Source organism: Zeus faber, assembly GCF_960531495.2.
Source record: "Zeus faber genome assembly, chromosome: 10".
Classification (NCBI taxonomy): Eukaryota; Metazoa; Chordata; class Actinopteri; order Zeiformes; family Zeidae; genus Zeus; species Zeus faber.
This window is the reverse complement of record NC_137199.1, coordinates 32,800,627-32,872,715: the sequence shown is the minus strand read 5'-3', so window position 1 is coordinate 32,872,715 and position 72,089 is coordinate 32,800,627. Positions and strand designations below refer to the sequence as shown.

At 43.5% G+C, this 72,089-nt stretch overlaps 1 protein-coding gene across 1 annotated transcript; it reads right to left on the bottom strand.

Annotated features, from left to right (window-relative positions):
- Positions 1-30,451: 30,451 nt before the first annotated feature.
- Positions 30,452-45,421, bottom strand: adad1 (adenosine deaminase domain containing 1 (testis-specific); the record flags this gene model as incomplete). The annotated part of the gene is made up of 12 exons (XM_080008272.1): positions 30,452-30,575; positions 31,585-31,717; positions 31,820-32,049; positions 33,310-33,462; positions 33,830-33,905; positions 34,070-34,240; positions 42,349-42,472; positions 43,008-43,133; positions 44,056-44,112; positions 44,212-44,370; positions 45,021-45,161; positions 45,265-45,421. 12 exons carry the CDS (start codon positions 45,419-45,421, stop codon positions 30,462-30,464), a joined length of 1,641 nt encoding a protein of 546 aa, XP_079864398.1. The 3' UTR covers positions 30,452-30,461.
- Positions 45,422-72,089: the final 26,668 nt, after the last annotated feature.

Genomic DNA, 72,089 nt, shown 5'->3' with positions numbered 1-72,089 from the left:
TAGCTGTTACTACTGTAATACAAAACTAAGCTGTTACTACTGTAATACTAAACTTAGCTGTTACTACTGGAATACTAAACTATGCTGATACAACTGTAATACTAAACTAAGCTGTTACTACTGCAATACTAAACTTAGCTGTTACTACGGTGGCACGGTGGCGCAGTGCATTGCACTGCTGCCTCACAGCAAGAAGGTCCTGGGTTCGATTCCCGCCTGGGGCGCTGTTGGCACCGTGCTCCGGTGGGTTATCTCCCAAACAGGAGCCTTTCTGTGTGGAGTTTGCATGTTCTCCCCGTGCTCACATGGGGTTTCCTCCACCTCACGTCAGTAAGGACCCCCACCAAAAACATGCACCCATCATGGTCTGACCAGCGATGGACATTTATCACCTGGTCCCCGGGCGCGTCCACGTACGCTGCCCACTGCTCCTGGCTGTGCCCCCGGAGGAAGGACAAGCCAGGATGGGTCAAAAGCAGAGGAACCATTTCACCAGCACCATCAAGCATGTGCATGTGTGTGTGTGTGCAAGCATGTGTTGTGGAGTGTCGTGTGACAATTAAAGACTGTTTCTGTTTCTTTTCTTCTTCTTTCTACTACTGTAATACTAAACTATGCTGTTACAACTGTAATACTAAACTAAGCTGTTACTACTGCAATACTAAACTTAGCTGTTACTACTGTAATACTAAACTAAGCTGTTACGACTGTAATACTAAACTAAGCTGTTACGACTGTAATACTAAACTAAGCTGTTACTACTGCAATACTAAACTTAGCTGTTACTACTGTATTACTAAACTAAGCTGTTACAACTGTAATACCAAACTAAGCTGTTACTACTGTAATACTAAACTTAGCTGTTACTACTGTAATATTAAACTAAGCTGTTACTACTGCAATACCAAACTAAGCTGTTACTACTGCAATATAAACTTAGCTGTTACTACTGTAATATTAAACTAAGCTGTTACTACTGTAATATTAAACTAAGCTGTTACTACTGCAATACCAAACTAAGCTGTTACTACTGCAATATAAACTTAGCTGTTACTACTGTAATATTAAACTAAGCTGTTACTACTGCAATATAAACTTAGCTGTTACTACTGTAATACTAAACTATGCTGTTACTACTGTAATACCAAACTAAGCTGTTACTACTGTAATACTAAACTTAGCTGTTACTACTGTAATACTAAACTAAGCTGTTACGACTGTAATACTAAACTAAGCTGTTACTACTGCAATACTAAACTTAGCTGTTACTACTGTATTACTAAACTAAGCTGTTACAACTGTAATACCAAACTAAGCTGTTACTACTGTAATACTAAACTTAGCTGTTACTACTGTAATATTAAACTAAGCTGTTACTACTGCAATATAAACTTAGCTGTTACTACTGTAATACTAAACTATGCTGTTACTACTGTAATATTAAACTAAGCTGTTACTACTGCAATACCAAACTAAGCTGTTACTACTGCAATATAAACTTAGCTGTTACTACTGTAATATTAAACTAAGCTGTTACTACTGCAATATAAACTTAGCTGTTACTACTGTAATACTAAACTATGCTGTTACTACTGTAATACCAAACTAAGCTGTTACTACTGCAATATAAACTTAGCTGTTACGACTGTAATACTAAACTATGCTGTTACTACTGTAATACTGAACTAAGCTGTTACTACTGTAATACTGAACTAAGCTGTTACTACTGTAATACTGAACTAAGCTGTTACTACTGTAATACTAAACTAAGCTGTTACTACTGCAATACTAAACTAAGCTGTTACTACTGTATTACTAAACTAAGCTGTTACAACTGTAATACCAAACTAAGCTGTTACTACTGTAATACTAAACTTAGCTGTTACTACTGTAATATTAAACTAAGCTGTTACTACTGCAATACCAAACTAAGCTGTTACTACTGCAATATAAACTTAGCTGTTACTACTGTTATATTAAACTAAGCTGTTACTACTGCAATATAAACTTAGCTGTTACTACTGTAATACTAAACTATGCTGTTACTACTGTAATACCAAACTAAGCTGTTACTACTGTAATACTAAACTTAGCTGTTACTACTGTAATATTAAACTAAGCTGTTACTACTGCAATACCAAACTAAGCTGTTACTACTGCAATATAAACTTAGCTGTTACTACTGTAATATTAAACTAAGCTGTTACTACTGCAATATAAACTTAGCTGTTACTACTGTAATACTAAACTATGCTGTTACTACTGTAATACCAAACTAAGCTGTTACTACTGTAATACTAAACTTAGCTGTTACTACTGTAATATTAAACTAAGCTGTTACTACTGCAATACCAAACTAAGCTGTTACTACTGCAATATAAACTTAGCTGTTACTACTGTAATATTAAACTAAGCTGTTACTACTGCAATATAAACTTAGCTGTTACTACTGTAATACTAAACTATGCTGTTACTACTGTAATACCAAACTAAGCTGTTACTACTGCAATATAAACTTAGCTGTTACGACTGTAATACTAAACTATGCTGTTACTACTGTAATACTGAACTAAGCTGTTACTACTGTAATACTGAACTAAGCTGTTACTACTGTAATACTAAACTTAGCTGTTACTACTGTAATACTAAACTGAGCTGTAACTACTGTAATACTAAACTGAGCTGTAACTACCGTAATCCTTAGCTGTCACTACTGTGATACTAAACTAAGCTGTTGAGGTGTCTTGGAGGGTGTGGCATCCCAAGACAGCCCCATCGTAACATAATTACTAAGAGACGGTGCCAGGGGTCCCGAGAGAGAGCCCATTTCCAGGGGGCCCGGAGATAAGGTAGGTGGAAAGTGTCCTGTGAACTATGTAGGTGAACAACGTGGTCACCATTGTCTTTGGGCAAGCATAAAAGAAACCGCCCGTGTCTCATCAACAGACAATCCTTGCTTGGTTCTCTCCTGGACGTCCTAGGCAAAGTCTGGTCTGATGCTGTTCTTTTGTAATTCATCTATTATTTTACTCAAGTCAGCGTCAGCGGTCTCTCCTTCTTCATCAACACATCAAATTCATCAAGCAACTACAAATTGGCGTCACAAACAGGATCTGCTGGGCCTCACCTGCCGATGCTGCCTGCTCCAGCAAATTACCACTCGCAGGGTGAGTGTTACCTCACAAATTGAACTGTGTGTGGTTATTGAGGCGGTAGTATTTTGGGCAGATACGCTGCACTGACAAGAGCAAAACTGTGCGGGGATGGAGATGATGCGTTGATGTGTGAAGTGAGTTTCCGTCTAAATTGGGGTTTATTACTTTGCAAAAGACGTAAATAAGGGGAATAAGAATAATGAACGAAGAAAGAGAGAATTAAGTTGAAATAGAGAATAGAGACGAGATAAATAAAAGATGAAGTTAAAAGTAAAAGATAAAGGCTTAAAAGATGTGGAAAAAGTAGAAGTAAAAGGTTATTGTAGAATGGCAGAATTAGTAGCCAAAAGTTATTTAAATAACCATGCAAGATTAAGGGAAACAGGGCCTGTATCTCCTTAAAAAGTGAGACATGTGTACATCAAATGCTGCGTGAAAGTTGGCCGAATGAAAATATATTATAGTCAAATCTAGGTAGGAAAAACAAGAGGAAATAACCCTGGAAAGTGAACTCAAAATAAAATTATATGAATGAAGATGAAAAAGGATGAAAAGTGAAAAAGAGATAAAAGATAAAAGCCTAAAGTAAGATGAAAAAGATGAAAAGTGAAGCAAAAAGAGTTTCAAGTTAAAGGCTTAAAGGATGAAAAATAAAGTTTGAGAAAAAATGGGGAAAAGCAGAATGAGTGCATGCTGAAAGAATCTGATTAAAAGGATAATTTGTTAAAAGTCTGGCCTAAGTGAAAATCTTGATAAAATTAGAAAAGTATACATGAGTCGACGTTAAAGTATAAAGTCAAGCGCTGTTGAAGTTTTTTGAGAATCTGATGTACTGCTGGTCAGACATGTCTTTTCCTGTTGGGGTGTGAGTGTCGCCTGCATGTGTGTGTGTGTACTGGCTAAAGAGATGTGAAAAGATTTGTGAATTGTTCGTGTATATGATATATAGAATACATGGGTTATTAAATAGGTATACATATGTGGTGAGCAGTTAAATAATACATAAAAGAAACATTTCTTGCCCCTTTAGTGATAAATATATATGAGCCTGTTTATGGACTTTGTAAAGCTGATAATAAAGATTATGAGCCTTTCTTAAAGGACGTTTGATAAATATATATATGAGCCTTTTTCTTTCAAGGACGTTTGATAAATATATATGAGCCTTTTTCTTTCAAGGACGTTTTATACATTTGATAAAGGATATAAACCTTCACAGGACTTTATATATATGATAACAAAATGAGCCTTCTTGAGAGAAGGACTAGAATCACCAGAAACCAGAAATAGTCTGCCTACACATGCATGTACACATTCAGAAAAGAAAAGAAAATCTCCTGCTCTGAATTATGGGTAGGATTTGTGGATTGTTTGGTTGGTGCGTGAGTTTTTTTGTCCTTTAAGTGTGTGACAGTGCTTGCTGTGAGTTCTGTTGGTTAAAGAAGCAGATCGTCTTGGTGAAATAGAAGGAACAGTTGGGTTTTTGATGCAAGGGAAGAGGTTTTTGTGTTTCGGCTGCTGATTGCAAGGAATCACCTTTGATTTATGACTTTGGGCGTGGCCGCATTGAGCTGGGCTGTTCCGACGGCGAGCTGAAACAGGATGTTCGCTCGCTGACAACCAGTGCAAACTGGAAGGTGTGACTAAATTTAAGAGGTGGAGCAAGGGGTGGTGCTTAGTCGACTCCCCCTGACAAGATTGGGTTGAAAAGAAGCTCCCTTCTCTCTCTCTCTCTCCTTTCTCGGTATGATAGAAGGAAATGAATAAATAAAAATAGAAATAAAGTTAAATAGGAATATAGAATAAAAAATAATGAAATTGCTGCATGAAATGATGAAACCAAAGGAAATAGCTGTAGCTAAGTGTGCAGCACACAAAATGGACACGTCAAGGGTTACTCAAGGTAACAAAGCAGCGGATGGGGCTGCTAAAGCAGTTACAGGAGCAAACATTGCAGGCAAGGTTCTTCTTGTCACCCATGAAGTGGACTTGGAAGATAAAATCACACTCAGAGATGTGATCTCGATGCAAGAAGCGGTGTCAGCCATAGATAAACAATTATGGTTGGACCGAGGGGCCACACAAGAGTCTACTGGTCTGTGGAGAAATCATGAAGGACTGATGGTAGCACCATCAGTCCTTCATGATGATTCAGGAAGCACATGGGTTAGCCCATGTTGCAAGGGGGGAGGTAAGAAGAAAAATCACAAAAGAGTATGGTTTTTGGGCACCGTACTTGCTTGAGCAAATTGATAATGTCATTGGCAGATGTACAATCTGATGTACATCTGATGAGTTCAACCGGTCACATTCCAACTCCGACAGGTCCCGTGCGTGAGTTGGTCGTGGATTTTGTTGACATGATAAGACCAATAGGAGGTAAAAGATACATGTTAGTCGTCGTGGATAGATTTTCACAGTGGCCTGAAGCATGTCCAACCAAGCGTAAAGATGCTCAGTCAGTTGCCAAGTTCTTGTGTTGTGAGGTCATAAGCAGGTGGGGACTTCCAGATCGCATATCTTCAGATAATGTGAAAGAGTTTGTGGATAAAACAGTAAAATTGATTTTGCAAAAATTGGGAATTAAACAACGGCTAGGAGCTGTTTACCATCCGCAAAGCCAAGGTGCTTGTGAAAAAATGAATGGTGTGCTGAAAAATCACATTGTTAAAATCTGTCAGCACACAGAACTGAATTGGGTAGAGGCGCTCCCGTTGGCATTAATGGTGTGCCGTTCAAGTGGGCTTCATGATTTGCGCATGACCCCCCATGAGTTGGCTACGGGTAGAGCGATGCCGACACCTTGTTTGCGCACAAGTGAAAAGGGTCCAAGTTTAGCCCTTTTAGAAGATGAAATGCAAATGTATGTTAACTATATGGCTGCACTGCATAAGAAAATACATACATATGTCTCTGACAGGCAAAAACAAGAGGAGGTGCTAGAGAAACTTGATGAGCAAAAGAGGAACGCGGTGCAACCTGGAGACAAGGTATTCGTGAAGGTGTTTAGGAGGAAGTGGTTTAACGAACACCGCGAAGGACCCTTCGAAGTTGTTCGCAGTACAGGAACTGCTGTTCAGGTTAAAGGTTCTCCTACATGGTATCATTTATCACATTGTGTTAGGGCGCCAAGGGAAGAGGCACCTCGATCACAGAGCAGAGATGTTGAAAGCTCTAGAGAGCCAACAGAAGCTGCAGACACAGCAGAGGTTCATGAGGACCTCCAAGCTCAAGACCCAGAAGAAGGCATTGACGATGATGTGGGTGTGCATGATGAGGTTAAGCACGCTTTTGATGGTCTCAGGGACGAATTGTCAGTCCCTGAGCAAGAGAGACATTTTGGTGACATTGATTTACAACATGTCCCAAAAACAACAGAGTCTAACTCCAGAGACTATGAGTCGTCAAAGACTCCAGAGGGCTGTGATACCTCTCCAGGAGAATACACAGACCCAGTTGGGCCAAGGAGTCCAAAGCCAACCCGAAAAAGGGTTAGACCAAAGCAGTACGAGGACTAGGGTTGAAGTGACTTTTGGAAGGGCAGGTCAGTTGCCATGTAAATGTAGTAGATGGAACAATGGTGGAACTATTCCCCCTAAATGGAAAAATGTGCATGGTGAAGACATAGTGCTAACGGGACCTGGTGATAGCAGTGGGCCTCGCAGTCTACGAAAGTTTATGGTGCAGAATAAGAGGAGATGGGTTAACATTCAAGATGACTGTTCACTTGTCATAGGAAATGTCATGCGGGAAGATCAAGGAGAATATACATGCACATATTTCGATCCAGAGTTAAAATATTTCCCAAGGCAAAAATATTGGGAATCAGGATATAGAACTCGGAAAATAATGCTTGTAATAAAAGGTCTGGACACTAAGGAAATAAGTACGATTGCTCAAGAAGTTCAAATACAAACAGTCACGCCCAAGGTGACTGTTGGACCGATGAGGTCTATCACCTTAGCTCGAAGAATAACTGGTAGAATGAGATCCTCCACCAATATAATAATGATGACTTTTTCGGTGCCTACGAAGTCTGTAGATAAGGCACTGACACCTATCACTACATCGTTATCATTTAAGAAACTGGTAAATATAACTCAGAAGACTATGACAAAGTTGGAAATTAATTTGAACACTAGCAAGGAGAGCTCTGTAATTAGAGGGCCAATTGCAGAGGAGATTGATAGAGATTCAGGTGAAATAGTTCAAACGACTACGTATATCAAATGGGGTTTTTAAAGGACTTTGTTCTAACACTGAACTACTGAGGTGCCTGAGACCGGTGAAGACCTGGCTGACGCGCTCGATGTTAAAATGCTATGCTCACTTGATTGCCCTGTGCTAAACAAAACAAACGGATGAAGACAATCTTGATGCAGAAATCCAAAGTGGTCCATTTATTCCCATACAGCACATTGTCCACAGCAGTTCCATCCTCACAGCAACAAGTGGCCGCGCGCAAGCGGTCAAAAACCCTTTGCCCTTCCGGGTCAAACACCTGCCAACAACCTGGTATTACCATACCTGAGGTCAATTTGCAGACATGCGCCACCCAGTGTTACACAAACAAAATTACAACATAAATTCAAAACAGCATTTTGGCTCTTACAGGGGTCAATGATTTTATTCAACCGGAATGGACATCAAAAGACATGACTGAACCTCTTCATGCTTTACATAAGCGAGAAACCCGGTGGAAAGCATATGGGTTTGATTCCTCAGTGCTGCAAGTAGCAGACCCGTGGGCAAATAGAAATCTGTGGTTCCAACAGTAACTCATTCCGTTAGAATGACTACTCATTTGAATTGTCCGTGTGTGGTGAGAGTACCAGCTCCAGGCACGTGGCCTTCAATTCTAGACACGGTACCGGAACCCTTGACGCCTGAATGTCAAAGTAATGCGTTATCGTGGCTGCTATTCAAACAACAAGCAGCGAATGAAAGATGGACGGCTCTGTGGTCAATCTATTTAGACCTGGACGTAGGTGTTCCTGGTTGAAGGTACTATCATATTTAAATCTTCTCGACAAGTATGAAGATATTAGAAAAGCAATACCTGATGCTATGGAAGTGACACCTGTGAAAGGTAGAGCTTGTTTTTGTTCAAATCATACTCATGTTGGAGATGGTATGTTTACCGGGATATCAGCATGTGAAAGTTACATGATGCAATTTGGACAAAGTACCCAAAGGACGGTTGATGACACATAAACAGTGACCTTTCATGCATCGCAGCGTCAACAGAGTAAAGCTTTAAGAGTAAAGAATCAAACTTTACCGGGTAATGTGACTATAGGAACATTTAAAGATATTTGGTGGGTATGTGATGATAAAGCATACTTATTTCTGCCATATGAGTGGATTGGATGTTGCTATATGGCAAAGTTGAAACTTCCGTATGATGTTTTTGTTATCCGGAAGGGACAAGAGCCAGATGAAGGTAACTCTACAAAGACTGCTGAGAGTATGAAGAAAGGAGACTTGGCACAGTTTCACAATTCAGAGTCTTATCATTGGAGGATATCTCTAGGAGAAAAATGAGCTATAGGATTGTTTCCATGGTATGGGGTCACATTCTTAGCCGATCATATTGATAATATCACATATACCCTACAAGGGTTTGCAAATGAGATCATAAGAGGTTTTGAATATTTGTCAAACGCCCAGAGGAGTCATCGATTGACATTGCTGAAACACGACATGGCTCTTGATTATATTTTGGCCAAACAAGGTGGCCTTTGCGTGGCTTTAAATCTAACTGGAGATGCCTGTTATACGTTGATCCCTGATGTTGCTGATAACATGACTAATGTCATAGATGCGTTGAAACGCATAAGGGATGTGTTTGGGCCATCAGAAGGAGCGGGGTGGTCAGCCAATGCTTGGTTGCAAGTTAATTAGGACCACAAAGAGCTGTAGTGGCTCAGGTTCTGGGGGCTACTCTGCTACCACTGTGTGTGATGTTTTGTTTTTGTACGGTAGTGTTGACCTTTGCTAAGGCCATGATATTGAAATGGGTTGGAGTTGTAATGCCGGGAGAAAATGTTCAGATGCCACTATTGGGTGGTAATGACATCAGTGAAGATGAGGAGGAAATAGTGATAAAGGAGGAGCTAACACTAGTAGAGAAATACCCTTTCTCAATATCTGATTCCATCATAGACTCAAGTCTATTATTAATTGACAAAATGCATGGACAAATGGGGGAAAAGGAAAATGTTAATCATACCTTGGAATAATGTTAAAGTATAAAGCAAAAGCGAAATTATGATACTGTATTGAATGTGTGTGCAAGATACTGGCCGGTGAATTTTTCTTCCAGGACCAGTATCAGGTTGGCTGTGTCCGGAGATCCTAACAGCCTAATGGACTTGAATACTCAAACATGGACATTAAAAAAAGGAGGAAGAAAATGGACGACGGACCCTGAATGAGGACATCATGATCAGGAGTCGAGTGAAATATCATTAAAAGTTGATGGTGTTATGCAGGTTTTTATAATATTGGAGTTTGTTTATTACAATGTAACCTGTATTATTGAGGAAAAGTCTGTGTTCTACAGTAGATATTTTTAACGAGACATATTACTTTGATTTAGTATTAGTTTCTTTGAAGTTTTCTATAACCGGGTGAAATGGATATGTTGGGACCTCAGGTGTTTAATTCTTTTGCGGTTTTGAGGGACATTGATAATAGGCAGGGACAGGTTCATTGGAGGGTCCGGTGGGTCGACCAGCCTGACTTTGGACAAAATTTTTGATTTATTTCTGAGGTTCTGCATGTATGCATTTATATGTAACATCCTGTACAGTTGTCTAAACCTTTCTTTTTTGCGGTTAATTGATTTGGAGTGCAATAGGTAGTTGCCTGGGGCAGAGGAACCGTGAGAGAATTTTCCTGTCTTGATTGTTTGTTGAAAGAACTAAGAAAGGAAGCTGCCAGATGGGTTTTTCGCTCTCACACTCCACAAATTTATTGTATTGCTACGACTAAGCATGTTCAGAAGGGTGTAATATAATCATTTTGTTTGTTAGTAGGTGATTTCTATTAGGCCAATTAACGTTGTAACTTCAATGACTCTTATCTTTTGTCGAGACTTTGTGTAGTCTCGAAGGGGGGAAATATGAGGTGTCTTGGAGGGTCTGGCGTCCCAAGACAGCCCCATCGTATAAGATAATTACTAAGAGACGGCGCCAGGGGTCCCAAGAGAGAGAGCCCATTGCCAGGGGGCCCGGAGATAAGGGAGGTGGAATGTGTCCTGTGACCTATGTAGGGGAACAAAGTGGTCACCATACTGGTCGCAGGCCACCAGTAAGGTTAGTGTGGTCCATAACTCCTGTATGCAACTGGTGTGCTGGTTTGGGTTTAGATTTGTGGTAGTCCAGGCACAAATCTAAAGAAGGTTGTCGTGAATGCATTTCTATATAGTTTGTCGTGAATACTTTTTATACAGTTTGCTGTAAATGCATTTTTATACCGTGTGCTGTGTCTTAAACTGTGTGCATATATTCACTGTAATTAAGACCCAGACTGTGCTGTGTGGTTACCATCGGCTCTAGGCCTCTTTACCAAGTGCAATTGGTGGAGTTATTTTAGTGGATGAATGGTAATAGAATAAACTTTTTAATTGACGCTTGCTGCTTCTGTGTTGTGGTGTGTCCTGGGATTTCCTGCATCAGACTGGGTTGTCTTTATACTTGGCGACATTACTACTGTAATACTAAACTTAGCTGTTACTACTGTAATATTAAACTAAGCTGTTACTACTGTCATACTAAACTAAGCTGTTACTACTGTCATACTAAACTAAGCTGTTACTACTGTAATACTAAACTTAGCTGTTACTACTGTAATACTAAACTAAGCTGTTACTACTGTAATAATAAACTTAGCTGTTACTACTGGAATACTAAACTTAGCTGTTACTACTGGAATACTAAACTATGCCGTTACTACTGGAATACTAAACTATGCCGTTACTACTGGAATACTAAACTATGACGTTACTAATGGAATACTAAACTATGCTGTTACTACTGCAATACTAAATTATTCTGTTACTACTGGAATACTAAACTATGCTGTTACTACTGTAATACTAAACTTAGCTGTTACTACTGCAATACTAAACTATGCTGTTACTACTGCAATACTAAACTAAGCTGTTACTAATGTAATACAAAACTTAGCTGTTACTACTGGAATACTTAACTTAGCTGTTACTACTGTAATACTAAACTAAGCTGTTACTACTGCAATACTAAACTATGCTGTTACTACTGCAATACTAAACTTAGCTGTTACTACTGCAATACTAAACAATGGTGTTACTACTGCAATACTAAACTAAGCTGTTACTACTGTAATACTAAACTAAGCTGTTACTACTGTAATACTAAACTTATTTTTTACCTTCTGGTCACAGGTTCCATTTTTCTGGAGGCAGTGACGCATAGAAAAGCTACAGTGAGTCATATATGCAAAGACCTTAATGATTCCAAAGGAAATCCTGAGACCAGGGGACTCCTTTTACCTCCCGGGTCACCAAGGGCCTTTGTGCCTGTTATGACCCAGCTCATCAGGGGATAGGGAAGCAACATAAACGTTTTAGTTGGGAAATATAAAGTTATTGATTGGTAAGGAACTTAGATTGATAAATACAAAAACACAAGAGGCAACCTACAGAAGGAAATAAGCCGACGAGTGCTGTTCAAATCAACAACCACATATAACAAAAAGAGAACTCCTTAAAAAAAGAACCACACCTATCTTGGTCTAAAAGAAACAAAAATGAAAATAGAGCCTCACTGTCTAAGTCTTCCTTTGCCAAAAACCAAAAACAGTCTAAACAGCACCCCTACACCTAGTCTATCTAACAAAGAAGATCCACGTGTGTGAGGTCAGTGTTGAACAGGAACCTAAATCTGGTCCAGTCCCCAGGTACAACAAGTGCCTGAAAGAAAATTCAAATGGAGCCTACACAGAGTGTCAACACCTTCTAGTGAAGGGGAGCAGGAGACACTGGCCAGCTGCTCACAGTAAATCACGGCCGCCCCGACTGACAAGCTGGCCACACCTTTGTAGCTTCAATCCCCTAATTGAAGTGTGTGGATTGTAGTGCTGGACCGGGTGCTTCTCCAACAAGGATCACCGAAGGAGCCAACCAGGAAGGGAGAGGAGCCGCCGAGCCTTTGGGCCACACAGAGGTTGACAGGCAACAAAGGGGAAAACACTGAGAAGGGTTACACACATATCCACCCAAAGCAGGAGTTGGCAGCGGCCGTAACAGCGCCGCCAACTCCTTACCTACATCAGTGTACCACCCTCAGACTGACGGCCTCGTAGAAAGGTTTGATAAGACCCTTAAGAGCATGCCATGGCATGGTCTCCCCTGTCATCAGGGAGCACATGGAAAAGGTGCAAAGAGAAGAGCAGGCTGTGTAGTGGCCAGTGCAGCCCCAAGGGTTCAAGACAGAGGATTGTGTCCTAGTGTTGGTGCCCACAGTACAGTGTACATTTTTGGCCACGTGGCAGGGCCCTTTGAAGTAATGGATATAGTAGGGGAAGTAAACTACAGGGTGAGACAACCAGGGAAAAGAAAATCTGCACAAATATACCACATGAACTTCCTGAAGAAGTGGCACACACAGGAGGTGTTCTTGAGCTGTCTACCCCCCAAAGATTCAGGTGAAGCTCTGGGGAGGAAGTGAAGGTGGGACCTGATGCCGCAGCAGCGACAGGAGACACTGGAGATGGTTGACTTCATGGTCAGGATCCTGCCCTGTGTTTGTTTTATGTTACACTGTCCCTTGTTATCTGTCTCTCTCTAGCTCCCTCTGTCTGTCACAGGTCCCACATCCCTGCCACTGCACACCTGTATCCATTCGGCAATCTCGCCACCAGTCTTCACTTTCCTCGTTACTTTCCCTGTATTTAACCTGTTTACCGTTTACACTGTCTTTGTCAGATCCTTGTGGTATGTTCTGTGTTGTTTCCACTGTGTTTGTATCACCACCTGTTTCCCCAGACACAGGTTCCTTGGTTCCTCGTCGTTAAGTTTGCCTTCTGTCTCTTCTCCTGCTTTTGACCCCTGCCTATATGCAACAGACCTTTGATCATTGCCCCTACTTCTCCGTTGTGTCCTGCATTTGGGTTCACCAGACTGTATCATGACAGAACGATCTGACAAAGACAGTGTGAACGGGAAACAGGTTAAATACAGAGAGTGACAAGGAATGTGAAGACAGGTGGTGAGACGCCAGAATAGGGACAGATATACAGTGACAGGGATTCAAGATTCAAGATTCAAGATTTTTTATTTGTCACATACATATACATACTTCCATACATATATGCAGTGAAATGTAATGCAACGCACCCGGTGATAGCACACAATATGTCCTAGGAAAAAATAAAAATAAAAAAATTCTTTCTAATAGACCGACTAACTGACTCCTAAAACGTAATACAGTAAGTGGAATACTTATAGAATAAGATAAAAAATATATAGAATAAAATACAATAAAAAATAAATTGAAATAAAATGGAATAGGTTGAAGGAATATGCCTATGTATATACAGATATGTGCATTTAAAGTGGCATGTGAATTAAAGTGGCATGTGAATGTGAATAGTGTGAGGTAGTGTTTGGGATAATACAGCACAGTATACAACAGTACGGCGCAGCAATACGGCATCACGAACAACCCTGAACAGTGATACAGTATGCTGTACAGTATGCTACATACAGTACAGTAGGTAGTGGAGCCTAGTGCATGGCTCAGTTAGGACCCCTGGTGAGGTCAGCGTTGACAGTTCTGATGGCTTGAGGGAAGAAACTCCGTCTCAGTCTCTCTGTTCTCGCTGCGTGACTGCGGAGGCGCTTGCCTGACCGCAGCAGCTGAAACAGTCCGTTGTTGGGGTGATGAGGATCCTTCATGATCCTACGGGCTCTGCTACTACACCTCCTGGTGTATAACTCCTGCAAGGGGGGGAGGGTAGTTCCAGTGGTACGTTCAGCTGAACGCACCACCCTCTGCAGGGCCCGCCTGTCCTGGGCAGTACAGCTCCCAAACCACGCAGTGATGTTGCCTGTCAGGATGCTCTCCACTGCTCCAGAGTAGAAGGACTTGAGGATCCTCACCGAGACCCGGAATTTCCTCAGCTGCCTGAGGTGGTAGAGACGCTGCCTCGCCTTTCTCACCAGAGTGTCTGTATGTACAGTCCATGTTAAGTCCTCTGTGATGTGGACTCCCAGATATCTGAAGCTGCTCACCCTATCGACAGAAGTCCCATTAATCCACAAGGGCGCGTGCGTCCTCGATTGTGATCCACGCCTAAAGTCCACAATCAGCTCCTTGGTTTTGCTGACGTTCAGGTGGAGGCTGTTGTCCTAGCACCAGAGTGACAGGTCAGCCACCTCCTCGCGGTAGGCCTTCTCATCGCAGTCGGTGATCAGGCCCACGACCACGGTGTCGTCAGCAAACTTGATGATGGTGTTGGAGCTGGACCTGGCCACACAGTCGTGTGTGTACAGGGAGTACAGTAGGGGGCTGAGGACGCAGTCCTGGGGGGATCCTGTATTCAGGGTGAGGGAGCTTGACATGTACTTCCCCACCTTGACCACCTGGGGGCGGCCTGTGAGGAAGTCCAGGATCCAGGTGCACAGCGGAGCATTCAATCCTAGCTCCAACAACTTGACAGCCAGTCTGGTGGGGACGATGGTGTTGAAAGCTGAACTATAATCAATGAACAACATTCTCACATAGGCCCCCTTCTGGCCATCCAGGTGCGTGAGCGTGGTGTGCAGTACCTGGGAGACCGCGTCATCCGTGGATCTGTTCTGCCGGTACGCGAACTGCAACGGGTCCAAGGTGCGGGGGAGGGAGGCGCAGATGTAATCCTTAATCAGCCTCTCGAAACACTTCATGACCACCGAGGTGAGGGCCACCGGACGGTAGTCATTCAGGCAGGTTGGAGAGGCGATCTTCGGGACAGGAACGACGGTGGACCTCTTGAAACAGGATGGGACCACTGATTCAGCCAGGGAGATGTTGAATATTGTGGTGAACACCGGAGCTAGCTGGTTAGCACAGGTCTTCAGTACTCGTCCAGATATGCCATCTGGGCCCGCAGCTTTCCTGGTGTTTACCCGCATCAAAGCCCTCCTGACCTCGTGCACGGACACTGAGAGTGCGCGCTCATCCCCAGCGGTGTAACTCCAATTAGCCGGCGAGCTAGCGGTGCTGCTGCCAGACTCGAACCGCGCATAAAAGGAGTTCAGTTGGTTGGCCAGGGAGGCGTCCACACTCGTGGCTGGGGAGGAGCTGCTCTTGTAGTTTGTTATTGTTCGCAGCCCCTCCCACAAGCGTCTTGTGTCCCCCCGCTCCATCTGCAGCTCCACGGTGTCTCTGTACGTCCGTTTAGCGTCCCTCACCGCCCTCCGCAGATTGTACGACGCCGCTTTGTAATTGTCCATGTTACCAGATACAAGTCCGTCGTTGTAAGCGGCCGTGCGCGCATTCAGAGCGCAGCGGATGGATTTATCAACCCATGGTTTCTGGTTTGGAAATATCCGAACTTTCACCGTAGGAACGATTTCATCCGCGAGCGTAGCCACAAAACTCACTACAACCTCCGTAAACTCGCTGACGTCACTTGAACTCGCTCGGAACATGTCCCAGTCTACGTCAGTCAGAGTGTCCTGAAGCGCAGCCTCTGATTGGTCCGTCCACCGCTTCACTTCCCTCGTCATCACCAGATCCCGCGCTATCAGAGGCCTGTAAACAGGAAGCAGCGAGATCGCGGCGTGATCTGATTTCCCGAAAGCAGGGAGCGACACGGGCTTGTATCCGTTCTTGTAAGGAGTGTAACAATGGTCCAGAGTTCTGTCTCCCCTGGTGGCACACGTCATGTGTTGGTGGAAATTCGGCAGAACTTTTTTCAGGTTGGCCCTGTTAAAGTCCCCAGTCACCACCACAGCCGCGTCGGGATGTCTGTTCTGAAATCCGCACAACACATCGTACAGAACCGACAGAGCTGCGTCGGTGTCCGCTTGCGGTGGGATATAAACGGCTGTAATGATGACCGTGCTGAATTCCCGGGGGAGATAAAATGGACGGCATAGTATGGTCAGCTGTTCCAGGTTCGGCGAGCAGGAGTGGGAGAGGAATTTGGTGTTGTTGGCGTTACACCAGCGGTTGTTTACCATTAGGCAGACGCCTCCACCTTTGGATTTCCCCGACTCTCCCGTTCTGTCGCCGCGGAACACGGAGAAGGCCTCGGCTGGACGTATGGCTTCATCCGGCACCAGTGGGGTCAGCCATGTTTCCGTCAGGCAGAGGACGCAACAGTTCCTCGTGTCACGCTGGAATTGAATCCTCGCTCGAAGTTCATCCATCTTGTTCTCCAGGGACTGGACGTTAGCAAGAAGGATGCTTGGCAGAGGTGGACGGTAAGGTTGCGTCCTCATTCTGACCCGAATGCCGCCTCGTTTACCTCGGTGCTTCCTCCGTGGGCCGGCTCGTGGAACAGCGACTCCATTTTTGTTGTTGTTGCGAGTGTTCCCGCGTAGGATTTCCGCCGGCCACTCTGCTCCCACGGATAAAAAGTCCCAAAGTTGTTCGTTTAGGGAAATTTTTATATCCATGAGTGCATCGCGGCCGTATGAGTTAATTGTTGATGTTTTTCTGGCGAACATCGTGATAAAAAAAGGAAAAAAATACTAAAGAGTAAGAAAGTAACCGGAGCGCGGGCGCAGGCGACCGCTAGGGGCGGCGCCACTATCGCCACTATCGCGATGTAGAACCAGAGACAGGGGGAGCTAGAGAGAGACAGATAACAAGGGACGGCATAACATAAAACAAAAACACGGCAGGATCCTGACCATGGTGTTCTCTGCAAGACCAGGACACACATTTGCTAGAGCACCATATACACACCAAACCTGGTAACACAGTAAATCAGCCACCCTGCAGGGTTCCAGAGGCACACAAAAAAGTAATTAGTGAAGAGATTATGAAAGTGCTGGAGCTGGGGGTCATTGAGGAGTCCCACAGTGCATGGTCTAGCCCTATCGTCCTCGTCTCCAAGCCAGATGGAACCCCTCGCTTTTGTGACGATTTTAAAAAAGTAAACGTCTCCAAGTCTAAAAGTCTCTGGGTTTGAGGCGTACCCCCTGCCTTGGATGGATGAGCTCTTAGACTGTTTGGGGCCCGGTTTCATCACTCCCCCTCGAGGCAGATGAAGGCCTTTGTGGGCTTGACCAACTATTATAGAAGGTTTGTTCCAAACCTCTCAGACCTGATTACCAGCAGTCCATGATGACTGGTACCTAGAAGACTACACTTCCCTCACTCCAGAGGACGGGACCAAGCTGAGGGGAACACAAAGTGATTTCTGGGAGAGCGTGAAGGTGATGGAGGGGGAGAAAAACAAGGAAAATGTTTTTCAGGAACAGTTTTGATTTAATAATGTTACTTCCTTAACTCCGTTTTTTTTCTGTTTTGTGAATGCCCGGTCTGGAAGAACCTCAGTTGTATTAGTAAAGTAAATAGAATCTTTTTGAGTTAAAAACCCCAGTTCACCGTTTTTCCTTTCTGTTCACCCACCCTACTAGTTAAAGAGGAAGATCCGGAACTCCGAAGACTTTTCACTAGGAATTGGTCGAAATAAAATAAAAAATGCAACAAATAAAAGAGAATGCACTGGTACAGAGAGGTGGTCCTCCAACAGTTTCAACAAACTAATCCAATGTTGGAAGAAATGACAAACGTGACCAGACCAAAAGATAAAACGCCAACAATAAAATGGAGGGAGTAAGCATGATCTTAATTCGGAATTGAACGTGAACGAATCCTGTTACGTTCATCCTCTTGCATCACTAGCAGCAGCTGGATTTCGGCAAGTGCTGCTGTGGTCAAAGTGAAGGTAAGACCATCACAATATGACCACCAAGCTGCTTTGGTTGCAGCGTGGCAGCTCTCAAGGTCGGCTGCAGAACCAGCTCAGCAGGTGGAATTGTGGATTTCCCACTTACAAAGGTTTTTTTTTCTCAACAAGGCCAAAGCAAAACTAAGAAGCAATTCATACCTGAGAACCGAGACGCTGGTGAAGACCAAGTGTGTACAAACTGAGCCCAATCTGGAAACCTCAACACACCCACTCTGACAAGTCATACTTCAACATGAAGTGAAGATATACTTAATACAGAGAAATGTATCTTGTACTCAAGCGTTTGGATTGGATTACAAACAACTTTATACATCGTCATACATATGAAAGATAACACATTCAACCAGTCACACTGGACATAGAGACATCAACTGAAAAGTGCATGCATGGCGCCTTCAGTGAAAGCTGAAAACAACATATTGTACAGCCCTGTTCCCCACTTCACAGTCCCAATGGCTTCACACTGTGCTTAAACTTGAACATGACTGTTGAGAAGGATGTGGTTTTTAACACTATGGAGTATACACCTGGGTACTGTATACTGTCTGCCAGAAGGTAAACGCTTGTACTCAGAGTAGAGGGTATGGGAACTGACTGCTCATAAACTGGAAGGGACGAATGTTCTTTCCACCCTATGACCTTCATGGCACCGTACAACGTGGGCAAGCTTGGATGTGAACAGCCCTGAGAGGTTAGTGTACCATGCCTGGATCCCAAACCCGAGCCCTCTCAGAGCGTCCGCTAGAAAGAAACATCAGTTTTTGATCCGGCACAAACACTCTCAGCATTCACAAAGGAATACAACCTCTGTCGCAGTCGGGAGCACAGACTTTATAATTGTGCTTGAACTAAGGGATTGTATATTCCAGCTCAAAGGACAAGGTTCAGCATGGCCCATGTTTGTGCTGAGATCATAACTTGTTATCTTTATATTGTCAAAGATTTAAACATTTCATGTTGTGTTGTTTTCAGAATGCTGGTGGTTTTCATGAACCTAGGTGGTCGCTCAGGTGGATTGGTGGTTGCAATGCTTTGAGACAGAAAAGTTTCCCTTTTGGTTTGCACAGAATTCCTGTGGTGTAGCACTGAAGATACATAAGGGTTTCATGCTACTTATTGAATTACAATAAATATAACATGTGAAAAGGAATTGAATTGAAATATAATATAATTAAACAGAACTAAATAAAGTAAGAATGTTGATAGAATACTCCTGAGACAAAAGGAGGTACAGTATATGTGTGTGAGCGTCCCTGTCGTCCGCTCGGTGCCTTGATGGAGGACAGACGATGGGTTTCCCCAAACACCTTGAGAAGAAACTCCTCGTTGAAGGGGTCTTCACATGCTGAAGTAAAGGGCATTGTGAAGTTCAGTTCATCTTTATTTTCCATCATCTCTCTATCTCTCTATCTCTCTATCTATCTATCTATCTGTCTGTCTGTCTGTCTATCTATCTATCTGTCATATATGGAGGGAAACATCCAAAGCGTATTTCCAAGGTCCAGACCGCAGAACAAATACATTATTTGACTAAAATTCACTGAAATGAACTATTAACAGCTGTAGTGTGGAAGGGTTAGGGTGGAGGATGAGGGTTAGGGTGGAGGTCCAGGGATCCCTTCATGGAGACCAAAACACTGTTATGAGATCAGCTAGGACCAGCTCCTGCCTGAAGGATGATGTTTTCAGTTTTGATTCGACTGAATGTGATGATTTATTGCAAATGATGGACTTAGATATAAATATTATATGACAGAATTCCTGGACAAGTACTATTATTGTATCAGGGGCTTAGTAGTGTAACAGTATCACGCTACGTACAATAGTATCATGTGAGTTACCTCAAAGCTGCTACAAATGAGGCCCCACGCATCGCTTGATCAGCACATGTCATCATATTTTAAGAATTGGCTGCTTTAGTAAAGTCCAACATCCATCACAGTGCAGTACCATCTCAGTAGCTTCACACTGAACACACAAGACTCTACAAATACTACTCATCATGCAGGACCGCAGGTATACAGAACTGTGTCCGGTGAAGTAAAAAGAACTTCCAGCCTCCAACCAAACTCATTTTTAAGTCGGTCTCTTCTCCGTGAGGTGGTGCCCTGAGCGGCGTGTGGACGGGTGACGCACGTGCTCCAACACAAGCGGCATCACCAGGACTTTACGACTGACTCGGGCTACACACAGCAGGTGAGGAAGCCTGGCTGACTCTGACTCTCTGTGGCTTGTGGTCACAAAACTTCCACTATGTGCTCTGCCTGCGCCGCCAGCAAAGACAACAATCGAAACCATTGTTTTGGTTGTTTTTTGTCTTTTTTTGGTGCAGTTACCAATTCCACTCATGACAAGAAAAGGCAGGTGGTTGTGGGAATGACGGTTGAAGACGCGTGCTTCTTGGTCAGTGTAGTGGTGACGATAAAAGCCCCCACAGCCAGCGTCATGGATTATCATTTGTGGACTTCAGCCACAAGAAGATCACACTTTCAGGAGGATTTTTGTTTTTCAACCCACCATGTGTGACCACTGAACCTCTTCAAGATGACTGTTGCTCTGCTTGCAATTTTCTGACGCAAAAATCGACAATTGGAAATTATGATGAAATTTCCGAAGCTAAAATGTTGGATGTTAACCAGAGAATAAAACATAATATATTACTCTCTGAAAAGCGTTTGGAAATCTCACTGAGATCACTGAGGAGGCAACCAAGGCAAACCCAGCCAAACCAGAGGAGATGCATTTGTTACATTTTGCATTTCAATAATGCAAAATAAATAATAAAGCCAAGAAGTCCTTCACCGGTATCTCCCTGTGTATGAGTGAAATGCAACCGCTCTGTTCAAAGGGATGTCTCCTGTGAGTTCAGCAACCAAAACAACTACAAGGCAACTCAGCAATCAGTTGCTCCGGGACCGTCGATCAGCAAACCGTGCCCGGGCAGAGCCGGGAGCACAACAAACTGCTTGGGGGGTGGACGGTTGGTGAGGACAGGCTGGTGGGGGCCTCGGTTTTCTGACCTCAACTCTCCAAATACACCGGGCCGTAGAAGCCGTTGGTGCAGTGTACGGGCGTAGCGCCGGGCCTGGTTTATCACCGGTTGCGTAGTGAAGAGTCCTAGACGCGTCGATGTTGTCACAGAGAGAGGAGGATGGGAAACAACAGCAACGAAACATTTTTTTAACAAACAGTTCGATAAGTTTTCAAAGTTCAAAAAGTTCAAATTCAAAGTGTACTTTATTGTCAATCGTACCATGCAACACGTAATTACACAGAGGATCAAAATTGCGTTTCCCCATACTCCAAATGTGCAAGTAATATTTGTAACACACAACATATAACATGAAAGTGCAAAAAGACAACAACAATAGACACAACAACACAACAAGACTAAGGATAGTCTTAAGGACTAAGGATACTCTTAAATGCCTAGCTCCTCGAGTTCTTCGGGTTCCAAAGCCAGCGTAACTCCAGAAAGATGTTTTGAAATGTTGGAGTTTCGTAGTCCGAGTAATGAGCTTCTGTTGTAGACTATTTTCGTACACGACTGTGACGGCACAGACAACACATTTAACATAAAACGCACATCGCTATCGGGAGCTGGAGTGGCCGCTGCCAACAGGGCGCCGCCATCTTGCGCATGCGCCATCGTCCAAAGTCTCCTTTTACGTCTGAAATACCACCAATGATTTTATCAGTCATTATGTGAAAAACATAAAACAATCTCTGTGATTATCTGCTTCTTACGTGTTGAAAAATGACATGCTGTTCTTGTTTAGACTGTCTCGCACACTTTAAGGTTCCTGTAAAGTCAGTTCTGATGAGGGGGGGGGGCTTGGGCCAGGGACTCTCTCTGGCCTCAGTTTGGTGTCGGGGGTGTGGGGTGTGGGTGGTGTGGTTTTAGCAGCCACACCTGACCTTGAGCAAGACACTTGACCCCCTAACTGCTCCCGGGAGCCTCTGCATGGCAACCACTGCTCCTAGACACATCAGATACTAGGACGGTAAATGCAGAGAAATTGCCAATTTCCCCCGTTGTGGGACTGATAAGCCACACACACTCAGGACATGACAAATGTCCATCAGCTTATTCCAACTCTCTACCATTAGCTGTGTTGTCTCTGTGCCAGAGGTCACTGAACACAGCACTCGGATGGCGTGGATGAATCACATGAACAATCATCAACCTTGTAAAGACCAAACTTTCAGAGTCAAGGTTCTTTGTCAATCATCTATTCAATGGACTGTGTTTATTTCAATCCCGTCTGCTGCCTTCTCTAAGACGTAAGAAGAGACACTTTCCTCATTAATGGAAATGCATTAGAGCAGGCATGTGGCGTAAAGACAATTCGGAACTTCAGTCAGAGACACAGGCAATAAAGCAGTAAACGAGCCAGAGATATTCAACAATTTTAGGAAAAGTCAGACCATATACCAGTGATGGTTTGATATGAATAATGATCAACTCATTATTGTGTCTACAGGTATTTCCAGTCTATTTTAAGGCTTGGAAAATTGACGTGTGACTGAAAGGTGGATCTTAACTTCCCCTTGAATGAAATACGCAAACAATAGGTTTGTCCCTAATTTGTAAAACCTCAACGACCCAAAGTCGACTCCTACGACAAATAGATTGAAAAAAAAAAAACTAAACCTCAGCGTCACCTCAAGAGCTCCTTGTGGCTGACGCTCCCGGTTCATTTGAGACTAAATGATGAAACTTTGGTAAAACTGTACTTCTGATTATACCACCACCCTTCACAAAACAATAACAGCTTATTTTGTCAGACTAAAAACAGCATTCCAAATGTTGTAAATGTCACAGCAGATCAAATAGGCCATACTATTAAAAGACAAAAGATTATGTAAATATCCCAATTTTCTAGGAGAGAATGTTACCATATGATAATAATGCTGTGCAGAGCGTTTTATATCAAATCTACCAGCGCAGAACGCATTATTGTCTCAGTGCAAGGCCGTACGGTGGAAAGTTCAAGTTCAAGTTCAAGAGATTATTTGTCACATACATACACATACGGTCGTACATATATGCTGCGAAATGTCATGACACCCGGTGATTACGCACAATAAGCTCTAAAGACACTGGTGATGTACCAGACATTCAAGAGGAAAGTTGAAGTGACTTGGTACTGTATTTTTACTATTCCTAAAATATACTGGAGGGGAAACTGCACAAAAACAAAAGAGAGATTTTAAATTCGAGATAACTTGTAATGTTATACAAGATATATAACAATCATAATAATGTAAAATATAAAACCTTCCATGGATAAAAAGTCCCCCGCCCTCATGTTCAGACCTTTGTCACAAGGGACACTGGGACTGATGCTTCTCCAGTGAATCATAGCGATCAGCTCAGTGGAGACTATGACGACCGTATTGATACGTGATGAGGCGGGAATGCCTTCACCTGCGTGGGTTCACGGCAGAGCTTCGGCTTTGGGGGGGATTCCCCTCCGACTCTCTGCAAGTGAAGAGATGTCCTGCAGAAAAAAATGTTTCATCTGGGGGAGTTTTTATTCTTATGATCTTTATTCTTCAGTCTACAACTTAACAACATAACTCAAGCTTTGAAGCTACCAAAAAGCGTCCCTGCCTTCTTAGCAGAGACATGTTACTACTACTGTGAAAGCAGCACCTGTCTTCATGAAAAACATGATTTGTGATGAAAAGGAAATCACATAAAAAAAATATTATAATTACAATGACAATAATTGCAGGTGGAAAACTGGCACATTTGTGAAGAAATATGAGAATCGGTAATGAGATGACTAGCCATCAGTTATTCACATATTATTCAAAGGCAGTTTAGCAATGAAAAGTGAAAACTTTGAAAATGAACATGATTGTTTTTAGCTGCGATGGATAAACCCTGAAAAAGTGATAGAGAGGAAAGAAGACTTTCCTTTGTGGTTACACAAAATATACCACCCACACAGCTGATCCCCATGCAGCCTATAAATGTAGGAGGGTGGAGGGTTTCTAAGAACAAGACCTCTCTCACAAATCAGACAAGGACACGGAACCCAAGACCAACACATTTACAATGAAGAACCTTCTCAGCATCGTCTCTTGGATTTGTTTCCTGTCCGGCCATCTTCACGCTAAACCAGTGTCACCCGACGTGAGCGCTCTGATGTCCAGCCTCGGCATCAGCCTTCTGCAAGAGGAAGTCACATGTGTAAGTTTGAAGCCTCTCCATACCTTTCTATAAAGTTTCTGTAAATTTGACAAAACAATTAGTGATCAATAGTCATATCTGTCGAGTCATTCCAAACTAAAATGACTTTCTCTCTTTCCTCATCTAATAGGGAGGAAATACAACATTCTCTACTCCAACCAATGTGGAGGTAAGGATAGTTCTTAATATTATTATGAACTTAAATAAAGAACTAAAACACAGTATCTGCAGAGCCCGGAATAGGTTGGCTCAACAAGTTTGAATAGAACAGTTTGAGTTTGCGAAGAGAATCTCCAAGTTGACTCTGCTATGAAGATGAACAGTCACTCAAAACAAACAGTAACATGGAAGTACTTTCTGTCCTGTGGCAGGGTCACTGCTGGGATGCAGCTCTGGAGTGCTTCATAAACGGGCTGCAGAACGCTAGTGAGGCATGCGACGGCCTGCTGCGAATATCACAAGCTATGGAAACGTTGGAGGATCTGCAGGACAAGAGGGCCGTGCCGCAGGTGAGAGCCTTGACGGAGCAGCACAAAGTACTAAAATTCAGATTTCATTGTACTCTTAAGGTACAAATGGCGAAAGACTATGAGAAAGACGCAGCATTTACAAAATGGCCACCAGGAGGTGCTCAAAGCGCAGTTATCACAAAATGAGTTCAGAACAATCAAAAATATTTGATCTTAAAACATTGCAAAATTGTCTATCGGTTCATTTTTATAAAGTCTGTGTCTACACCAGATATACATCAAATACCAGTCACATAACTTATAACTGGCTCTGGCACAACTTCAGTATGTTGTTGTTATCAATGTGCATTGTCCCTGTAAAGTACAAAAAAATTAAATGAAGTTGATAAAAACTTGAAAAAAAGAGATTGACGGTTAACACATAATGTAGAGCACGCTCAGGAATAACGTAACTAATCCTGACTGACTCTCTTTTGTTCCATACAGGCCCCTTTAAATTCGTTTGAATGCCAGTGGACGGATCAAGAATATCAACTGCAGTTCGGAGAATTTGTGAACAACATGCACATTTTTTTCCAACGTTACTTTACTGAACTGAGTGAAGAGAACTGATTCACTAAGAGCTTCACACGACGCGAGCCACGACTGGAGCTGCTGTAATGTGTTGGAGTAATGGAAACACTTCTGCAAAACCCGTCCAACTGTGGCCAGAAGAACAAACACTTAGAAAAAGCTAATTTATTTTCTAATTTAATGTATTTATTTTTTGAGTAACGTATTGACTAATTGAAACCTTTGTAATAAAAACAAATAACACAACTGTGCACTTTTTGGCATCAAGTTAATGTTGCTGTTCAAAAAGGCTTAAAGTTCCAAGAAAACAAATGAACAGATAAATTGTTGGGTCTTTGTGCAAAGATGAGACGTGCAAAATTCCAACAGAGTCGGGAAATGGTGAAAGAAATATTGCTGTTTACAGTTATGAGATTGCCATAGTGCAATCTGTTTGCCAGCGGACAACACGTTTCACATGTTGATCAGTTACTCATTAATAACTCGACGTAAACGAAATTTGCACTGAACAAAACAACCAACAGCATAAGCCAAGTCAACCAACAATATGGTATCAAAGAAGGACAATAACAACATGTCCCCCTGCTTCAGTGTCCTCTTTGCTGTGACACGTCTCACTGACGCACAGGACATTGACCAGCTCTACGGAGACAAAGCACAAGAAAGACAAGAAAAAAACATCTGGGGGGACGGGGAAGCACCGGTTCATGTCCTTCTTTCCATGCTGATGATGTGATGACGTAATAAACCAAGTACAAGACTAATCTCCTCAACCGACAAAGAATCCACAATAGTAAATATACCACTTGCATCACATCCCTCCAGAACCCTCTGAAACAGGAAAGGGAAAGTTGGACCGTGTTCAGAACTGATTAAATTGAAGGCTTGGCTTAAAGGGGGACCAGCTACTTCAGGGAATTTACCCTACATCAATACCAAGGTAAAAAAATAAAATTAAAAAAAATCCCCCGACTCACCTAAAGGAAAATGTCGTCTGCATGCGGTAATAGCTGAAGTGATCACCCACCCTTTTCTACTGAACACCTCCTGTGCATGCACCTGAAGCGGCACATCTGAGCGTCTGCAGCTTGTCGACCCCAGTCGCCGGCTCCAGGGGTTCCTGGCTCCGGCATTCAAGGTAAACATGGAGAAGCTGTTCAGATTTATCTTTTGGATCATTGCTGCACCCTCAAATCCATGTGAATTAAACATCCCTCTCATCAAGGGAACGGTCACATGTATTATTTACTGGACCGTATCATGACCCGTCTCTCTCAAAAAGAGAGAGTGAGCGATCTAGTCCAGTGTTCCATCCAACATGGAGGTAAATAAAAACTGAATGAACTGATTTAGGATCAGTGAAACCACCACAAGAACGTCAAATACTCACATCTTCACAGATATTTCTGGTTTTAATATCACACATTTAAAATGCACACTAACATTAACTAAAATAAACACTTGAGCATTTAAACACACAAACTACAGAATAGATATGCTGCAAAAGTATAAACAGGATCAGCCGGTTCATCAGGAAGCAGAATGATGCAGCAGATTAACACATCAATCACTTTAGCTTCGATTTCGTGTTTTCTCTGTTTTTGGCTTTGGTTCATAGAGCTGTTGTAAACCACACTTTCTAGTACAGGAAACGGAGTCAGAAGTTCTGCTCTGCATTCTGCTGAGGACCAAGCCACAACCACACACAGCCGCTGCATTTGGAGGCGAACAATGGCATCCTACATATTGAGTACACAATAGTTTGCATGCATGAAGTAGTCTGCAAAGAGCAGCAGGATGTCATACTGCAGTCACTGAAACATGGCAGCATCAAACGCGGTCACTGTGCTGGACGTCCTGGTCGTCCAGACTCACAGACGTGTACTGTCTGTCCTGGTACTGAGGGACGTGGCTCAGAAGACGTGGACGTGATGGAGGCTCCTGCCCCTCGTACTGACTTTAACTTCTATACACTGGAGAAATAAAGGTCAAATTTAAAACAGAAAAGTTCCACAGTGGTGGGGGTAGTAGCGTTATCACGGCGCAGTGACCCGTGGTGGAGGTTTGCTCAAATCAAGGTCAAAGTGGTTTAAAGTGGCGTCATCGTCCCACAAAGTACTGAAAGGAAGTGTAGTGCCTAAACGACCACGTACGACCTCGCTCCTTTTACTACGCCGTGCGATGCGGTGGCGTGGACGGAGTGTGTACTACATTTTTGGTGATTTCATAAGGGCGGTTGGTTCTGAAGCAGCTGCTCAGTTCAGACACAACGTGAAGACCACCAGTGTCACAAACTCCCCCAACTCCTACTGGACCTCATCTGGGGTTTTTGTTATTTTGCCGTGTCACGCCCTCTCGCCGTGCGGTCACCTCGCTCCCTTCACCTTCCCTTCCCTTCTCCTCACCTGCAGCACCTCCCCTCATTGGTCCCTCAGCTTATAGACCACGCCCCTTCCCTTTGTTCACCACCACACTGTCTCGTATGTTCTGTGCCAAGCGCTCCAGCATTAGGCAGCCTGGTTCTTCCTGACCCGCCTGTTCTGGACCCTGGATTTGGATTCCCTTCCTGCCCCTTGTCAGATTTGTTGACCTGTGTGACTTGTCTCCTGGTTTTCACCTCGCCTGCTGACTTTAATTAACTCAACTCTCCTTGCAACTTGGTCCGTCTCTTTGTGGTGCTTTTTGGTTCTAACCTGCCAGAACCAGTCAAGGTCACAACTAGATCCTCTGAGCCCTGCAGGTCTTGTACCAGCAGATCCACATGCCGGTCAACCATCAATCCTTCAAAACACACTGATATGGCCACTGAGTGCCTCTTTAAAGCCTGGGTTGTGCAGCCTGGGTTGTGCAGTTTCCTAACTGCCTCTGTAAACAGAGGCAGTTAGGAAAGGCATCGCTGAACAAAATACCATAATCAATACTTACTTTTCTGTCCCCTTGTCCTTCACCTTCCACTTAGTAATCTTAGCAATCCATCACAAAACAGCAAAGAAACATGGCAATTGGACATAGAACTGATAAGCGTCCAGCGGTATCACTTCCATTGAGTCAAAAGACAATAATGAACCATCTGCAGAATGTGTAAATGAAGTATCACACAGGAAACCAGACTACTTCCCGAAGCTGAGCCGCAGCCCCGGGTCGATATGTCCAACAAACGCTGCACGTTGGCTGTTTGATGGAGTCAACATGTGCAGAGGAAGGAAAACAGCACCACGCCACGGCTGGATTTATCAACCACACCCTTGTTTTTTCCATCATATGGAATCAACCCGAGTGATCCAGTACAAGATAACAGCTTCAGCTGACTGCCACACAACGGGACAATCGTGGTTGACAAAAAACTTGGTCGCAATTGTCCCAGGGCAGTTTCCTTTCAGTGCAGGGATATTTTTGAATACGGCTGGGGAGTTTATCTGCACTACATGGGCGGCAAGCTCACAATTGTTCAAAGTATTAAAGAGTAACAACGGCCCGACAACAACAGGCCCTGTCCAACCTCCCCAGTCCAACCAGACTGAAGACCCATCTCTTCAAACTAAACCTGGACCCTACCTGCACTGACCTTGACCTGTCTACCTCATGACGATCTCTTTTCCCCTTTACTTTCCAAATGACTTTCCTCTCTGAGTCTACAAGAGCTGCTTGTTCCTAGAGAATGTATGTCTGGCTGTGATTATGATGTGCAGTGGTTTGATACTACAGACAAAATGTACCCATTGCTTTGGACAAAAGCTACCGCTACATTGCAGGTCTATAAGAGGAGATTCTTTCAGGCCTCGCCCCTCCAGGCCCCTCCCCCCTCCTTCTCAGGTGCTTGTGTAGGTACTGCCAGCCCATAGCCTCAGCTGTGTCATGCCAACTGAGCACCTCCCCGCAACGAAGCCCTCCTGTAACGTAAGATAAAAATGCATTTTTACACGCTGTATTTTCTTTTAAGTTTTGTTTTATTCAAACCATCTTCTCCGTAAGCCAAAAAATGTAAATTAATTCAGAAAAATATAACCCAATAGCTGCTCTTTATGCACACTGCTTCTGCAGTTATATGGTAGTTGGTACTTTAAGCATCAAGCGCTAAAACGCTATTCAGGAAATAGGCAAAATAATTGTTAACGAAGAATTAAACGTTTCTTTGATTCATTTCACAGTGCGCTATAAGTTTATGCATTCTATTTTTTATTTTTATGCATTCTATTATTTAACTTCTATTCTATCATTTTTTAAACTTTATCCATTCTATGTATTCTATTTTTCTACTTAATGCATTCAGTTTTTTTTACTTAATGCATTGTATTTTCTTACTTTATTCATTCTATCTATCCTATTTAACTTCATGCATTCTATGTCTTAAATTGTTTACTTTATGCATTCTATCAAATCTGTTTTTTTATCTTTATGCATTCTATGTATTCAAATGTTTTAACTTTATGCATTCTATGTATTCTATTTTTGTATCTTTATGCATTCTATTTATTTTATTTTATGCATTCTATGTATTATATTTTTTAACTTTAAGCATTCTATTTTTGAACTTTATGCATTTTATTTTTTTAAACTCTATGCATTCTATGTATCTTTTTAACTTTGTGTTCTAATTTTTCATCTTAATGCATTCTATGTATTCTATTTTTTATCTTTATGCATTTTATGTATTGGATCTAATGCCTGCCCAACCTCCCTCCTTCCCCTACTCCTCAACCCAACCTCCACCCTTGTGTAAAGGTCTTTTAAAGTAGCTGCATCTGGAGTTCAGATGTGTTGTTTTTTCCTGCCTTAACTTATTAATTCATCCACTTGCTTGTGAACGTCACCCTCAAGAAACATAGTACCCTGCTTGTACAAAATACTAGTTTGTCAGAAAAAAGTAGTTTGACTGTTCAAAAAAATAATCTCAGCATTTCATTTTACAGGTGGCCCTAATTCTCTTTATGAAAAGGGAAAAGACTGCAATGAAAAACACAATTACACACGAACAAAAGTCAACATTGAAAAAAACAAAACAAAACTTCTTTATTCTGTGAATCAAGCTTTTGCCAAATGACTGCCCACATTACAGGCCTGAGTAACAAGAACTGAAGAGCTGACCAGGAAGGTGTGGTCTGGCTTCTATCCGTTGAACTGGTCGCTGAGCGGCGGCTTGGACTCCCACCGGCCGTAGCCCTGCTGCAGCAGGTAGGACTTGAGGACGCTCTTGGCCTCCTGGTACGGCTTGGCCATCATCTGGAAACACAGTGATGACGGGTAGAAACCATCGTCAACCTATCCACTATAGATTTGTCAACACACACGCACACACAGGAATGTAACTGCCCTTTCACAGGAAATACTCGTTGCTCTTGACTTCTGCAGAAACAAAATTAATTAAAAAGTAGCTTCGCTTCCCATGACGCACCGTGTTGTTGAAGAGGCCAACAACCTCATTTGCATATGGAGATCACATCACAGTGCGGACAGAAACAAGATATGGAGAACGCTTATTAATACCATGTGTAAATGAAAAGGCCCGTGATGAGATGTCATTATCCAGATAACAGATCACATCGTAATGCCAGGTGTAAAAGGGGCCTACAAGTAAAACAAGTGCTACAGATAAAATATACCAGTGGTGAAAATCAGTTCTCGATATGATTCAATTCTGAATCAATTTCTGAATTTAAATTTTAAAACTGTAATGTCGATACTTTATTTGAAGATTATGCTGCCATTTTCCACTTAAATGAAATATCAAGAATGGTCACGAATGATTTGAAATGCTTTTGTTTGTGAAATCATGCCCAATACCCAGACATAAAACTAGACAAAGAATAAATATACATTAAAATGTAAAGCACATTAGTTGCATTGCACAACAGAAACAATTTTGATTTAACCAAAGCGAATATCTACAAAATGCTCTGTGTTGGAATAAATTAGAGAAGTCCTTGTTGTTTCATTTCAACTTCAGATTTTAAACACAGAACTGGTGACCTGCATCATTTTATGAACGCTCATGTTTCTAATTGTTTTATGTTGTCTAGATATTTCAAATTTGTGTGTTGCATTTCTTTACCAGGCCATCTTGGAAAATAGATCTCAATGTGGCTACCCTGGCTAAATACATTAAATCAAATAAATACAGAGGCTTCTTAAACTAACACGATTTCAAAAAGTTATTCTCTGGGTGTATGGATCTTCAGCTGACAGTACAAATGATTTTCCAGAGCAGCGAACTCCAACATCCCAGAGCTACCTTGGCTGCTCTGTAGGACACAGTAGACAGCAGCTCCTGCCTCTGAGCCTCTTTGGCCACCCGGGTGAAGCGGCTCAACATGGCCGCCTTGCACTGGCGGCTGGCCAGAGCCGGGCTGCTCTTAAAGGGAGACCTGTAGCAGGGACACACATACTGGAATAGTCAGCATCCAAACCAAAATAGTCAGCATCCAAACCAAAATAGTCAGCATCCAAACCAAAATAGTCACACTCACTCCTCCAGTGTTCGTCCCTCCGCTCCGTCCACCGCCTCCAGTGTGCTGTCTCCCAGGTTCCAGTTGAGGCTGAGTGTCTGTGGGCCGCCGCTGGTCATCGCTGCGGTAACCAGGCTGATGTGTGGCCGCAGCATGCGGTAATCCCTGGGCAGGCGGGGAGTGATGCCCTCCACACGCTGGCACACTGCGATCTCCATGCCGTGCGTGTCGCTGCAGCTGGAGCCCCCTGCACAGTCAAATGACTGGTGAATAATCACTACAGTACAACTCTCTACAGCTGTCTATAGTCTTTGGCTGAAATAAAATATATGGATAGAAATAAAAGTGGATTTTTCTATTTATAAATTCTATGGAGGCTGCATGGTGTTGTGAGGCGCTTGATAAATATTTATGTATATACATGGATAGCACGATAGAGGCCTGTAGCCAGGAAGCTGATGGTGCGTAACTTGGACAGCGGCTCCAGGTTATCACATAATGATATAATAATATACTGAAAATTTGAACAATTAATACGCCGGCACATGGTGGATGGGTGCATTGCACTGCTGCTTCACAGCAAGAAGGTCCTGGGTTTGATTCCCGCCTGGGGCGCTGTTGGCACCGTGCTCCGGTGGGTTATCTCCCGATGAGGGTCCTCTCTGTGTGGAGTTTGCATGTTCTCCCCGTGCTCACATGGGGCTTCCTTCATGTAACATCAGTAAGGACCCCCACCCAAAACATGCAGAACAACATTATCTGACCAGCGAGGGGCATTTGTAACTGGTCCCTAGGCGTGGCTGTATGCTGCTCCTGGCTGGAAGCAGAGAACTCATTTCACCAGCACTGTTTGAAGTGTGGATGTGTGTGTGTGTGTGTGTGTTGGCCCCCGTCACTGCATGTGTTGTGGTGTGTGTGCCGTGTGACAAATAAAAATTCTTCTTCTTTTAATAAAAGAAGAGTTCCTCTTGCCAGTGGAAACCAGGTGATCAGCCTCTCAGTAAATACATTTTAGTTATTTCTAAAGATGAGCATCCAGCAACATCCATAAATATACCCAAAAAACAAAAGATTCCTTTGTCACACCTCCTGGAGAGTCATATAAACCCTTTATATCCTGCGTGTGCAAAATTAACCAACTGTCCATGATGGATCTATCATTTTGTGGGAGCATCTGTCTCTGATTATTATTAGTTGTAAATATTTTTTATTTCTAGATGTAAAATATTGAATATTTACAGTACTTACTAATTGTAGTTCTAATATGCCAATTACCTGTTGTTAAAGTTCGGCAATATCATTTAATAGGACTCTGACGTCTTTGTGATTTGCGCATAATGTACAAGTCCGAGGCAGTTCTACATTTGTTCCCACGACAAAGAACAACAACAAATTGAACCAAGAAAATATTGAATCCTGGATTATTGCTTAGAGTGTGTGTACACTTGATTTTGTGTTCCTGAATGAGGCCCAAGGGGTCCAGACCATGTTTGGTGACGGTTCTTGCCTACGAAGATGCTGTGGACGTAGACGGGCTTGGTGAAGTGGCTGATCAGCGCTCCCTGAATGCCCAGGACCTGCCACTGGGTGATCTTATCAGTGGCTGACATACTGACCATCTGGGAGGACGAGTGCTCCAAGGATGGAGAGAACACAGAAAAAACCTGGAGGGTAGAGAGATCACAAAGAAGGCCTGAAGGAAGAGTAAGAGCCAATCAGGGACTCCAGGCATCCATCACTATGGTTGCAAAAATGTTGGAATGTTCCACTGTTCTTGCTGTGCCCACCATGCAGCATCGACAGGACGTCTTCACTGCAACCTCTGATTGCACAGCCAAAGTCCTCAATTTTACTGACACACACACACACACACACACACACACACACACACACACACACACACACACACACACACACACACACACACACACACACAAACACACAAACACACACACACACACACCCCTACCTTGATGGCTATTTGATCCCTACAATCAGAAAAGTAACTGAATAGACCTTTTCTCCACTCACCTTGCCCTCCACGGTGCAGTGCAGGCTGACCTGGTTGTTCACCTCCCAGGCCGTGATGGAGAGCGGGTTCAGCCGCCTAGGAGGGGATAAATAATATTCACATGAACCACTGATTTTACATGGATGGAAAACAATGTATATATAGTATAAAAGCCTCCCAGAGACAGGGAGGTGGATTGTGTTTGGTTGAATACAAGTGAGTGAATGGTTTTAGAATGTAGTGTTTTTGGTGGGACTTGCCGGCCAGGGGGGATCTGGGCGGCACCCTTGGGGAGCTGATTGAGGTAGAGGTGGAGGCTGACATGGCTCTTAAAGACCAGCAGGGGGCTGGAAGTGCTGCGCTCAAAGATGGAGCTCTCTTGCAACGAGGCCTTCTGGTTGAAGAACATCAGGAGGTGACGGTACAGAAACCTGCAGGGGGTAGAGACAGAAGAGAGACATGAAAACAATTTATTTCATAATAAAGAAAAAAGCTTCGGCTCAATATAGAGAAAGGAGTACGAGTATTATATTTACCTTTTTGATTAAATGCATTTTCCATGTATTTGCCTTTGATTTAAAGCAACACTATGGAGGACAGAGTGTTCGCTGAAGCGGCCAGGTCCATGCAAGGGACGCTGTAACCTAGTCAGATATTATATATGTGTTTGTAACAGACTGTTATTGAAACGCTGAAATTGAAATTCAGGTCCAAATTTGGTCCAGTGTCGTTCCTGTCCCAAAGATCGCCTTTCCAGCCGGTGTGAATGACTACGTCCGGTAGCCCTCACCTCGGTGGTCATGAAGTGCTTCGAGAGGCTGATTAAGGATTTACTCTGTGCCTCCCTCCCCCGCATCTTCGACCCACTGCACTTTGCAGAACAGATCCACGGATGACGCGGTCTCCCAGATACTGCACACCACGCTCAGGCACCTTGATGGCCGGAAGGGGGCCTATGTGAGAATGCTGTTTATTGATTAAAGTTCAGCTTTCAATACCATAGTCCCCACCAGACTGGCTCTCAAGCTGCGGGAGCTAGGACTGAACACTCCACTGTGTGCCTGGATCCTGGACTTCCTCACAGCCCAGCCCCAGGTGGTTAGGGTGGGGAGGCACATGTCAAGCTCCCTCACTCTGAACACAGGATCCCCCCCAGAGCTGCGTCCTCAGCCCCCTACTGTACTCCCTGTACACACATGACTGTGCGGCCAGGTCCAGCTCCAACACCATAATCAAGGTTGCTATATATATACAGTGTACATATATATATATATATATATATATATATATATATATATATATATATATATATATACACACACACACACACACACACACACACATACATACACACACACACACACACACACACACATAATATATGTATGGAAGTATGTATATGTATGTGACAAATAAACCTCTTGAATCAAGTAATTGCACTCAGAAACTGTACGGGCGCCAAATAAATGTAGGGGTTGGTAGCTCAGGCGGTAGAGCTGATGGTCTAGTCATCTAAAGGTTGCTGGTTGGATCCCAGGCTCCTCCTGCTAGCATGCTGTAGTGTCCTTGAGCAAGACACTTAACCCCTAATTGTTCCTGATGGCTGCGTCCGTCGGTGTTTGAACAATTGTAAGTCGCTTTGGATAAAAGCGTCTGATCAATGACTAAATGTAAATGTAAATACCAAAAGTTACATCGTGCTGCTTTAATGAATGCAATTAAATTTTATTTAATGCAATTTTGTATATTACATTAGCTTATCTGTTTTAAATAACCCCCTGAAGAATCGCCACCTTACCGCGGTGGAGGGGTTTGTGTGTCCCTGTGACCCTGGGAGCTGTGTTGTCGGGGGAATTAGCCTCTGGTAGGGTCTCCCAAGGCAGAGTAATCCCAGGGGAGGGACCAGACAAAGAGCGATTCAAAGGACCCCAATGAAAAAACTCCAATAGCAATATGGTACCTCACCCGGAATAGGGAAACCGAGGCCCCCTCCTGGAACCAGTCCTGGGAGGGGAGCTCGCCGGCAAGCGTCTGGTGGCCAGGCCTTGACCCATGGGGCTCGGCCGGGCATAGACCAAAAAAACATCATGGAGCCGCCACCCTGTGGGCCCACAACCTGCAGGGATAGGCGTTGGGGTCAGGTGCAATGCCAGCCTGGCGGCGGACAAAGGCAGGGGCCTGGGACTGCTGATCCTCGGCATCGCAGACTAGTTTGAGGGACGTGGAATGTCACCTCTCTGGCGGGGAAGGAGCCGGAGCTGGTGCGGAAGGTGGAGCGGTACCAACTAGATATAGTTGGGCTCACCTCTACAGACAGCCCTGGCTCTGGAACCAAACTCCTGGAGAGGGGCTGGACTCTCTCCTTTTCCGGAATTGCCCAGGGTGCGAGGCGCCGAGAGGGTGTGGGGATACTCACGAGCCCCCGGCTGAGTGCTGCTGTGTTGGAGTTCTCCCCAGTGAAGAGGGTCACTTCTATGTGACTACAAGTTGCTAAGGGGAAAGCTCGGACTGTTGTGTGCTTCTGATCCAACTCACCTGGTGGTGAGTTGGATCAGATGGCGGGGGAGGCCGCCAGACAGATCTGGTAAACCTAAACGTGTCGTGAGGGTGAACTGGGAATGCCTGGTGGATGCCTCTGTCAGCGAGGTCTTCAATTCCCACCTGCGGAATAATCCCGGGGGAGGTTGGGGACATGGAATCCGAGTGGGTCATGTTCAAAACCTCCAATGCAGAGGCAGCTGCTAGGAGCTGTGGACGGAAGGTAGTCGGTGCCTGTCGTGGCGGTAACCCAAGAACCCATTGGTGGACACCAGCGGTGAAGGAAGCCGTCAAGCTGAAGAAGGAGGACTTTCGGGCTTGGCTGGCCCAGGGGTCTCCCGAGGCAGCAGACATTTACCGGCAGGCTAGAAGGGCTGCGACTTTGGTGGTCACTGAAGCAAAAAACGGATGTGGGAGGAGTTCGGGGAGGATATGGAGAAGACTTTCGGTTGGCCTCAAGGAAGTTCTGGCAAACTGTTCGGCGACTCAGAAAGGGAAAGCAGAGCTTGGCTCAGCCTGTGTTCAGCAGGGGAGGAGAACTGCTGACCCAGACTGGGGATATTGTCGGGTGGTGGAAAGAGCGCTTTGAGGAACTCATGAACCAGACCAATACGTCCTCAGGGGAAGAGACAGAGTCTGAAGACTCGGGAGAAGTCTCGACCATGTGGGAGTTTGCCCATCCAGTCTATATGTTTTTTGTGGACCTGGAGAAGGCTTTCTACCGTATCCCTCAGGGGATCCTTTGGTGGGTACTGAGGGAGTATGGTACCCCAATGAACGAGCCGTTGGTAAGAGCCGTCCAGGCCTCGTACAACCAAAGTGAGAGCTGTGTTCGTATTCTCGGCACAAAGTCAAACACACTCTCAGTGGGTGTTGGACTCCGCCAAGGTTGCCCCTTGTCCCCGATTCTGTTTATGATATTCATGGACAGGATCTCAAGGCCCAGCAGAGGTGAGGAAAGGTTTTTGTCCGGTTTTTGGAACCTCAGAATTGCATCTCTGCTTTTTGCACATGATGTGGTTTTGTTGGCTTCATCAGACCGTGACCTCCAGCATGCACTGCAGCGGTTTGCAGCCGAGTGTGAAGCAGTCGGGATGAGAGTTAGCGTCTCCAAGTCTGAGGCCATGGTTCTCTGCCGGAAAACGGTGGATCGCTCAATCCGGGTTGGGAGCGAGTTGCTGCCCCAAGTGAAAGAGTTCAAGTCTCTCGGGATCTTGTACACGAGTGAGGGGAAAATGGAGCGGGAGATGGACAGACGGATCAGGGCGGCGTCAGCAGTGATGCGGGCGTTGTACCGTATTGTTGTGGTGAAGAGGGAGCTGAGCCGGAAGGCAAAGCTCTCAATTTACCAGTCCATCTACGATCCCAACCCTCACCTATGGTCATGAGCTTTGGGTAGTGACTGAAAGAACGAGATCACGAATACAAGCGGCCAAAATAAGTTTCCTCCGTAGGGTGGCTGGGCTCAGCCTTAGAGATAGAGTGAGGAGCTCAGACATCCGGAGGGAGCTCGGAGTAGAGCCGCTGCTCCTTTGCGTCGAAAGGAGCCAGTTGAGGTGGTTCAGGCATCTGATCAGGATGCCTCCTGGGCGCCTTCTCTTGGAGGTTTTCCAGGCGCGTCCTACTGGTAGGACTACGGGGTGGACTCAGAACATGCTGGAGGGATTACATATCCCAGCTGGCCTGGGAACGCCTCGGGGTCCCCCAGGAGGAACTGGAAAACGTTGCCAGGGAGAAGGGGGCCTGGAGCTCCTTGCTCAGCCTGCTGCCACCGCGACCCGGCCCCGGATAAGGAAAATGGAGGAAAATGGATGGATGGATGTTTTAAATGAATTTTATTATTCTACTTTATGAATGCATTTTGCTTGTTGTTTGCAACAGGACCCGGGGCTAAATTATTAATTTTGTATCGATAAGTGCCGACGTTGCCAGTACTAATAACGGTATTGGAGAAATTAAGAAAAGTGATTTTCTATTTATTTAGGCCATATAACCCTTTTAAAACTTGCAATTAGATTTAGATATTTGTCTAAGAAGCATTTTCTATTCTCTCTCTCTCCCACTCCATCACCGGAGATATGGAGATATACGTGAGGGGGGCGGGGCTGGCTCCCTCTGCCTGGCTCGAGGAGACCCTTCTCTGAGTGAGTGACAATGGCAGAGAGAATTAAATGCTCAAAAGCCTGGCTAAATTTCATTAGAGTTGATGCCGACCGTGCTGGTTGCCACAAGTGCAACTGCAAGTCTTTTGCATGTAAGGGAGGAAACACAAGCAATCTTTCGAAACATTTAGCAAAAGTTCATCACATACACACAGAGAAATGCACCATTTTCAACTGCCATAATAATCCCATAAATATGAAATGTAATTAAATTATACATCAATGGGACCACAGAAAATCTTGGGGTGGCACACCAAAATCTTGTTGGTGAGGGGGGTTTATACATCTCATTCCCAGTGTGTCACGGCAACATGATAGCAGGAACCATTAACGGTGAACAAACATTCATTTTAACACGTTTATTTTAACACAAATAATGTAGTTTTGAACTACTGAAAACTAGGAAGGGCATGGGAGCCAGAGCGTGTGCATGCAAAGCCCCTTTCACATAGTGCCCGGTAAATTACTGGGATAACCTTTCCGGCACCACTAGTGAGTTTCACTCTTTACACATGCAGCTTCATTCAGGAACATTTCCATCTCGCACATTTTCACACATGCCATGACAACACTGGAATAGACGGGGCAAGGGACAGTCCAGCAGAAGTCACCCAGTGTGGTCCCAGTCCACACCCCCCACGCCAGAGAGCGACACGAGAGATGGAGCAGCAGTGCATGGAGCAACAGGCGGACAAGGCCCATTTATTTGCACACACGAAGAGGTGATGTATGTGGACGGAGCACGCAAATAAAAATAAATATGCCTCTGAAAATAGATCCCGAAATAAATAAGAGAGGCAATAAATATATAAAAGAGTAAATAACTGCCCGACGGACCGGCAGAGGGGCCCCCCTGGCCCAATAACCCTAACCCAATGTTATTAAATCAGTGTGATCATTTTCCACTTGTCTTACACTCTCTGCCTCTGGAGAAGGAACGTTCTCCACCAGTTCTACCTCTCCTTGCCCGCTCGTTCCCTCCCCCGGCTCTGCGCGCCAGAGAAGCCAATGCGGGCAGATACATAATACATATACTGACACACATGGCTAGTTATTATGCAGAATGACATCATCCGACCTTCCTAGGCGTAAAAGACACGTCTCGGGTCTGAGTGGCACTTTCATTTAGAAAAAGAATAAAATTTAAGAATATACTTGTCTCTGCAGAGACTGGACGTGTTTCAGTTTCCACGGAAACACATCTGAAACACTCCACGGATCGGACATTTTTCCAAGTGTTTTTCTCCTTCCCAAAAACAAATAACTTTAAATATTTATACAAAGTAAATATTAGTAAAAAACGGCTATTTGTGTTTTGCCGGAATTTGAATTCGGCTCCACCCCTAATTCACGTGCTGTTTCCGGCAATGTTACTGCTTCCATTCACAACAAAGCCGTCCCGGCATCCCAGACATGTCATTGTAATGCACACTGACTGAGGAAAAAAAATAAAAAATAAGATTAAAAATTATAAAAATTAAATAAAAATAAAAATAACTGCTCGACTTGAAGAATCTCAGTCAACTGATGATTAGCCAAACTTTCGTGCGCCAAGGATGTAAAACTTCCAGTCGGGTGGTGGAGCGAGATGAGTTTGTGGAGTAAGATGCTTTGTGACATCATCATCCAATTCATAATAAATGTGCAGGTTGTGGTTACGAACGTCCAATTGCATCGTGCATGGTAGAGGTCCAACGGTATAAAATTTCATAGAACAGTATCGACCAATATACCACGATATACGGTATTTCACAGTATTAATTCCCCCCTTCGTTTGCTGTATATTGAATTAATAAATAGTTGATATTAAGAAATAAAAAGGTGATTGTCGGGGCTTTCAAATTCACAGGAGAGGCAAAAAAAGAGGCGCTACAGACATAGATAAAAATCCGACTTACTTGCAAAATTGAGGCGGTAAACCTTTATTCACCTCACCTAATGTTAATCCATCTAATGAGTCATTTCACCAAGCCTCATTCCGGCATGTTTGTTTATACTCGCTCCCATGTGTGCACAAGTAATTCAAAGCACCATGTTGTAAAGTTTGTCGTAATTCAGTTCTGCCGCTTTAAACAAGGATAACTTAACGCGTCTACTAAAGTGAGGGTGAATTCAAGTTTACATCTTCAATTTAAAAAAAACCCTATGCCGTGAGCACGGTATTACAGGGAAAGGCAGCAGAAGTTCAGTGGGCCAATTCAGTCGTCCGTCCACGGACCATCGTGGCTTATACGGACCATCGTGGCTAATACGGACCACTGGTTACCTCCACTAGGGGCACTGAAGCTAGTGGTACGGACCACTTAGTGAGGTCTGTGGCGTGTTCTTTGTGGTCCCAACCAGTTGCTCAGTGGTCCATCTGTGGTCCGTCCATGGTCCTAGGTACCCGATGCCAGATCGCGCCGCAGGCTACCATATAAATTAGCACAATTTGATTGTGCGATTGCTTGTATAGAGAAAGAGATCTATATCTAATAAAATGTGTATATATATATATATATATATGAATGTATAAAAAATAATTCTGTATTTAATTTCCTGCTGTGCATAAATGTCTTTCTTCAGTCTGGGACTAATATGTATTAAATCAAACATAAATGCCAATATTTACATCTAAAAAATACACGTTTCTATAGATATAGATATTTTACCAAATATACATTACATATACATTTTTAATGTTGATTCTTTATATGTTTAATATAATAAATGTAGACAGTGACCAACCTGTATACAAGATTTTTCTTGTATTTTAAATTGTCTATTTAATTCTGAGCTTGGGTGCAGCTGGACCTAGAGGTGGAGGCCATTGGCTCTGCAGTGAGCAGCCTCTCATCCTTGTGGTCTGGAACACTTGCTCAGTGGTCCGTCGCATGGTCCAAATCCACCGCACACCTCCTTTGTCTTATCTTCCCTTCTCTCTCCTTTGGCCGTTTGCTACACGTTTGTTAGCTAGTAAGGCATTGTTTTTGTTGACGGAGACAAATAAACCCCACAAATCACAATATGCTGACGTAAAGACAAGCGACAGCAAGAACTGATGCACCATTCCATGGGAACTTGGTGATGATAATGGCCCTGCGTATTGCTGCCTGCAGCTATATTTACAATTCCCATTATTAGGGGTCCTGCACCCACAGGGAAAACCAACCTCAGCATAACACATGAATATGATGTCCTGTTTGAACTGTGCTGTCACAAAGATTGGTGGTTGAAGTTTCATCCGAATCGATCCATGTACAGAGCAGATATTAGCGGAAAACCACCCAAATTTTGAGCGATTTTAGCACAGACGAGCCAGTACATCTGACGCCAAGGTTATAACAATGAGAAGTTCTGCTTTACAGGCGAACATTGACGGTTGGGTGGAGGGCTGCGCTGTGTAGACCGCAAAGCGGTTGCTCCGTGAGATGAGCAACCAGGAGACGACAAAGCGGGGGGAGCCCATGCTGCGTTCAAGTTAACTCGGAAAATCGTGCTGCATTTTAGAGAACCTGGGAAACTGTAAAACACACCAAATTCAACTAAACTGGACCCCGTGTATTGCTGCCTGCAGCGATATTTGTTATTATTATTATTATTATTATTATTATTATTATTATTATTATTATTATTCTAAATAATAATAATAATAATAATAATAATACATTTAGACCAAAGAATTAAAGGATCAAAATCATTCTTCAGCAATTTTTTTTCAATCATAATTTCTCTTGAACAGCTTGGGCCCTTTTCAGGCATTTCCTCAGGTGGATTTATTTCACAGTGACATCTATTTGTGCTGGCAAAACTTTTATTATTTCTCTTGAATTATTATCTTTCGTTTTGGGGTCACACACCTCATGAAGGCTCTCCTCGCAGCAACGACACTGTGCGAGTCGTGCAGGACACGGCCGCTGGCCGTGGACCTTGTCCTGGTGTTGGTGTTCCCGGTGCCGAGGGCGACCACCTCCAACTTCCCAGCTGCATAGAGAGAAGGTTTTACCTTGTACATTTGACCTTACATTTCCTACAATATGAGGCCTTAAATACTGAAGGGTTTTATTTGAGAAAGTAGAGTTCTGGTTTCATTAACATGGGATTTTAACCCTAGAATGCATGTTGGGCCAATAATGACCCTTCCTAAAATAAGCTTTGTTTTCATTTTAGTACATTGTCCATTCTATATTATTTTGTACATTACATTTGTACATTATTTATTTCATATTTCATTGAACGAATTGACAAACAATGAGCACACTTTATCAAAAAAACAAAAACACCTTAAATTAAGGAATTTCTGGAATTTTACATGATTAATATCAGGGTTTGAAAAATAACGTAACAAACAATCATCTGGATAATTTTTGACACATCATATGGATTCTAGGGTTCAATCTATAAGCAGATATCGTGTCAATATTGATTGATTTCAAAACCAAGACCAGACAACACGTGACACGACAAATAAAGACTGACTTTAGAAAGAACATTCAATTGTAAATAACATTAAACTCACAGGTTTGGAGGATGAACGCCGCCACAGTGCCTCCGCATTCAGAGAATTCTGGGTGATTTTTGGTCAGAGCGCTGAGCATCTCCCTCACAGCGACAGGAATCTGCTCGCTGAGCGGGTTCTGGTTCTCTGCAGGACGTTGATATTAAAATCAACTCTATCTCTTGTTCCTCCCAAGGCTACAAGGAATCTTGGTGTCATTATTGATGACCAACTGACATTCTCGGACCATGTTGCCGCCGTCTCCCGGTCCTGCCGCTTCGCACTACTCAACATCCGAAAAGTCAGGCCGTACCTGACCCAATATGCCACTCAACTGCTGCTACAAACCTTGGTGATGTCCCGTCTTGACTACTGCAACGCCCTCCTAACAGGCTTGAGGCCTGTGCGGTGAAGCCACTACAGATGATACAGAATGCGGCGGCGCGACTGGTGTTCAACCAGCCAAAGAGGGCACATGGCACACTGGTTACCTGTAGCCGCCCGCATCAAGTTCAAGTATCTGATGCTGGCCTACAGAGTGATTGCTGGGAATGCTCCCGCCTACTTAAATGCTCTTGTAAGAGCACATGTTGCCCCCCGGATGCTGCGCCCGTCAAATGAGCGCCGCCTGGCTCTGCCGGCCATACAGCCACGGCAATCCAGGCTTTTCTTATTTGTAGTTCCACGTAGGTGGAACGAGCTGCCAAAATGACCAGAGCAGGGACCTCCCTCTCTGTCTTTAAGAAGCACTTGAAGACCCAGCTCTTCAGTGAGTACCTCCTGTCCTAACCTACAATTACTTAGCACTACCTTGCAGTATTTATTGTTACACTAATGTTGTTGTTACACTAATCTCTGTCGCAATGTAGCTTGAATGTTATTCTCCCTTGTAAGTCGCTTTGGATAAAAGCGTCTGATAAATGACTAAATGTAAATGTAAATGTTTTAGTTGAAGATTGTAACAAATAAATGCTATTAACAATATTCTCTATTTGATGCAACTACACATGAGTGCGTTGTGCCATGTGACGGTGCAGTGCCAGCTTCTCTGAGGAGGAAGAGACCGTACCACCTGAGAAGGCTCTGCAGAGCTGGAGCTGCTTGTGAGGAGGCAGAGGAGAGTCGGCTGGAGGTCAGAAACAGAGAGGAGCCATCTTGTTAATGTTCTGTGGATGGTATAGCACTTTGTGGACAGTATCGGACTTTGCATGGTCTCCTTGGTCACCTGGCTGCTGTGAGCTGGCCTCTAGGCAAGGCAGCAGGTCCCGCAGGGCCAGCTCGGCTGCTCGGAGCCTGGCCTCCTTCTTGGTGATGCCCATCCCGGTGCCGTACTGCACGCCATCCATGATGGCGCAGAAGGCGAAGCAGAGCCCGGGGGTGTTTCCTACAATGCGGACGGAATTAGAGCTGTACCAGTTATTTCAGCAGATACAGAACTTTTGGTCAGTTTATCAAGAATTGATCTGTCCCGCATGAGGTCACATTTTGCCCAATCCGGCCCACAACCGAAAAATGAGTTTCAGCTCCCTGGTCTTGATATTATTTTACATTTATCCCTTCAACATTAAATTGTCTAAGGGCAGTTTTCTGAGATGTATGCAGAGATGTATCCTCTGCTTCAGAACATATTTTGTATTGATATTTACCTTCACTAACAGACCTTCAAATTGAACTGTCCCAATTATTACACAGTCAAATCACACGATCGCAACTATCACGATTTTTTCATCAAATTGTTCGATTTCTCATCACTATATCATAGCTTTCCACCCAAATTTGAGTGGAATTTGAAAGCAGTGTTAGAAATGTTCCAATTAATCCAATGTGAGTTAGACTGCCTTCCATCAGTTGGTTTGAGGAAAATTATAAATTGAGTATACCCAAATTTTTATCTTCAAATGTTGCAAGTTTGTTTTTATGCCACTGTTGTAGCAGCATAAAATGAACCAAACATACAATTGTTAATCGCAACTGTTTGTATGACAATTAATCATCATATCATTTCATGATGTGACCTGTAGCACCAAGGGTTACCTGTAGTCACCGTCTCCTTGAGCTCCAGGGAACGGTGCAGGACCTGAGCGATGTGATGCAGAGTGCTCACAGCGTGGACCCCTCCTTTTTTGTACCTCTGGATTAGCGCCAAGAGCTCCCTGCCCGCACTGTGCGCCGCCCCTGGGGTGATCAACACACGTCAGTTTAGATCATCAATAATCTGGGCAGATTGACCTTGGACCTGGGGCGTGGCTTCAGGATTTAACACACAAGAAGAACTCACTGGGTCCAGGTCCTTGAGCAACCTGGGTGATGTTGTCGTCCTCTGAGGGAAACGGCCATCCGCCATGTTGTGTGGTGAAGCCAGGGGGGCCATGGATGTTCTTCCTGGGGATCTGAGAGAACCTGGCACCCCGATGAGCGCCCCCTGCTGGAAGCATCTCTGGAAGTCTAGAGTTCTAAAAGAGACTAATGGAGCTGAACGATTAATCGGATTCAAAGCGACATCGCAATTTAAGGCCGTAGAGCGTAACCTACTTTTCCCGCAGTTTTGAACCCAAACACAGAAGTCAGTTGCTTTAAATCATACATTAAACACTCCAAAAATGACCCGCTATTTTCCACCTTAATTTTTCCAAATGAGGGCTGTGGATGAAATGTGCTTCAGACTTTTATTTGAACGTAGCAGTTGTTTTACTTTCTTAAACGCAGTCAATCTGCTTTGTAAAGCAGAGTTAAACATTTTTTGGATCCTGAAGGTTTATCAAGCAACCTTGGTGCAGGTGTCAGAGAGTTCTGTTTAATACTGTTGAAGACAGATTTGAACTTAATTGAAGACAGATCGTCTACAGTATCAGGGTTTAGGGTTGGACTCATTTAACAAAAAATACATATATGGATAAGTAAAACCAGACAAACTGTACAAGCTCATGAACTCAGATGTGACATATTATGACTTTTGAGGCCTAATGTTTGTGAGACTGATTGAAGACATTATAAGGACCTTGAGACGTACTGTACAGTGTTATTAACTCCGGTGCTAGCATTAGCTGCAGATCTCAACAATTCTTTCCTAAATAAAATGTGATGAAATGGAAGTTCATATAAATACACAATATTCATATTACATCAGTATTCATGTGTAAATATATTTTCATGCAGTTTTTAATGAAACATTTCCTCCGTTTTACCTGCCGCTTTCCACCTGCTGCTGAGGAGCCAACTGCAGTTAGGTCAGGTCCGGGTTGCCAGGTCAGGTCACAAATTCCAGCACCAACACCCATCAAATGCCCCGAAAAGACGCAAAATCAGCCCAGTTTATTACAATTCATATGAGACCTTTTTATACCTTTGAAATGGAAAGAAAAAGATAAGGAATACACAGATAGATAGATAGATAGATAGATAGATAGATAGATAGATAGATAGATAGATAGATAGATAGATAGATAGATAGATAGATAGATAGATAGATAGACAGACAGACAGATGATGTGATGTGGTGCTGACTGATTCGTGGAGCTGTGGGTGTGGGTGCTTCTCCCTCTGTGGGTTGAGTGACAGCTGCTTGTTGTTCCGTTGCACGTTCCATCTTTCTGTGGTCGTTGATCCTCTGAGCGTGGCTTCATATGGCTGTGGTTGCATGAGAGCACAGGCTGCTCTGCTCGTACCTGGAGCTCATCTGAGAGTTCCAACTGACGGCCATCGCTGCAGCATCAGCCTGTTTTTACACATGATGCCCTTTTGTGTGGTTTATCTCTCAGAAATGTCATCTATCTGTCTGTCTATCTGTCTATCTATCTTTGTTTGTGAGTGATGGAAACATCTTGTTCTTCTGCATCCTCCCCCGCTCTTCTCTCTGGAAAAGTCAGAAACCGAAGCAGAGTTTCCTGCTCCATGGAGGGTTCGAGAGTTTCAACTCTCTGACGAAGGCACTGATTCAATGTATTTGTGTTTGTGCATGTGCTCCTCTATAATCTGCTTCCATTGTTGGTGGCGGGCTCCACCACAGCCGCAGGGAGTTTGCAAAAGCAGCGCAGCCAGTTCTGGTCAGTAAACTGTGGATATGGATGAACTTCAACTAATAGAACAAACATGACCACCCACCACTTCAAGTGACCAAGACAAAACAGGAATTAATGGATCAGAAGAAAAACTTTGTGGAAAACAAAGTGACGAATAGACTAAGACAATGGGAAACCTGGTGGTTGGAAAAAGTTGCAGTTTGAATTCTGGGACTAACGGTCGTAATAATTCTTTCCTAGAAACATTTCCCTCTGCATTTCCCTCTGCCTCTCTCTCTCATTACCACCATTTAAAGGTGACCAAAACCTCTCTTAGCTGATAAGAGGAGTGTTGTGAGGTACTTTCCTCAGCTGTCCCTCTAGAAGTGACACCGTGGGGTGCCACTGTGTGTTTTCCACCAGCAGAGTGCAGTGCAGCTGCACAGATGGAGCTGATCTTCCATGGACCTCCATGCTGAAGGACAGCAGGTGAGCTGCACTTTGACATGAGAGCAGATATAATCATTTCATTATGAAAAGTCAGGGGGTCAGAGTTGTCTGTCCTTCATTCTCAAACTCTTAGAAATCTACAGAAAACATGAACCGCAGCCCTGTGATTTATAAGGACCACTCAAATGTCAGTAAATCTCTTTTGGTTCCTACTGCATATCGCAGACGGTGGAGAGCTCCGTGGCCAGCCATGCTGTCTGTGTTGCCCTCAAATCATCCCAAACCAGAAGCCGGTGCCCCCGGCTAACTGGTGCTAGCCCTGACAGACCCTGCCGCTGATAGATAGCAGCTGCCCCCCTCCAGCTCCCATGCCGGGCCAGCGTTCAGCTGTAGTCCTCCAATGGGTCTCCACAGCCAAGATTGAATCTTGCCCATTCATTAGACTAAGTGGATGAAACTCTCTAATAGGGGCCCCCTTCCCCTCAATAATTGCCGTTGATTGGCGTAAATTAGACTCTAGTTGCCAGACGAGTGATTCTCGACGACGATAATCTGATTCCCAACTCAAACTAATAGGATTTTAACTCTGGCTTTGGTCTAATGTCCGTCTGCAGAGCCTGGCCATGGCCCTGTGCCCCGTGCAGTCCACATCCTCTGGATCCCATTGCGGGCCGGGCGGGGTGGACCGTCCTCCCTGACTCATGACCCGGGAAAGAAACTGAAGACCCCCGCACCCATCTGGAGGTCAGGGAGGACGGCCCAGGAAGCCGGGTGCCTCATGGGAATCATCTAACTTTCAGGGTGAACAGACCATCTTTGCTACGGTGTGAGCAGTTTGGAGTTCGGTGTCTTTCCCATGGACATTGACCGGGAGGAGCTGGGGATAGAACCAGCGACCCTCAAGAAAATGACCAAACTTCTCCTTCCTGAACCAACGGTGAGCACGGTTCAGGAGAGAAGGCTCGAGTTTCCATCACAGAGGCGACGGAATACGCAACAATGACGTTTGATCCACTTCCCAAAATGTTGATTGAGGACTTCAGATGAGATGTTTCATGAGGGACAGAGGAGTCATGGAGTCATAGAGGAGTCATGGAGTCATAGAGGAGTCATGGAGTTCTTTATTCATGGAGGTTTTATTCACTGCTAGAACCTGCTTTCTCTGGTTGATACATGGGAGGGAAGTCAGTGATCCCATTGTCTCTTTAACACAATGTCTGTCGGTTTCTATCAGATAGACATATCACCCACAGATCTGTGGTCTATAGATCTATAGATCTATAGTCTATAGACATTGGACATGATGAGGCATGTCCTTTATCAGTGAGGTTCTGTTTCATGGGAATGACGTCACAGACAGACAATAAATACAGAAATACAGACGACAACGATGTTTTCAGCAGAGACCACACCCCTGTTCCAGTCACTACTCACTTCACACTCTACACACACTACTCTACACACTACACACAATACACTCTACACACGACACACAATACACTCTACACACTACACACAATACACTCTACACACTCTACACTCTACACACTCTACTCTCTACACACTACACACAATACGCTCTACGCACTCTACACACTACACACTAGACACTACACACAATACACTCTACACATAACACTCTACACTTTACACTATACACGTTACGCAAACTACACTCTACACGCTACACACTCTACACGCTACACTCTACACTTTACACAATACACACTACGCACACTACACTCTAGACACTCTACACACTACACATACTACACACTACACACACTACACTACACTACCCTTTACAGACTACGCTCCATGCACTCTACACTCTACGCACTACACACTCTACACTCTACACACGCTACACAAAACACACACTTCACACTCTACACTTCACACATACACTCTACGATCTACACTCTACACACACCACTCTCCACACTGTACACTCTATACACACTACACACTGTACACTCTATACGCACTAAACTCTACACACTGTACACTCTATACACACTACACTCTCCACACTGTACACTCTATACGCACTACACACTGTACACTCTATACGCACTAAACTCTACACACTGTACACTCTATACACACTACACTCTCCACACTGTACACTCTATACACACTACACACTGTACACTCTATACGCACTAAACTCTACACACTGTACACTCTATACACACTACACTCTCCACACTGTACACTCTATACACACTACACACTGTACACTCTATACGCACTAAACTCTACACACTGTACACTCTATACACACTACACTCTACACACTGTACACTCTATACGCACTAAACTCTACACACTGTACTCTCTATACACACTACACTCTACATACACTACACTCTACAAACACTACACTCAACACACTCTATACTCGACACACTACACACACTTAACTCTACACTGTACACACCGTACATACTACACACTACACTCTAGTTCAAGTTCAAGTTCAAGAGAATATTTGTCACATACACACACTACACTCTACACACACTTCACACTACACACTGCACACTCTATACACTACCCACTACACAATGCACACTACTCAGCAGTGCCACTGAGCCTCTCCTCATCATGTCTCTTTCTGTGACTCTACGTTGATCAGAGGAACAGTGTGTTCTGCCGTCGTTGGGCTGAGACGTGGTACTTCTGAAGCCCACGGCTTAATGAATCTCCACTCCATTACCACTGGATCGGACAGATTGCTCTCCCGGAGAAATGAATTGAGTTTTTTGTATTTGTGAGATCATTCTCCCTCCATTAACTGCTCTTTATCCCGTCTCTTCATCACAGCTAAATCAGGTTAGGCAGCCATGATTAGCCGGGGTGGCCTCCCTTTTTAAAGCTAATTGGGTTTGGCGGCTCAGCTGATAGTGCCATTAGGACCAATAAAAGCCCGGCTTGACTCATCGACTGAAACAGATTCTTCAGGAGCAGATGGCGGATGGAGAGCGAGAGCGAAGCACCGACGGCGAAAACAAAGTTTGTGTAACCAAAGTAGTTTAGGGCACCAACCCATCAACCCCCCCCCCCCCAACCTCCTGAACCTGACCCCCCCCCACACACACACACACACACACACACACTAATCTACTACTGTCTCTGTCTCTCTACACCGATCAGCCACAACATTAAAAGCACCACTAATAACACTAATACTGTGTAGCTCCACCTCGTGTCCCCACAACGGCTGTGAGGTGGAGGCATGGACTCCACCAGACTCTGAAGGTGTCCTGTGGTATCTGGCACCAAGACGTTAGCAGCAGATCCTTTAAGTCCTGGAAGGTGGAGGTGGGGCCCCCATGGATCAGGCTTGTTGTTCCAGCACATCCCACAGATGCTCCATGGGATCGGACCCTACCCCGCCCATCCACATGATGTAGAAGAAAAGGTGATTCATCAGACCTCCACCTTCTTGCATTGCTCCATGGTCCAGTTGTGACGCTCACGTGTCCATTGTAGGTGCTTTCAGAGGTGGACAGGTGTCAGCATGGACACTGTGAGCTCCCATACGCAGCAAGCTGCCATGCACTGTGTGTTCTACACCTTTCTATCACAGCAACATTCACTGTTTCAACACTTTGTGCTACAGTAGTTCTTCTGTGGCATCGAACCAGACGGGCTACACTTCACTTCCCACATGCATCATTGAGCCCATGGGCGCCCATGACCTGGTATAGTCTACATGTTAAATGTAGTTACAGACAGGAAGTTCCTGTGAAGTCAGTTATATTGACGACCTCCTGACCATCGAGCTCGAATCGAACCTCCAGCATGAGGGCTTGTTAAGTAACTAATGGCCGTTACTACTGATTAAAGATAAATAATGATATTTTTATAATAGATGATTAAATGCACTATTTTTGAGTGTAGAAAATGGAGCTGTTTATCTCCTGTCAACTCCTCAAATTGCTTTTTCAAATGAATGAACAACATGTAAACACAAATGTGTTACAGCGGATTAAATTAGACGATGAGTTTCAAATTAAAAGCCTTTATTCGAAGCGACTAGGCGCGATGAAGATGAAGATGCTGCGGGCGGAGCATCGATCAGGACATATCACCTCCTGTCATCACTCCGAAGGAAAGGTGAACTCGCAGATTCCCAGAAATCCTGTGAAGCCTCAGATAGTCTTACTGCGTCCTGCAGGACCAGGGGCATTAGTGTTGACAGGCCCAGGCCACCGGGGCCCAGCCAGGCGCTGGGTTCTGTGGCTGTGGCCGTCTGCCTCTTATCTCCTCCGGCGATGGGGTCGGATCCCCGCTCCTTTATCTATGGACGGGTCTTCGGTTCATTCCCTGTTTCTCTTCCCGGAACAACCAGGCCGCTCGCCATGAAGGTGACTCCACAGCCAGGGGGGTCCACGTAAAGAAGCCCGATTTTTGGTATCTTCTTTTCATCATCCGTGGGATTGGATTTCAAGGCATGACTACATTGATAATGCGATCAGCCGGGGCTCTGTGGCCTTATCGGCTACAGGACGACCAAATCAAAGCAGCTCTGTCAATGAAAGGCCATTTCCGCAGAGTATTGCTCTCTGTTGATGGAGAGGATTCGGGAGGCTCAGTGTTTTACGGCCTGAGCAGAGCGTCAGTACCAGAGCAGGAGGAGAGTAGTTCCAAATGTGTGAGTCCTAAGTAACAGAGAAGAGAGGACACTGCTTCCACCTGAGAGCTGCACTTTCTCAGACCTCCTTAAATAAAAGATGGTGTCGCCCGGCGCCGGTAAGTGTCCCTGGCCGCACCCGGGGAGGAAGGGAAGAAGCGAGCAGGTTAAGCTATTTGAAAGGCCTCGGGTATTAAGAGGCATTTTACACTTAAGAAGTTGGTTTCGCTGGGTTTTCTGTTTCCCTGCTTATTGATTGATGCTCAACTATCAATGCATAATAGAAAAGCACTCAGAGCAAATGCAGGGTTATGGCCTTGGAGGGAGTCAGCAGACGAAACACACCCCCCCACCACCCCCGTCCCACCCCTCCAAGGCCATTATTGGCCCATAAAGGATCCCTGGGGAGGGCCACGGTGTTCAGATCAGCACACACCAAATACCCAATTAAAAAAGGCTTTAAATTCCCTCCTCTTTCCTGGGCAGAAATCAATCTGAATTCAATCTATTCGGCTAGGATTCCGACAGAGCAGGTAATTGCCCATAATCGGTCAGCGAGGTGACAACAGCTTAGAGTGGAGACGCTAATGCAATCAGCCATTTGCTTTCAGCGCTCGTCCTGCGCCGCGGCCCGCGAGGTGCATGGTGAGGTGCATGTCGATCAGAGCTCTGGGTAAAGTTACAGCAGCTTCTATTGTGGCTGACGAAGAACGATATTTCCTAAAAGAGATTAATGTGTTCAGATCCAGACGCTTCTTTCCACAGTGGATTTAAAATCACATCAAACACTGATCTGCTGATCTTACCCATTATATTTTATAATACAAATAATAGAATCAGACTAAAACACAATGGCTTTATAGAAGCAGATTTATTTTATTCTGCTTAGTGAACAAAATGTACAATTTATGATCATTAATTTATTCAACTTTTTCCATGAAAATACCAAAAATATTCCTGCTTCCTTATAAAGGAACGAGACATTCCTCTCACACATAGGCACTTGTTCAGTTTAATTCCAAAATGGCCGTCGTCCTGTTTGGGCAGGGCTCGGACCCGGTAACATGATGTTTAGAGGTCAGCAGGGGTCAGAGGTCATCAGCACAAGGCTTCAATTAATGGATCCCTCAATAAAACGGGAGCTAATATTACCGGGTCCGAGCGGAGGGAATTCCCCGCAGCAGACGAGCCAAACGGCTGGAAATTGCTTTTGTAAACGCTCCGAGTCGGAGCCCTTTTAATTGGTGATGAAGAAGAAAAAGAGAGGAGAGAGAGAGAGAGCTTGTTTTGAAACCAGGAGGAAGAAGAGGATGAAGACACTCCACACGTTTCATTTCCTCTCTGATGTGCTGCTGGAACACATTGTACATAGACTAATGTAACATAATGCTGTTAAAAACTGTTACATTACAGTGTGATTATACAGTGTTACATAGTGTAACAATACAGTATTACATGGTGTAACAATACTGTGTTACATAGTGTAACAATACAGTATTACATAGTGTGACAATACAGTGTTACATAGTGTAACAATACAGTGTTACATAGTGTGACAATACAGTGTTACATAGTGTGACAATACTGTGTCACATAGTGTAACAATACTGTGTTACATAGTGTGACAATACTGTGTTAGATAGTGTAACAATACAGTGTTACATAGTGTGACAATACTGTGTTACATAGTGTAACAATACTGTGTTACATAGTGTAACAATACAGTATTACATAGTGTGACAATACAGTGTTACATAGTGTAACAATACAGTGTTACATAGTGTGACAATACAGTGTTACATAGTGTGACAATACTGTGTCACATAGTGTAACAATACTGTGTTACATAGTGTGACAATACTGTGTTAGATAGTGTAACAATACAGTGTTACATAGTGTGACAATACTGTGTTACATAGTGTAACAATACTGTGTTACATAGTGTAACAATACAGTATTACATAGTGTGACAATACTGTGTTACATAGTGTAACAATACAGTATTACATAGTGTGACAATACAGTGTTACATAGTGTAACAATACTGTGTTCCATAGTGTAACAATACAGTGTTACATAGTGTGACAATACTGTGTTACGTAGTGTAACAATACTGTGTTACATAGTGTGACAATACTGTGTTACATAGTGTAACAATACTGTGTTACATAGTGTAACAATACAGTGTTACATAGTGTGACAATACTGTGCTACATAGTGTAACAATACAGTATTACATGGTGTAACAATACTGTGTTACATAGTGTAACAATACAGTATTACATAGTGTAACAATACTGTGTTACGTAATGTAACAATACAGTGTTACATAGTGTAACAATCCTGTGTTACATAGTGTACCAATACTGTGTTACATAGTGTAACAATACAGTATTACATAGTGTGACAATACTGTGTTACATAGTGTAACAATACAGTGTTACATAGTGTAACAATACAGTATTACTTAGTGTGACAATACTGTGTTACATAGTGTGACAATACTGTGTTACATAGTGTGTCAATACAGTGTTACATAGTGTGACAATACTGTGTTACATAGTGTAACAATACTGTGTTACATAGTGTAACAATACAGTGTTACATAGTGTAACAATACAATATTACATAGTGTGACAATACTGTGTTACATAGTGTAACAATACTGTGTTACATAGTGTAACAATACTGTGTTACATAGTGTGACAATACTGTGTTACATAGTGTGACAATACAGTGTTACATAGTGTAACAATACAATATTACATAGTGTGACAATACTGTGTTACATAGTGTAACAATACTGTTTTACATAGCGTGTCAATACAGTGTTACATAGTGTGACAATACTGTGTTACATAGTGTAACAATACTGTGTTACATAGTGTAACAATACAGTGTTACATAGTGTGACAATACTGTGTTACATAGTGTAACAATACTGTGTTACATAGTGTGACAATACTGTGTTACATAGTGTAACAATACAGTGTTACATAGTGTGACAATACTCTGTTACATAGTGTAACAATACAGTGTTACATAGTGTAACAATACAGTGTTAAATAGTATAACAGGATTACAATGTCACATAGTGTAACAGTATTACAATGTCACAATGTGTAACTGTACAGTGTTACATAGGATAACAGTATTACAATGTCACATAGTGTAACAGTATTACAATGTGTAACTGTACAGTGTTACAAAGGATAACAGTATTACAATGTCACAAAGTGTAACAGTTGTGAGAGAAAATTGCATTGGATCAACTTTTTTGAATGAGGACAAAGGCCTCTACCTCCAGAAGGGGGTTTTAAAACATTTGTCTCCGTTTCCCCAGGAACCCCCCAGAGTTTATGTAAAGAGAAATGTTTTGCTCCCTACAATGTCTATGTAACATGAAAGAATCAGAGCACATCTAGCCCTGTATACCTTCTATGGAGATGAAGAAACTCAACAGAGGAGTCTGGAGGTGCATTGTCGTGCAATCCGCGTCTGCCAGGTCAAGTTTGCAAGTACCTGTGAATTTCACTGTCTGGGGGTAGCACCCAAGGAAACAGTTGGGGGCGGCGCAGACTTGTAAGGGACCTCTGACCCAAGCCACACCCTCTGTTGTTGTATAAAGCCCTCTTGATCAGAAATAAGATCAGACTGGTCTGAACACTGCTTTGGAGCAGTACTGAACCTTTCTCTTTATTCTGCAGAATAAATAATCTTGAATATTCTCCGTTTTGTTTTCTTGTAGCGGGCAGATTGACCTCAACGATCATTGCGGAAGAATTTCTTCCACACAGTACAGTGTTACATTGTATAACGGTATTATAATGTCACATAGTGTAACAGTATTACAATGTCACATAGTGTAACAGTATTGCAATGTCACAAAGTGTAACAATACAGTATTACTTAGTGTAACAGTATTACAATGTCACAAAGTGTAACAATACAGTGTCACATAGTGTAACAATACAGTGTTACATAGTATAACAGTATTACAATGTCATATAGTGTAACAAAACAGTGTTACATAGTGTAACAACACTGTGTTACATAGTATAACAGTATTACAATGTCACATCATGTAACAGTATTACAATGTCATATAGTGTAACAATACAGTGTTAGATAGCACAACAGTAATTCAGTGTTACATAGTGTAACATTATGACAGTGTTACATAGTGTAACAATCCAGTTTTACACTGTGTAACTGTTTAGTGCAACGCTCCGGTGGGTTATCTCCAAATAGGAACCTTTCTGTGTGGAGTTTGCATGTTCTCCCTGTGCTCACATGGGGTTTCCTCCATGTAACATCAGTAAGGACCCCCACCTAAAACATGCACACATCATGGTCTGACCAGTGATGGACACTTGGTACCAGGTCCCCGGACGTTGACGAACGCTGCCCCCTGCTCCTGGCTGCCCCTCAGAGGAAGGGGGATGGGTCAAATGCAGAGGCCTCATTTCACCGGCCCCCATCCAAGCAGTGTGTGTGCATGTGTTTCTTCTACAGTGTAGTGTAACAATCTTACATCAGTATAAACTATTATGCAGAACAGTTAAGTGCTATAAAAACATATTTTTTATTCATTTGCACTCAATAACCATTTAGAATATATACACTTATTTTATATCTAATTGCTGTTGTTCTTAACAGCCCGGAATTTGAATCTCCAGTTCTTATAAAATATAATAATTAAAAGTTGGCTGCAGTGGTTATATGTAGTGTGGTAAACTGGGATTGATCAAACTATTGATCTTATTGTTAAACTGTGATGGACTCATCATATGAGACTGGGTGGTGTTTTCTCTCCTCCAACCATTAGGTGGAGTGAATCCCTCTGTTTCTTCATGCATCCTCTGCTTTACCTGGAATTCATGTCATGATGATCAGATTGAACATTAATATTAATGGATAAATGGACACCCCTTGAATTAGCTGGACAAATGTCCTTTGCTGCAGGCTTTCATTCCTCAAACCTTGCATTCATAAATGTTCCTTTACTATTTCAACAAATTGTTATTATTATAGTTATTATTTCATTATTATTGTTATTATTATTATTATTACCACTATTATTATAGAATAAGATCTGAACTGCGATTGGAATGGCAGGAGGAAAATAGTTGTTCTTTGTGATAAAAAAATGAAATTATATTGAGAAAAAGTACATTTTAAAGATTATTTTGTAAAAAAAATCTTATATTTTACACAGTCTTTATCACTTAGCACTTTAAAAGAGACGGACATTCAATGTAATGTTCTGCATGTTCTCCTCTCCAGTATATGGTGTTTGCATTGTTGGTGGCGGGTCCACCACCAACTATGGACATTATTTCCTGAAATCTAACGCAAGAGCCGCACGAGAAAGAAGTGGAAGGCAGCTGGAGTGAATTTGGTAAATCAGCGTAGGTAGTTGGGCTCAATAAACTGTTGATATGGATTGACAGTTCATTGACTGAAACTGTCAATGGTAAACTTTGGAGAAAAGGAAGTGACCATCTTAGAGCTAAACACAGTTTGGAATGGAATTCTGGGTCTGACTCTTTCAACACAGAGACCCTTTTGGAATATGGACACTTTGAGATAGATGGATGGATGGATGGATGGATGGATGATTGATGGGTGGATGAATGGATGGGTCAATGGATGGATGGATGGATGAATTGGTGGATGGATGAATTGGTGGATGGATGGATGGGTGGATGGATGGATGGATGGATGGATGGATGATGCATGGATGGATGGATGGAACAATAATCCTTCAGATCCGTCTCCTTTGTGTGGTGCAGTAATAATATGTGACCATCAGCGCTGATGAACCTCTGGAGGTTTATGTTATTAACTGTGAAGCTCCTCTGCAGCTGCAGGGGGGTCCTGAGGTCCTGAAAGCCCCCTGCAGCTGCCTCTTGTCACAAAACAAATCAATGTTCACACTGACGTGCCTTCTCCGTTTGGACGCCAAGTCAAGCGGTCCAGGCATGGCTTCAGTCTTTATTATTTTAATTAATCAGCTCCTCCTCCTCCACCTCCTCCACCTGTCTGTCAGGGGGCTGGCGGAGGGGGTGGTGGTGGTGGAGAAGTAATTAAAGTGGCTGGCAGAGCCGAGCTGGCGGTTTGGTTTGGGGCAGAGATGGCGGCATGTCATTGATAAGATGAATCGTATTGGGATGCCTGGGCTTTCATTAAACCCCCCCCCCCCCACACACACACACACTACTCAACCGCCCCACCCACCCTCCCACCCGCGGGTGTGGGCTTCCTGTCATGCAGGAAGTGAATGGGTTAAACATGGTGTGGGTGAATTAATGATCTCTCCAGAGTGAGCGCTGCTTCAGTGGAATACAACATGTAACATTTGTTTATGTGTAAAGTCATGATGATGAATGTGGAGGAAGAGGAGGATGAGGAAGAACCATCTCCACCCCTCTTATTATTATTATTATTATTATGATTCATGGTTGTTTGGTATTTTCAGAAAAATACTGATAAAGAGAAGGATTTTCTTCTTCATGTTGAGAAGAGAGATATTCTCCTCATAAATTAGATGGAGGCTCTACTTGCTGTGATGCAGGCTCTCATTGCTGTGATGGAGGCTCTCCTTGGTGTGTGATGAAAGCTCTCCTTGCTGTGATGGAGGCTCTCCTATCTGTGATGTAGGCTCTCCTTGGTGTGTGATGGAGGCTCTCCTTGCTGTGATGGAGGCTCTCCTATCTGTGATGTAGGCTCTCCTTGGTGTGTGATGGAGGCTCTCCTTGCTGTGATGGAGGCTCTCCTTGCTGTGATGTAGGCTCTCCCTACTGTGATGGAGGCTCTCCTTGGTGTGTGATGAAAGCTCTCCTTGCTGTGATGTAGGCTCTCCTCGCTGTGATGGAGGTTCTCCTCGCTGTGATGGAGGCTCTCCTTGCTGTAACGGAGGATCTCCTTGCTGTGACGTATGCTCTCCCTGGTTTGTGATAGAGGGTCTCCTTGCTGTGATGGAGGCGCTTCTCTGCATGTCTTCAATCTGTGACGTATGTTCTCCCTGGTTTGTGATGGAGGGTCTCCTTGCTGGGATGGAGGCGCTTCTCTGCATGTCTTCAAGACATTAACGCATGGATGTTTTGGCACCACTCTACCTTGACGAGATGGAGCTCCTCTTTCTCCCTGGTAAAGACCACACAGACCATTTAAATCAGAGATCGCTGCTACTACCTGCTCTAGCAGGTTTTCCTTTGACAACATCTCCAGAATTGTTCCTCATGGGGGAAGCTACACAGTTCTGGTTGAGGCGCTCGTCATCTCCCTTCTAGATACTGCCTCACTCTTCTGGCTGGACTACGCTCCTGGTCCATCAGAACTCTGCAGCATCCAGAACGTTCGACCACCCAGAATTCTCTCATGTCTCTTCCTTCCATCACTTCATTGGCTTCCCAACTCTTCTCGGATCAGATCCAACCCCCTGGTTCTCTTCTACAGGCTAAAAACGGAACTGTCCTCCAGACCTACAACCACTTGTCATTATTCAAGACTCCCCTACCAACTGGTCAGGTTCCAGACTCCTCCAGCCTTGCACCCACCTCACTCCTCCATTACTAGGTGGACTCCCCAGTTACTGCCCAAGACTCATCTCTTTGGACTACACCCGGAACCTCAATGATCTCTATCCTCCTTTACAATAAAAAAAAATCATCTCTCCATCATGACTAGTGTTACCTCTTCCTAGAGTAGGTTTAGCTGGGACTGTGGTTTGATACTTACCAACAATATAAATAAACTTATCGCTAGTTGCTTTGGAGATGCAATCTAATGATAAACTGTCCTGATGATGCAGCTCTGGAAGTGACTGTATGACCCCACCACCCTCCATCAGACTCAGTCGGGGGCTACATAACCCCCCCCCTCCCGCCCCGGCATCACAGCTTGGGGTCCTCGTTTAGAAACCATCGTGCGCGACTTGATTGCGATCAAACTACGGTCGCAGGGTGCAATCACAGCGTCGGCCATGTTTATGGCTCCATGTATCAATAAGCTCCGTCTGGTAAGCACCTCCCCTACACACGGTGCTGTCGTGCGTATTAACAGCGCCATGTGGGGGGCCACTGAGTGTCAATAACTGGGGCCTGATGGGATGCATAACATAGAGTGGGGGAAGGGGGTCTCCTGCTGCATTCTGGGTAATGATCTGCATTATGAAGCATCAGAGCACTTTATGATGCCCCCTCAGAGAGCACTGGGGCAGGGGGGTGATGCTATAGAAGTATAGAAGGCTGTAGGGATGGAAGGATGGATGGAGGAATGAGGTGATGGGAGCATGGAAGGATGGAGGGATGGAAGAGTTGGAGGATGGGAGGATGGAGGGATGGAGGGATGGAAGGATGTGAGGATGGATGGATGGATGGATGGATGGATGGATGGAGGAATGAATGGAGGAATGAATGGATGGAAGGAGGAATGGATGGCAGGATGGAGGAATGGAGTGATGGGAGCATGGAGGGATGGATGGATGGAGGGATGGATGGGAGGAGGGATGTATGGATGGAGGGATGGCAGGATAGAGGGACGATGGATGGTGGGATGGATGGATGAGAGGATGAGGGATGGATGGATGAGGGGATGGTGGGATGGGAGGATAGAGGGATGGATGAATGGAGGGATGGGTGGATGGAGGGATGGAGCGATGGGAGGATGGCCAAATGGATGGATGGAGGGCTGGACGGATGGATGGATGGAGGGCTGGATGGAGGGATGGATGGAAGGAGGGATGGAGGGATGGAGGGATGGAGCCTCCGTCGGACCCGGTGTCGTCTCATGTCAAACTGCAGTAAAGTGCTTTAATGTGATTTTCAAAAGAATAAAAAACGCTGTTTAACGCACAAATGCACAAAAAGTGTTTTTTTTTATTAAGCTTTTCACAAATTACTGTAAAAGCAGGAAAATGTGTCTGAGATGGAGCGGCTGTAATCGGATTAACCCCGAGTGTCGCGTCGCGGCTCCCGAACCCGAGTGATGGAGGGAAACTTCATTTTGGGGGAAAAAGCACTTTGTTGCTATTACTGCGGCCTTTCAGGACGGGTGCGTTTTAACATCGCTCGGAGCGGGTGGAGCGCGGGTGGAGGGGTGCGCTCGTTTCAGGTTCCAGCGCCTAATGCAGGAAGATAAAGGAGGATAATTTATATTGATGACGAGCCGATTGCTTCCTGATTTCATTTGAGGGCGAACAAGAGATTTAGAATCAGGGTGACCCCCCCGTCCTAACTGAAATAGTACAATCCCACCAAACTGATTCCTGGTTGTCTTGTATTACAATAAATCTATTTGATTTAGGGCCGCCAAACATGAAATAAGTTATTATCATGATATAATAACTGTGAGAAATAGTATTAAAATGTTAATATAACAATGGATATATTTTCACTGTTTTAGGTTTATCCTGAAACAGAAAAAGTTTCTTTATAAAAAGATTTACTTTATTTATTTAAACTAATATTACCACTTGACTAAATGATATTAACTAATATCAACCATAATTCATTATTACACATAATAATAATAATAATAATAATAATAATAATAATAATAATAATAATAATAATAATAATAATAATAATAATAATAGTTGACAATAATAGCAGTTGTGAATACGTAGGGGGTCTGTAGGATGACTCTGGAGGCCAAGAAGAGGAAGAGAGTGAAAGAAGAAACAAAGATAAAATGGAGGAAGTGGAAAAAGGAGGAGTGTTGTTTTCAATTTAGGGAAGAGGTAAGGCAGGCAATAGGTGGGAATGAACGCTTACCAGATGACTGGGAAACAACTGCAGAAGTGGTGAGGGAGACGGCCAAGAAGGTACTCGGTGTATCATGCTGGAAGAGGAAGGAAGATAAGGACTCTTGGTGGTGGAATGATGAAGTACAGTAGAGCATAGAGCAGAAGACGTTGGCGAAGAAGAAATGGGATAGAGATGAAGAAAGTAGACCGTGGTACAAGCTGATGAGGCACAAGGTGAAAAGAGAAGTTGCAAAGGAAAAGGAAAAGGCGTACGACGAGTTGTATGAGAGGTTGGACAGTAAGGAAGGAGAAAAGGACTTGTACCGATTGGCAAGACAAGGGGACCAAGCTGGGAAGGATGTACAGCAGGTTAAGGGTGATGAAGGATAATGATGGAAATGTGCTGACTAGTGAGGAGAGTGTGTTGAGAAGGTGGAAGGAGTACTTTGAGGAGTTGATGAATGAAGAAAATGAGAGGGAGAGAAGAGTGGATGATGTGGGGATAGTGGATCAAGAAGTGCAGCAAATCAGCAAGAATGAGGTGAGAACAGCATTAAAGAAGATGAAGAGTGGAAAGGCAGTTGGCCCAGATGACAAACCTGGGGAAGCATGGAAATGTTTAGGTGAGATGGCAGTGACGTTCCTAATGAGACTGTTTAACACCATTCTGGAAAGGGAGAGGATTCCGTAGGAGTGGAGAAGAAGTTTACTGGTACCATCTTCAAGAATAAGGGAGACGTACAGAGCTGTAGTAACTACAGGGGAATAGAGTTGATCAGCCACAGCATGAAGCTATGGTAGAGGCTAGTGGAGGCTAGGTTAAGAGGAGAGGTGGGGATCAGCGAGCAGCAGTATGGTTTCGTACTACAGATGACATGTTTGCTTTAAGAACACTGATGGAAAAGTACAGGGAAGGCCAGAGGGAGTTGCACTGTGTCTTTGTGGATTTAGAGAAAGCGTATGATAGGCTGCCGAGAGAGGAAGTGTGGAATTGTATGAGGAAGTCGGGGGCGGCAGAGAAGTACGTCAGAGTGGTACAGGATATGTATGAGGCCAGTCAGACAGTGGTAAGGTGTGCAGTAGACGTGACCAAGGCCATCAAAGTGGAGGTGGGATTGCATCAAGGATCAGCTCTGAGCCCTTTCTTGTTTGCAGGGGTGATGGACAGGATAACAGATTAAATCAGGCAGGAGTCTCTGTGGACTATGATGTTCACGGATGACATTGTGATCTGTAGCGAGAGTAGGGAGCAGGTGGAGGAGAGCCTGGAGAAGTGGAGGCAGCATTAGAGAGAAGAGCAATGAAAGTCATCAGGAGTAAGACACAATACATGTGCCTGAATGGGAGGGAGGGCGGCGAAAAGCTGAGAATGCAAGGAGTGGAGGTGGAGAAGGCGGATGAGTTCAAGTACTCTGGGTCGACCATCCAAAGCAGCAGAGAGTGCGGGAGAGAGGTAAAGAAGAGAGTACAGGCAGGGTGGAGTGGGTGGAGAAGAGAGTACAGGCAGGGTAAAGCGGGTGGAGAAGAGTGTCTGGAGTGATCTGTGACAGAAGGGTTCCAGCCAGAGTGAAGGGGAAGGTGTACAGGACGGTAGTGAGAGCAGCCATGTTGTAGGGTTTAGAGGCGGTGGCACCGACTAAAAGGCAGGTGGATGAAGTGGAGGTGGCAGAGTTGAGGATGTGGAGGTTTTCATTGGGAGGGACAAGGATGGACAGGATTAAGAATGAGGACATTAGAGGGACAGCTCAGGTTGGACAGTTTGGTGGAAAAGTGAGAGAGGCCAGATTGAGATGGTTTGGACACGTGTGGAGGAAATATGAGAGTTACATTGGGAGGAGGAGGCTGAGGGTGGAGCTGCCAGGCAAGAGGAAAAGAGGAAGCCAAAGAGAAGCTTGATGGAGGTGCTGAGGGAGGACATGCAGGCGGGTGGTGTCAGGGAGGAAGATACACAGAACAGAAGGTGTTGGAGGCAGATGATCCGCTGTGGCCACCCCTAACGGGAGCAGCACAAAGAAGAAGAGAATAGTCTCGTCGTGGCAGGGAGGTCTTACAGTTTTCAGAGTTTCCTTAATGTCGGGATCAGATTGAACTAATTCAGACAGATTTTGACGCGATTTTGTTGTGGCCGACACATTTCCACCGTCGGGCCCAAATACGAACGTCGGGAATGTCTTTAAGTCACCTCGCCTTATGTTTGCGCTGCACCGTAGCAGACGGCCAGATGTTGTGATAATCTGTCCAAAATTCCGTCCGAAACACAATTAACGTTAAGCACTGTGTCGTAAAATATTGCCGTAAGCAGTTGTGGCGGAACGCGGCGCTTGGTGAAATGACTCATTGACTCATTACACGTTATGTGGCCGTCTGCTTCCGCGCAGCACCAACATAAGGTGAGGGTGAATTCAAGTTTACATCTTCAATTTTGCAGCATAAATTAATACCGTGGGCATGGTATTACAGGGAAAGGCTGATGGCTCAGAAGCGTGGTTGCTTGACCTTAAACCGGTAGCGTTACATCCCTAATTGAAGTATGGACACAAAAGAAAGGGATGCTTCCTCCAAATTCTTAGAACTTCCTGTTGTGCCAAACACCTTCTGTGACGATTATAGTTTTCAGGGTTTTGTGAAGCGCAGCTCGAGTTACAGTTTTCTGAGTTTCCTTTAAATACAGCATCGGCGCAGGTTGTCTGTCTACGGGTAGCAAACGCTCTGCAGTCCACAAGACGCAAGTTGCTGGATGTGAATGAGTTCCCGAGAGAGAAAACTTGGATTTATATTTCTTCAGATGATGATGTCACAAAGTGCAGTCTTTCAGATATTTTTAGCCCAAAAAATGCCAAGAACATTAAAAATAATACAAAGACCCGAGCAAAAACACTAATAGGCAGATAATAACTGCAGGCAGCAATACACTGGGTCCAGCTTATTCGTGTTAGGTACATATTACAGTTATTTGTGTTATGTGAAATGCATCACAATTTACTAGACGTACAAACATCAAACATGGTGGAGTAACGTCTGGTAATTACGTCCATAGTTTCTTTTACAATATTGTGACTGACCTTCAGTGTGACCTGGACATAAAAATGTGACATAATTACATTCATGGAATTCCATGTTTCATGTCATTTTCTTTTCATAATTTGTTTGTTGTTTTTGTTCACGACATACATTGTATTTATTTTAAGTATTTTTAGTATTTATATCTATTTTTTGATGTCTTCTTTTTTTAAGGTATTTTCGTTACAGTCAGTGGTGACAGTAAATGAGTGAGTTTTTAAATTGATGAACTTGTTAGTTACGGTGTGTTTCTGATGGAATTCATCTCTTTCCTCTATGTTCACGTTTCTGGGTGGTTTGTTATTTTCACTTTGTCGGTGTCGTTTTGTGTCAATAACATCTGTTTGTAGTAGAGATTTCAAATACTGGATGAGTTTGTCAGAATGAATTATTACTGTCACAGAAATGACAACAGACAGATTCTATGTTGTTGTAGTAAGATACAGAACTAGTTGGTGAGTCATACTCATGCAGCCCAATTTTGCTCCTTGCATGTGAATCAACAACTGCATACCACGATCCCTGCTTGATCATTGCACATATTTTACCAGAAATAGTTAATAAACATGCATCATCATTATTTAACCGTGATTTCGTAAGTGCTCTATCAATTGGCATAGCTCTATTATACAACGCAGTCATAGTGATCTACACCAATACAGTCAGTAAACCGCTCTGCATGTTATTTGGAATGTTGTGTGAAACATCATTTGTCTTGTTGGCGATTCTGTTATTGCAATATAATCTCTTCCTGGAACATTATAATTTATTCTACCAAACCTTTTCAGCTCCTGATAAAGATAATTTCCTTTAATCAAGTGGTATCAACACTCACTAAAGTTTTTCCATTAGCGCTTTTTTCATCAGATCTTTCTTCAGTAGTTTTTTTAATATTGGGATTGACCTTGAGGACTGCATTTTTGGACTATGGCTTCTTTAGTGTCTTAAATTTTCTGCTATTTTTCACCATCTGGAAGAATAATGAAAATAACTTTGATAATGACTTTTTATAACAATAACAATAAATACATTTTATTAAAAGAATATATAAATATGTGTTATTTGTAATTACTAATTGATTGTACTTATTCTGTTATTAATGTAGAATTTGAAAATTCCCTTTAATATCTTATTTGTCCATATTGTAATGCGGACAAAATTTATGTAACTTCAACAATCATTTTTAACTATAATTATTTTGGAATAATTTGTTAATATTACAAACACTTTCTGTCTTTTCATTAAAGTTTGTTAAATTCCGCTGTAGGAAAATATTTATACATGACATTTATTACGAGCAAAGTCTTTTATTTTTATTTCAACTATATCTTATCATTCTAATCTCACCTTGAATGCATTGAAGTATACTCAGTGACAGGAGATGACATGTCTCGTATAATTCAATTATGACGTATTCACCTAGATTCATGATAACAGTTGAAATTACATGATGTATTTTTAAAGTTTAGTTCAGATTTTTACTTCGATTACATTTTCAGTAAGTTACGTTTTCATGAAAGATTAAAACGTTGTGGTATTTCTGTAAGCAATTACCATTGTACGGCTTCTAGATTTCCAATGCCTCATTGGATTTTGGACACATCACTCAGTCGCACATTTCTGTGGTTTCCAGTGAACGCCGTGACGAACTCTGTGGATTACTGTTCATTGTATTTTTCATGAATCCGGCAACGTCATGTGACACGGATTTAAAATGTATCAGTCTAACAGATCTACTGACATCTACCAGATAAGAAGTTATATAAATATACACGTAAACACATAGTTTGGTAACGTCTGACACTGCCGCACACTGGACACGGTCCAACTGGACATTCTCAATCACAATCTGTACATTTATAGTCAATAATATGATGACGTCATGAAGCGTCTTACTGTAAATATCATTTATAGTCAATAATATGATGACGTCATGAGGCGTCTTACTGTAAATATCATTTATAGTCAATAATATGATGACGTAATAAAGTGTCTTACTGTAAATATCATTTATTGTAAATAATATGATGACATCATAAAGTGTCTTACTGTAAATATCATTTATAGTCAATAATATGATGACATCATAATGTGTCTTACTGTAAATATCATTTATAGTCAATAATATGATGACATCATAAAGTGTCTAACTGTAAATATCATTTATAGTCAATAATATGATGACATCATAATGTGTCTTACTGTAAATATCATCGATAGTAAATAATATGACGATGTCATAAAGCATCTTACTGTAAATATCATTGATAGTCAATAATATGATGACATCATAATGTGTCTTACTGTAAATATCATTGATAGTAAATAATATGATGATGTCATAAAGCATCTTACTGTAAATATCATTGATAGTCAATAATATGATGACATCATAATGTGTTTTACTGTAAATATCATTGAGAGTCAATAACATGATGACATCATAATGTGTCTTTCTGTAAATATCATCGATAGTAAATAATATGATGACGTCATAAAGCATCTTACTGTAAATATCATTGATAGTAAATAATATGATGACATCATAATGTGTCTTACTGTAAATATCATTGATAGTCAATAATATGATGACATCATAATGTGTTTTACTGTAAATATCATTGAGAGTCAATAACATGATGACATCATAATGTGTCTTTCTGTAAATATCATCGATAGTAAATAATATGATGACATCATAATGTGTTTTACTGTAAATATCATTGAGAGTCAATAATATGATGACATCATAATGTGTCTTACTGTAAATATAATTGATAGTCAATAATATGATGACATCATAATGTGTTTTACTGTAAATATCATTGAGAGTCAATAATATGATGACATCATAATGTGTCTTACTGTAAATATCATTGATAGTCAATAATATGATGATGTCATAAAGCATCTTACTGAAAATATCATTGATGGTCAATAATATGATGACATCATAATGTGACTTACTGTAAATATCATTTATAGTCAATAATATGATGACATCATAATGTATCTTACTGTAAATATCATTTATAGTCAATAATATGATGACATCATAATGTGTCTTACTGTAAATATCATTGATAGTAAATAATATGATGATGTCATAAAGCGTCTTATTGTAAATATCATCTCCTTCATTTTAGAACGACACGTGCGTTAACCAAGACCACCTGAACATTTTGGTTCAGAGTCGTTTTGTTTTTCATTAATATCTATAGTTTAGGCCGGGTTGGACATATTTTGGTACTATTTTACTGGCATGTGCCACTAAATGGATGTACATTACATTACATTACATTACATTACATTGATCAGACGCTTTTATCCAAAGCCACTTACAATTATTCAAACAGCGACGGACGCAGCCATCAGGAGCAATTAGGGGTTAAGTGTCTTGCTCAAGGACACTACAGCATGCTAGCAGGAGGAGCCTGGGATCCAACCAGCAACCTTTACATCACTAGACCACCAGCTCTACCTCCTGAGATGAAACTTCAACCACCAGCTGCTTGGCTTGTGGGGAACTTGGTTTTCCACATACTTTTAGGCTTCAAAATTCAGAGAGATTGTTCTGGAACAATGAAAGAAAACAGAGCTGATGATCAACACCTTTGATCTCTGAACATGTTGACACATGTTTCTGTTGCATGAGGGAGAAATGATGAATCCACCCATGAATATTAAAAAGTGTGACGGTGTAACCCCACCAGTGTGGAATGTAATCAAAGCTCATATTGATGATCAATCAGAATCGAACGCTTTTCTTAAAACACCAATTAAAGCATGATGTCATCACTGAGCTCTCACGCTGGCTAATGGAGGCTGGGGGGAGGGGGGGGGGGGGCGATTACGATCATTAACCATAATCATCTGCAAATAATCCACTTCCACGCAGCTCAGAATAAACAGTGAGAACCATTAGAGGATCTGCCATGATCTGCCCCCCCAGGGGACAGGAGAGACCCCCCCCCCCCCACACACACACTCCATGTTATGCACCCCCCCGACCCCCACACCTGATGGTGCAGGGGGGGGGGCTTTGGGTGAGGGTTGTACTGCCCCGCCCCTCGCTTTCACGGACGCAGATGGTGTTCACACATACACACACACACACACACACACACACACACACACACACACACACACACACTCTCCCATTTCCACATCCCATTCAGTGTCTGCCTGCAGGCGCTTTCTCTCACACACACACACAGACACCGTGTCTGCGGGAAGGAGGAGAGAAAGAGAGAAAGACACTATGGCTGCACATCAATGAAACTGAATGAGAACTGTCTGTCTCACTCCCTGAGTGAACACATGAACACAGTGACAGAGGATTCACTTCACCACCATGACCACCATCTGAATGACACTCAGCACTCTGTGTGTGTGTGTGGGGGGGGGGGGGGGTCTCAACTCAATCTCAACTCTGCAGAGCATCCTGGGTAATGAACCTCGCAGCAGGTGCGGCTCCTCCCGTCTCTCTCCGTGTCCAGTGTGTGGTTCACGCTTCTCAAACCTTCCACTTGAGAAGCAGCTCATGACGGCTCTGCACCCAGCAACAAGTCATGCTGACGTACCACTGGCTCACCCAAGAACCACAGACAGCAGAACCACAGACAGCAGAACCACAGACTGCATCCTCTGCAGCTGGGTGGTGCAGACGCGCTGCAGCCACTCCCTCTGGAGGAAATCAGCTTTTCTCGGGCGTTGTTCATTATTTTCTGCAAATCGCAGCTTTTTAGCAGGAAATTCAATCGATCAGACGCCGCGACGACTTCACTTCAGAGCGAGGGAGGAAGCAGCGCTGTCACTCACTCACACAGCAACACAGACAGGAGGGTTTTACGGCGGTAATATTGAATAAACTTGAATGAACAAGGAAAAGAGGAGAAGCAGAGAAAGGAGAAGAGGAGGTTATAAAAGGAGGTTTTTATATCTTTTATCTTCTTATTGTTCAATATTTTCGTTCTTTTCTCTTCCATCTCTTCTTCTGAGCTGCAGAAAGTACAACAGTAATCAAACGTCACCGGCGATCAATGATCAATACTGAGCCTCGTTAAGGTGGGGTTACAGGATTATCAGGGACTGTTTGCCTGCAGAGGAGCCTTCCAGCATCGAACCCTCGGATGTTTACGTAAATGCACAGCGATGGATTATCAGCGTGTTCTCTGTCCGTTCGCTTAGTTACGTGAAGAATTTAAATTCAGCGTGAAGCGACGGCTGAAGCTGCTTGTCCTGCCACCAGGGGGCTCCCTCCGGGCGGGGATGTTCCTTTCCCTGTGCTGTGTTAGTTTGCACCGGGTGGAGCGGCCCCGGGCTCCACAGCTCAACTCTCCTGCGGGTGGTTTGCTCTGACCTCCCAGAATGCCGCGGGGCAGACCTCCATCACGAAGCGCAGCTGCCGTAAACCTCGTAACCCGAGGTCTGACCCCGATCTGATCCGACCTGCCGCTGTGTGTGTTTTACGACGCAGCAGGTTGTTTTTCACGACCCGCCGTCGCTCGCCGAGTCAATCTCGCCGCCGTCGCAGGAAACAGGAAGTGAATCGGGTTTCCCTGCGGATCTGATGGGCTCCTGAGGCAGGTGCCGTCCTCTCAGGTTGCAGCTGCAGCTGCGGTACGAGTGCTGATGCCCTGACGCAAACCTGGAGGCAGCGCGTTGACCTTTATACTGCAGTACATTCTCTAAAACGTATTGAAGTATGAAAGTAAAAGTACTCGGTGCCCTGATAGAACAGTTTATAATACTTCATAAAGATGATTCTCATGCAGATCCTGATTCTAATTCGTAGTAAAACTTCACAGGTGGAGTCACAGTCGTTTACAAGGGGATGGAGCTGATCATCGATCGATGGCTTTGATTGATCCAGTAAAGTTCGTTAATGTACCACTGTAAAAAGTGTAACGCAGTAAAAGTCGAAAGCCTCCAAAACTGAACATACTTCAGTCAGTACTAGAAAAAAGTACTTCAGTACAGTAGCAGAGTACTTCCCACCGCAGCACTTAAAGCCGGCGGGTCCTGCAGCGGCCGGGAAACATTAGCCGCCCGCTCCGCTGCCCGCTAATGGATCGGACCCATTTCATCAGCAATCTGATGTTTAATGAATATATATTTTATCTCAGCGTGCCAGTTATCGGAACGTCCTCCCCGTTCCGAGAAATGGCCGCCTTGGGGCTCTTTCGGACAAACCTTTTTGTTTTTTCCGACTCTCTGACCGGCACCTGTACGCCAATCACGCGGCCCACAATGCCCTCTGCTTTCCCCTCCCACTCTGCCTTCAATATGCTGCTTGGATTAATAATTCATGGCGGGTTATTAGGGCCGGTTCAATAGGAGACGTGCTGATGGAGGGCCGGGTGCGGCCCCGGGGAGACGCCGTGTTGTTGTGTCAGCCCACATCTGCTGGATGCAATAAGGCAAACAATGGAAGCCACGTCCAGCAGCAGAGCCATAATCTTTAAATGGCTATTAGCTCAAGAGTGCAACCAGTCAATAACGGACAAGATCCTTTTAAAAGCTTCTCTCTCTCCCTCTCGCTTTCACACTCTTTCTCTTTTCCTTTTAATCTCTTTCCTTCTTCTTCCCATCCCTCTCTAGTTATTTTCTCCCTCCTCCTCGTTTCTCTCCGGGTGGTTGCGTCCGTCAGTGGAAGTAAGAGAGTTGAGCAGAACAACAAAGCTCCTTCTGCAGAGCTCCCTCCAAAGAGAAGGCAGCTCCGTCAGCTGCTCCTCCACCTCCTCGCTCATCCAACACAAACCTTTAAAGTGGTAATCCCTAAGATTATTTGGTTGAAAAAGATCCCACACTTGATGCTTGATTCATCTGGCACTTTATGAGAAACACCCATTCAATGTCTGTGTGCTCTGCATGTGCTGCTTCATTGTTGGTGGCAGGGTCCGCCACAGTGAATGAGCTAAAGCAGCTTAGCTAGTTGTGGTCAAATGAACTGTGGACATTGATGAGCATTCCCAAAAATAAATAATAAACCAACCACCTCAAGTGACCGTGATGAAACACAAATGGAGCGATGAGAAGGAGAAACAACTTTGGAGAAAAGAAAATGATGATGAAGGTTAAAAGGACAGAATACATTTCAAATGGAGACTTGACACCATCAGACAATCTGATGGAGGAACACTGGAAGGAAACTCATCATATCATATTTATCTTAAAAGTAAATAAGAACACAACAAGTA